The sequence below is a fragment of the Notothenia rossii genome, assembly GCF_949606895.1.
Source record: "Notothenia rossii genome assembly, chromosome: 12".
NCBI lineage: Eukaryota > Metazoa > Chordata > Actinopteri > Perciformes > Nototheniidae > Notothenia > Notothenia rossii.
In genome coordinates, this window is record NC_136911.1 from 15,572,137 (window position 1) to 15,633,084 (window position 60,948).

Consider the following 60,948-nt stretch of genomic DNA (forward strand, 5'->3'; position numbering starts at 1 on the left):
GAAATGCTCATGATTTCCTCTCCCTTTACCTGCAGTATGGATAATGCACCCAGTGATGTTCAGCTGGAACTCATTGACCTGCAGTCTGATGCAGTACTGGCAGAGCGCTTTAAGTCAGGATCTCTGCTGGATTTCTACTCTTCTCTCGAGGAGGAGAACTTTCCAAACATGAGGAGACATGCTCAGAAGATGTTGGTTCTCTTTGGCTCTACCTACATATGTGAACAAACATTTTCAAAGATGAAGTTTATGAAATCCAGGTATAGATCCTCTCTCACTGATGATCATCTGTCAGCTGTGCTTCGCATCTCCACCTCAGACATTCAACCTGACTTCGATGCACTCGTTAAAGCCCAGCAGAGACTAGATTTCTCTCACTGAACAAGAAAAAAGAACTTAAAAACACCAAATGAGGTGGTTAGACTACAAATGTAGGCATGTAAAGGAACCAACTAGCAGTGAACTGGGACACTTTCTTTGGAAGCCTTTTCTCAAAATCACAGTTCAGTGATGTTCAGTGACAGTTCAATATGATGTATCTTGCTGAATGTTTGGAGCACAAAGACAATGTTGTGATGTCTTAAGAATGCTAAGAACCTTTACACAACTTTCCAACAGTATATGAAACTCAAAATGTGTTTTGTAGTGAATGCGACTGAAAATGTTCACTAATATGAGTCAGAAATGGTGAAAAACGTTCACATTTTGTTTACCATTGTTTTGGGAAATTTGATTGAATAAATTACATTTTTTGTAAGGCAACCTCACTTTTTCATTGCTCAACTATAACATATACTCTTACCAGCTTGTCAAAACAATGCTATTTACTGCTTTTTATAAAGAAATAAAATTAATATTATGCAGAATTGAGTTCAGCCTTTTGGCCCGGCCCTCCACAATATTTTTTGTTTCTCATGTGGCCCCATGGAAAAAATAATTGCCCACCCCTGCTCTAAAGGCTACACTAGCTGCCTTGCCGTGTTCTCGGCTCATGACAAATGCAGCCTCTAAGTGGCTGTGGCAGGCTGTGATCCTGCAGGACCTTTCATGTTGCGTATGAGCTTTACATTTTTTTCATTAACTCCAGGTGCGCCTCCCCATCTTTTCCCCTTCTGTCATCATTGGCAAGAGTTGCACTGCATGGCCCACTCTGAGCGGTGCGTTCACTTTCCGCTCTGTTTGAACCAAGTCCAGATAGGCGGAAATGCATGACAGACAATCTCTGCCCTACTTGCAGCTACACCACAGAGGCACGCACATCATACGGAAAGAAGACACATAGAAGGGCAAGACACAGAAGACAACCCTCTTTGGGAAAAACAGGGCTTTGGGCCAGTTCGGAATCTGCCTTTAGCTGTCCTTGATGAACCTCCGGGCCAGATCCTCCAGGGTGGTCTGAGGCAGCGTGCATGGAGCTCTGAGAAGATTTATCTGGATATTTGGTTGACAACTTCTGCACTGCTCATCCAGGCTGCACATTTCACTGCCTTAAAAGCAAAGCTGCTTGACAAAGGCATTGTGGGGTTGTTTTTTATATGGTATTCAATTTCTTTTTGCAGCAGTTCTTCTGAGGAAGTTTGGAGGAAGTTCAGTTTGAGTTTGTTTGACATGTCACGTATTTTCATATTTAAACTATGCAAGTTATTGTTTGTTTATTTGGATAATTATCTGCTCTGTCACTTTGAAAACAGAATGGCACTACAAAATTCAATGGATTTGTCATTGGCCCATGCTAAACTAATTCAACGAGTATCATGGAAATCAGGCCACTAGTTTTTCCGTAATCCTACTGACAGACAAACCCAACTAAAGACATAATGGCGTATGCAAATCTACATAATAGCATAACAAACCAAACAAATCCCTGTTAAATAATGACAATACAACAATGGCTTCACTTCCACTGCTATTGACTTGACAAATCAGTATTACGTGATAGCCATATGATACACATTACACTTTTAAACATCATGCCATAATTTAGCAGAATGAAAAAAAGTTAGAGGCAAATTTGTTTCACTTCATTACTATCAATGATCCTAAAACCACACAAAATAGTCATGTGTATCAAAACTAAAAAGCCAATATTGTGTTTTAAATAAACCAGCGTTTGTTAGTTTGATAATTCTAATGAAAGGACAGTCATTAAGACACAGTTTGTCTTTTGAATTTTATCGGGGCCATTTTGTCTTAATAAAGTGTAATTAGCATAGATCTGTAACAGATACATTCTGGATGCAACTTCTAAGGGTAAAAAGGCAGTATGGAAGGCAGAAAAAACCTAATAATTAGTGTGGACCAGTACATTATTGTCAAAACTCAACACATTTTTCAGGACAAATGCTCTATTAGTAACAAGTTGTGGATAAACTAGATTCCCTGATACGCTTTTGACTGAACGTGTGCCTAATTTGAAGTGGAGCATGTCAATTATATATAGCTGGCTCAGTGAATGCCTTATTGATTTCATAGAATACCCCAAAAACTAAAGACTGTAGATTATTCTATTGTTGAGTGAAGCCATGACAGCATCAATATGTATTGTGTTGTATTTTATTTTCTAATATTTACCCCACCGTTATCAGATAATAAAGACACTTTTTCAGTGTACCCTCATGCAGTGACAATATTTTCAGTGCAACAAGCCAAAAAAAGAACTTGTGTCTTATTACAGCCCAGAAGGTTTCTATCAGATGAATTAACAGAAAGCCCAGAGGAGGCTCACTTGGTTCCTACAAAAAGAAAAAGGCCTCAAGCCTCATTATTGCTTGTTATTAAATGTGTTCCTGGGCCATCTACTATCAACAAGAATGTATTTTAAGAGATTAATTTGAACCTCTGGGTCATTCTAAACCAACTAACTGCTCACAATGATGTTTTCCTAATTATGATTATTTCATGATTACATTACCGTGCTCCCTTGCCGTAGAAAACACAACATGGTCTCCAGGCTATTGAGAAAGAGAGGTGACAGTGTCACTGAAAGCAATTAAAAAGCTATCAGAGGGAGCTGAAAAGAAAACATTTCCTATTAGATTGCAAAGTTAACCACTGGCCTGAGTCAAATGTGGCCAAAGGAGCACTAAGATGTTATTACTCTCTACAGGCGCTGTGCTGTTATTCCTCTGTGGTGCTGGATGCTAAAGTAGGCTCAGTGATGACCACAAATAGCACTTTGCACTGCTGTTGCGAAGAGTGGCTGTCTCTACTCGACTTGTCATTGTTCACATGGACCCTCAAACGCATCGGAGAAGTTTTAAATGCATTAACTTTCTTTAGTGGGGTGAAGGGCTGTGTCCAGAAAGGGTCAAGGGTGTGACTGTCCTTGCCTGGAGTCTGTTTGAAGGGTAAGTCCCTTCAAAATAAGATCTTCACTGTGCTCGTCTCTATAAAGTTTCTACCAATTAATAAATCATGCACCTGCCACACATGCAGTCACTATAATAATCATTCGTCAGGCTATTTAATTGTTCCTATCAGAGGTGTGAAATGAATAGATTGACATTTTGGGAAACAAGCTCATTTACATCCTTTCCAAGAGTTCCCTGAGAAGAGAAATAACACTGACTATTAGGTAGAAAACTGGAGCCAAAAGAGAATTAGCATAACTTAGCTTTTTGTAAAGACTGCAAACAAAACGTAAAAATGAACCTGGTGTCAAGGTGAGTGAAGCAGGCAGGACCCGAATTTAGAAGAAACTGAAAATACCTTTATTTCAAGGTTGCAAAAATTGAATAAACAGAACACTACCCATGAACACAGTCATAGACAAACAAGAAACCAACAATGACAGACAGCAAAAACAGAACTTAAATACACACAAGACTAATCAACGAAACAAGAGACAGGTGAGGAGGGAGGACAAAACACAGGGGCACCAGGTGAACACAATCAAGTAAACAGGTAGGAGGGAACAGGTAGGAGGGAACACATACAGACAGGAAACCAAGGAAATATCTAAACAAGACAAAACACAACGCAGACAGAAAACAGATCAGATCTTGACATAACCCCCCCTCAAGGGACGGATCCCAGACGTCCCAAAACATCAAAAAGAAAATCCAACAAACGTTCAAAAATCCAACAAACGTTCAAAAATCTAACAAACGTTCAAAAAAACAACGTCCAGCAGGGTGGGTGGAGGGGGACCGGATGACGGACACAAAACTAGGGCCACCAGGGTGGGTGGAGGGGGTCTAGAGGACGGGTTTTGGGCTGGCAGCCCAGGAGCACAGCGGAGGGCCCGGAAGGGATCTTGGGCGGACGGCCCGGGTGCAAGGCAGAAGCCAAGAAGGGGGACTCGGGCGGACGGCCCGGGGGCAAGGCAGAGTCCAAGGTGGGGGTCTGGGGCAGACGGCCCGGGGGCAAGGCAGAGTCCATGGAGGGGCGAAGAACACAGTGGGCGAACTCAGGGGGCCGAGCATGAGGGCGAAGCAGGCAGCAACGGAACAACTCCTGAGGACGGGCAGGAAGGCGCTGACGGGACAGCTCCGGAGTCCGGGCAGGACCCGGTGTCGGCCGGACAGGAACCGGAGCCGGTGGGACAGGCTTCGGCAGGATCCCCCACGGAAGAGGACCAGGAGTTGGCAGGACCCCCGGCGAGACAGGTGACGGCGGGACCTCCAACGGAACAAGACATGGGATTGGCAGGACTCTCAGTGGCACCTCCAACGGAACAAGACATAGGGCCGCCAGGACCCCCGGCAGAAGAGTAGTCGGCGGGACCCCCAACGGGACAGGACATGGAATTGGCAGGACCCCCGGCAGAAGAGTAGTCGGCGGGACCCCCAACGGGACAGGACATGGAGCTGGCAGGAACCCCAGCGGAACCTCCAACGGCACAGGGCATAGGGTTGGCAGGACCCCCGGCAGAATAATTGTCGGCGGGGCCTCCAACGGCACGGGACATAGGGTTGGCAGGACCCCCGACAGAAGAGTAGTGGGCGGGGCCCTCCAACGGCACGGGACATAGGGTTGGCAGGACCCCCGGCAGAAGAGTAGTCGGCGGGGCCTCCAACGGCACGGGACATAGGTTTGGCAGGACCCCCGGCAGAAGAGTAGTCGGCGGGGCCTCCAACGGCACAGGACACAGTGTTTGGCAGGACCCGCGGCAGAAGAGCAGTCGGCGGGACCCCAACGGTACATGACATGGGGTTGGCAGGACCCCCGGCAGAAGAGTAGTCGGCTGAACCCCCAACGGGACAGGATACAGGGTTGTCAGGACCCCTGGCAGATGAGTAGTCGGCGGGACCACCAACGGGACAGGACACGGGGTTGGCAGGACCCCCGGTAGAAGAGTAGTCGGCGGGACCTCCAACGGCACAGGACATAGGGTTGGCAGGACCCCCGTCAAAAGAGTAGTCGGCGGGACCCCTAACGGGACAGGACACAGGGTTGGCAGGACCCCCGGTAGGAGAGTAGTCGGCGGGACCTCCAACGGCACAGGACAAAGGGTTGGCAGGACCCCCGGCAGAAGAGTAGTCGGCGGGATCCCCAACCGGACAGGACATAGAGTTGGCAGGACCCCCAGCGGAACCTCCAACGGCACTTGAGTAGGGACTTGAGTGGAGACTGGAGAGGGGACTCGAGAGGGAACTTGAGAGGAGACTCGAAAGGAGACTTGAGAGGGAACTCGAGAGGTGACTTGCGTGGTGACTTGAGAGGTGACTTGAAAGGAAATTGGAGAGGGGACTTGAGAGGTGACTCGAGAGGGAACTCAAGAGGAGACTTAAGAGGGAACTCGAGAGGAGACTTGAGAGGTGACTTGATAGGGGACTTGAAAGGAAACTGGATAGGGGACTTGAGAGGTGACTCGAGAGGGGACTCGAGAGGGAACTCGAGAGGGGACTTGAAAGGAAACTGGAGAGGGGGCTCGAGAGGGGACTTGAAAGGGGACTAGAGAGGGGTCTTGAGAGGGGACTAGAGAGGGGACTAGAGAAGGGTCTTGAGAAGGGACTAGAGAGGGGACTAGAGAGGGGACTAGAGAAGGGACTAGAGGAGGGACTAGAGGAGGGACTATGGCTGCTGGGGCCGGAACCAGGGCCAGAACCATGGCTGCTGGGGCCAGAACTGGGGCCGGAACCCTGGCTGCTGGGGCCAGGACTGAGGCTGAAACCATGGCTTCTAGGGCCAGAACTGGGGCCGGAACCATGGCTGCTGGGGCCAGAACTGGAGCCGGAACCATGGCTGCTGGGGCCAGAACTGGAGCCGGAACCATGGCTGCTGGGGCCAGAACTGGGGCCGGAACCATGGCTGCTGGGGTCAGGACTGAGGCAGGAACCATGGCTGCTGGGGCCAGAACTGGGGCCGGAACCATGACTCTTGGGGCTCGGGCTGCTAATCTGGACTTGCGACTCCCTCTCTTAGGAGGCTTTTGGAGGTTCCGTGGACCTCCAAAAGCCAGACGAGTTCGAGAGAATGGCTCCTGGACAGGAGCAGGAACTGGGGAAGAAGCAGAGGTTGACTCCAGACGGAACACACCGAGGCGTATGGTGTCAGGTTAGGAATTGGGAGGCAGAGAGCTAGCATGCCTGGGGCTAGCAGGCCGGGAATCACACACAGAGAGGAAATTCAAAATCCAGCCAGGTAAGAATTTCACCAAGCCTGGTTTCTCCGTAGCCATCTAGTGCGCCTCTGCCAGAACAGCCTCTCGCTGCTGAACACCGGACGCTCCCCTCCATCGATCAGAGCAGTAAGCCAGAGAAAAGGGAAAATCCAATCATTCCGGCTCAAATGGATCTGCTGGGCCCATCCTTGGTTGGTTTCTTCTGTCAGGGTGAGTAAAGCAGGCAGGACCCAAATGCAGAAAAAACTGAAAATACCTTTATTTCAAGGTTGCAAAAATGGAATAAACAGAACACTACCTATGAACACAGTCATAGACAAACAAGAAACCAACCAGGAGGGAACACACAGGCCCTGTCTCAGGTCGACTATTTTAATTTCCTCGGTCCTCGGTCCTCGGTCTGACCGGAAGTTGATTTGTCTGCGCCATCTTGAGTACCGTCCCATGGCTCTTATTTCTGCCGGAGGACCGAGGATTGAGGAGCGAGGAGCGATAATGGAGGAGCGATAATCGAGGAACCACCAGTCCATCCTCCGATGAAATCCTCAGATACACGCCCCGCCCCCTTACTGTGTATCGCTCACTGATTGGACGATGCAGTGCATGCACTGATCTCATGCTTCTTGTTCTTGACATGAGAGCAGTACCCCAGCGGAGTGAAGAAAATAAATGAAAATCACGAGAGTCACTCCTCAGTTTAAACTGTGTTTTGTTTCAATTCATTTAGTTACAAATATGTGATATATCTGAACAACAAAGTGGTCAAAAATCTTTTTATTCATTTATTGGAAACATTTTCATGATCGCTTTTTTCGTTTTATATTTTCATTTACTGTCATTTCCATTCAGTCAGTCATTAAGTGCTATTAAAATGTTAATTTGCTACATATCCACACAAAAGAATACAAGTTGCAATCCAATTACTGTTAATCTAACTGGGTTTTGATAGATAATATATATCTTTTTCTTCTCTCAATTATTTTATTTCTATTGTGCACTAATAATCAATATTAATCAAACTATTGTTCATTTATACATTTTAAGAATGGCGTTTATCTTTTTTGAGAATGAGTTCTTATTTGATTTTATTTATTGGGGTCTACAACAGATGATACAAATGTGTGTGTCAGTAAATGTGTGGCAGGGGTGTTTGTGAAAATAACGGGGACAGAGCTGCTGTCAGACGAACAGCTGTGCGGCGTCATCACAAACAGACGTCGCTTCACTTGACGCTCCGGAGGAAAGGACGTCGCTTTGCTCTTAAAACTCATTTCCCTGCTTCTCGTGGTTTCCTTGCGTCCCTCCATGCTTCCCTGGAGGGAGGGACTAAACACAGGGAAACGACGCAAGTGAGGGAAGCAAGGATTTCATTTAACCGACCTGAGACGGGGCCAAAGACAGGAAACCAAGGAAAGATCTAAACAAGACAAAACAAAACGCAGACAGAAAACAAAAGACAGATCTAGACAAGAAAAAACACAACACAGACAGATCGTGACACCTGGCTCCGCTTAGCACCTATATTTAACATGTTGTAGGCTATTTTTGTTGAATATACAAAGAATGTATTATTTTATGGTGGATTACTTCTGGAAATCACTGCTCCTGCAAGCACCACCTTCGGACCGAGTCAGGCGAACCAATCCTGGCTTTAGCTTTATGTTTAGCTAGCAGTTATGAGACTGGCTGGTCTGCGACAAATGTGATTATTTTGCAAAATGCTAAACCTTTTTCTCTAATTCTCTCCTATTTCCTCTGTATTCACAGTTAAACATAAGTATTACATCTTTCTTATTTGTTTAGATTAATTTTTTTGTGAATATTTGGTCGTGTAATGTGTGTGTTTAGCACAGAATCAATCCAGAACAAATCATGTACAAACAAGATAAGAAGACTGACACTTAAACGCTGCAATTGATATAAAAGATCAAACTTATGGAGGATAATATCCAAAGCTAAACGGGCAATGAATAATTTAATACACCAGTGTGGGTCCAGCTCTAATTAAAACAAAAACATAACTCATGTATACCCTTTTAGCTACATGTTTAGTAGTCCATTAATATTTAAAGACCACCAATAAATTTAAATCATATCTCTCTCTCCACAACAAGCCAAACTTGATTCTTGTCTCTATTGCAGTGATGTAAAGATTGTTTTATGATCAGGTCTATAGGGCAGTATATGATATATATTCCATATAAACACGGCCCTCTCTTCTGAGCATGTCCCATCAAAATGTTCTAGACATGCCCTGAAGGGATTAATGTGCAAAAGCTCTTAACTTAAATAAATCCCACTTTATTCACACAATCTCGTGCTCAGCTCCTCATGCTCCAGTAGTATTCCCTGAGTTATCCCGTTTTCAGGGGTTAAAGGGATTCAGAAACCACAAGTTCTCTCTTTCAAATGTGCTGCTTGAGCTGCAAAACAGTGTGTATGCAATATAAGTATCGTTGAGTGTGGGTGTTGTTACTGTCACATCATTAAAAGCTGGGAGTAGCCTAAGCTCTGGACCCAGAAGGCCAGTCACGTAACATCCCTAGACATCTGAGTAGAAGGACTAAGGATCAGATTAAAGTTTAACTCATGCTAGGAAGGTTGTGACACACACCCTCATCCATGTGTCGATGAACCCGTGGTTTACCTTGACTCTGAAAGCTGATTTTAAGCTCTTTGGGTAATAAGGTTGGAGAAGGGATCTAGCCCCTGGCAAGTGACGGCAACAGCAGCTATGCTCAGGCTCATGTCACCTCCTCCATAACAGTTACATCTCAGGTACTGTAAGTCACCCTGACCCCCCCGAGGAGACAGGTCCCTTCAGTAAATGATCACGACCCGGGCGACATCATTAGGCAGCAGCTGTGTGACAGCAGATTGATAAGCAGAAACACTCAACAGGGAAATGCTTACAGTGCTTTTAGAGGTGACAGGGATAATATGAGCCATGCACTTGTTATTCTCTGCGGAGCGTTGCATCATTTGTACGCTTCAGCTAAAAATCAAGATTTGTCACAAACCAAGATATGGAGTTTGGATGCAGCGCTGAGCTGCACTCGTCTTGAATTGTTATCATTTCTAATAGACCATTTACCATGCTTCACACTTGAACTTGAGCAAAGTTTAGCATAGTTTATCAAGTGCAACTACGCATAGCAAATAATCAAAAATATTTAGGTTTATACTCAGTAATGGTGTGAGTAATGTGAGTTACTTTGTATCTTTGAATTTGTATCTTCATGGTTTATTGCACTTATTGTAAGTCGCTTTGGGTAAAAGTGTCAGCTAAATTAAATGTACTGTAGTGTTAAAGTATATTTTGTAATATCAGTGACTTTAAAACAGTTGCCATTTTCTTCTGAGTCTAACTCTATGGATTTCCTATATTTAAGCCTAAGGCCTCCTTTGTTCTGATTGATTACTTTAGTCACATGTGATTAAGAAACAAGGAAGTGTTATTGTTGTGTATTGGCGAAGTGGGGATAACAGTGAAGTCCTGCTTGTGAAAGTTATCTGCTTACATCAAGCTGTTTCTTCTAAATATAAGTGATACGACCATATTGCATCTTCAAAGCCTGTTTTTAAAAGGACCATGAATTTGGAATAAAGATTTGTATGCTGAGAAAAAGAATCAGAGTATACAAACACTTTAACGTGGTCATATACAGAATCAGAATCAGAATACCTTTATTAGTCCCACAGAGGGGAAATTTGCAAACGTTTTAAAAAGTTGTTTAGCACTGAAGAAGTGCAGGTATTGACCATATGCTATGGAATGCCTGCTAACAATTATCACAGTTCTTTAGAATGTCAAAAGAAGGATACACATAAAAATGTCCACCGCTTTGAATGGGAATGTCATTGTCTATCACTCTCTATTTCTGTAACTATGTTCCAGGAGAGAAAGGAAAGCAGTGTACAGCAGGGGGCTGCCATACTGTGATTGTATGCAGTGTGGCCATTTTGTGGTGACCTTTATCACCAGGGAGCACTAATGGAGAGTTTAGGTTTTCATAGCAGTGTCAAAACTGAAATCATGATTGAAATTGTAAGAAAAATTGTTTCCAAAATGTATGTTTTTTCTATTGAAAGAGTCAATATTTAATGTAGATTATCAGTGTGTAAATTGGACTCTGAATGTGTTGTTCTTATCTTCTCTTCAGCTGACAGTTACTATCCTCCAGATATCTATCCAGAAGTTGTGACAGCTTTGATGGGCTTCTTCCCACAGTCGATTTCACACAATCCAAAGGAAAAGTTTTGCAAAAAAATGTCAGGTCATAACAACAGCTAGAACAACCATCAATCGGCTGACAAGCGGCCATTAAACCCGGTTGAACTGTTGATGTGAAGTCACATCACCAAAAATAGTCTGATGGAGCTAAGAAAAAATTATAAATAACCGCTGAAGGGGAAAATAAACACACAAATATAGGCGTTTACTGTGGGGAGGTGACATCTGAAAAGGTCCAATTTACCGACATTTTTTGTGTAATTAGGCGTTGAGGTATTTGTGGCAGCATACGGACTTTAGCAGCTGCAGTCATCTATCAGCCGTAATGCAAAAAATACTGCTTTTCTAACTGGATCAGCAAAGCCTTACAGAGGAAAAAGTGTGGGTTCGTTTCCATGGTGAGCAAAGCTAATAAGCCATTGTTGAGTGACACAAACGGAGCTCAGAATTCCCCTGAAAAAGTCATGCTCCAAGCACCAGCCATCTCTCATTTTGCCTTGACCCTCCACGCGACCCTCCACTATTAAACACCTCTATGATTACTATCTTGCCTTTACGTCAGAACGAGAAGCGAGGTGTAATTGCCCTTGTCTAGTGCATGAGATTGTTGCTTCTCCGATAGAAAAGAGACAGCAGGCCTCCTTCATTTGCCACGCAATGAAACTCATTCGCAGAATATATAGCGAGGTAATTGAGCGGTGAATTACTTTTTGCATCAGCACCACTCAATGACACTGATTCTGATGTAGTAATATATTATCTCCCCCTTTGCGGTAATTTATCCCTTAAATGACATACAATGGAAAATGAACATTCTCCTGCTTTATCAGACCTAAAAAACAACCTATCAAATTTCACAAAAGCAACATTTTCTTTCCTCTCTCTCTCTCAAATTGTGTAAGGGTCAGGCCTTTTAGAAAGTACGCCGGGACTTGGTGATTTTTCATTATGTAAAGTCACGTAGGCCTATCTAAGTTTGACTTTAGAACGCTGTCATTCCCTAAAGAGAAGAAATAAATGATTTTCACATCAAGTAAAGCAATCAGGCGCGGTTTAACCGGGATCTCCAAAAATGTGATTATATCTGCTATAATTGAGACACCTCTCCCTAGGATTATACTGTCGATGGAGGGAAAACACATTTATACGTGTGATAATTGGAGATAGATGGAAAAATAGATTGTCTAAATGGAAAACGGGCAAAGAATATGTACATGAGATGGACAAAAGATAACAGTCGACCAGAAAAAAAGAGGACAATCTTTATTTCAATCTTTCAAACCTGTAATAAAGTGTGACAATCTCAATTCCAACCCAAAGAGGAAGTTTGGCAGAGAATGGTAGGCAACTACAAAGACCAGAAGGCAAGGCGTGGGCATGGTTTCCTTTAGTGCAGTTTCACAGTAACAATACAGATAACTTCTGTATATTTAAAACAACAGGTGTGCTTAGGTTGAGGTTCCTAAGTTGATCAAGTTACAATATTTACTGAACTATAAAAGCACAATGAAATGAATAACAAATCGTCAAGTGTATTACTCAGCTACTGTACACTTTTTTTTAACGTGTATGAGAATTGAAGATGACCCTTTCACGATATTGATTTAAACAGCTTAAAACATGTAGAACTAACCGCAAAAGATCATCTTAAGTCAAAGTCTATATAGGAGTTCAGTTGTGACTATAGGAGAAGCGATTGAAAGCTCAAGCTAAAGTTAAGATGTGGACTAAGAGTTAAGAATGATTTAGTCATGCCACAGTTCCCAAGGTCAGGGATGAAGCTAATGCTCATTCATCACCATGTGTTAAAGTTCCCTTGAGGGAAAGCCTGTTATAAACTGTCATTGCACATTTCAAACTTTTAATTACTCTGCTGCACTGTATGTTAAATATAACGAATTAATGTTTCATATGAATAATGTAAAATAAATGCAGAGTGAATAATAATCTGGCAAACCACTCTGGAGGAATAGTTTGACATTTTGGGAAGAACCGTTACTTGCCGATAACAATTAAATGTCTGTCTGATGGATATACAAACAGAGCTAGCAGCTGATTAGCTTAGCCTAGCTTAGCAAGGAGACTGGAAACAGGGTGAAAGAAATCTTTGACTGTGATTAAATATTTGAAAGAAAAAAAACGCCAACCAGCTCACTAATGAATATAATATATTGTTTGTTTAATCTGTATAATAACACTATTGTATAAAATATTGTGGCTTTACTGGAGGTTAGCCAAGTTAAATGTGCAGGTGCAGTGACTTCCTGATAGGCTATTCCCTGTCAGTATCCAGGCAACAAGAAAACACACACCAATTCTATACAATAAAAAGAAATGTAATTTTAAAAAGTAAGTGATATTATCTTTTGAGAGAATCAAGATAGCTGTTTTCCCTTAGTCATAGTGTTTGTGCTCAGCTACGCTAACCACCTGCTAAAACTAGGTTCATATGCTTCCCTTCAGACACACGAGTGGCTTCAACTTTCCTATATAAAGCTTGGCAAAAAGTGAATAAGCATAAATATTTTTAAAGCATTTTTATTTTTGCTAATGCACTAATCACGAGTGAGCTTTTAACAGTTGATGAAAACATGCTTTTGTCTCCATGGAAACCACTGTAAATCAAATCTTAAGATTGCAACCTGAGTTTCGTGTTAACTTAAGGTTTACCTTTAATATAGAATATAATGAAAGGTGTTCTCAGGAGCCCCAAAATCCAACAGGATGCACTCAACTGTGCATTTAAAAAAAAAAAATGGTATTACACTGGGTGCACTTTTCATGAAATAAGCTTTCTACTAGAATCCGAGAGCAAGCTCTAACCTCTTCTTGATTCAAGCTACAACATACACTTTAGTCATGAGGGAACTAAAATAGGATTGAGATTGATTTCTGAGCCTTAAGAAAACTAACAATAGGGGGTTATGACTGACACAAAGCAATGAAACTAAGAAGAAGGAAGACAGGCTTCATATTTTGTACGCTCAGTGTACATCTCAGTGCATGAGGATTTAAACTTCAACCTGCCTACTGAATTCAATATAGCAGCCAGTGATGGAGGACAGATTGAAATAAGGAAACAGAAAGAGCCAGTCTATCTGAGCAATATGAGTTGCTAAAAGCTGCAGGAACTACTGATGCATGTTATGACTGTCTGATGTACAGGTACAGACCTTCTACGCAAGGAATTCTGAGCAGGTTTCATGTTGAAAAAAATATCCATATGCCATATTCTAGTATAAGACAGACTGATAGCCATTACCACTAGGTTTTTTCATCAACTATTTTCATAAATAGACAGTAACAGGTAGCTGGCGTTTGAAATGAAGTAAATTGTTTGACTATCTTGGCACTTAGCACCCCTAGAAGTAGAAGAAGCAGAATAATTATTTTCAGGCAGTAACATACAAAACAAAAAAGCACAGACTTATGGCAAATGTTCCTTTTTGGGCACTTTCTTTTTCTACACACTTTAATCTATCACTTTGGGTAGAAGGTAGGAAGCAAACTAAATCATTCTGTGTATTCAGTTTCAAGATGTATTCAAGACATGGATTCTGAAAGAAAAAAAACGGGAAAAAAGGACATAATAGGGGCATTTAAGTGGTAACAAAACAACATGGGAAAGGGTATACATCAAAGGGTAAACCACCGTTTGGTCGATCGTAATAAATAAGTGGTTTGTTTGATTCACAGTCATTCCTTCTTTTGAACATTATGTTTTAAACTCCATCATTAAAAAGCTTTTATTTTGAAACATGGCTTCTCTCAGCAGCTGGCCTTAAACACAGAACTGGAAGATGGGAAACCGTCTGTGCTAGAGGGGCTTCGAGGGGAAGTGATATGAAAAACAAAGAAGCAGAACAGTAATACATCGATATGTCTTTGAGTTTCATGTCACCGCATTTGCCTAGGCCTCTCATCCTCTCTCCGGTGGGAGCCCCTGTGTTAATCGGTTTTCTTCTCTTCGGGATCCTTCTCCCCTGCATCGTCTTCTTCGTTCTCTTCATCTTCGGGGCCCTCCAGCTCAGCGGTGCGTTGCCTCTCCTCGTCCTCGTCCTCCTCGTCCTCCTCCTCTTCATCAGTCAGGCCCTCCCTCTTGAGCGCATCCATGTCATCTGAGCCATCATCTGACTCGGCTGTGCAGATGCCGTAGCACATCAGGCTAATTACACCCAGCGGTAGGCCAAACAGGAAGCAGCCCAGCATCGGAGAGCTGCGGAACACCGACTGATGTAGGAGAGCAGGAGACAAAAGATGAAAGGAAGACAATGAAAGGGGGACGTGTGAGGGAGAATATGGAGACAAAAAGGGAAAATCAATGGGGATGGGTTGAGGGAAATAATGGAGTAAATGAGGAAAGCACAGAAGAGAGAAAATATTAGAATTTTGCTGCACGATTAAATGTATTTCAGAAGAAAAGACATCCAAGCTTGTTTACTTAAACCACTATGAGAATGGACTCTGCAATTGTCTTGAAACCCTTTAAATTGCTTAATCTTATTAAGTGAAAGGCTGCATGAAAAATGTTAGTTAACTAAAAGTATGCAAGTATAATCAAGCAAAAGCACTACATGATATACTATATTAATGAGGCCTTATTATGCTTTTTGGCATTTTCCCTTTCTTGTTGTGTGTTCTATATGTTTTGGTGCATGTAAATGGTTTGCAAAGGCTCAAATCCACAATTCCCTCCAGAGGGAGTTTCTCTCCCACACACTCTACCTGAAATGCATGGTGGGAATCCTTTGTTTAATCCTGTAATTATATAATAATAATGATAATTGTGACGTCTGTGTAACACTCATACTTCTTGTGGCTTGCGCTCTAGAGAACACATTGTATGTGAGGGAGGGGCATGTCTAAGAGGTTGACCAATCACAACAGAGCCGGACAGCTAACCAATCAGAGCACACTGGGCTCTGGTTTCAGACAGAGGGTGAAAGGAGTAGAGGCACAGAATACAAAAAATATGTACCTGAAATTGAGCATAATTGTTCCTCTTTAAAAAGTAAAAGTACATTTTTCACTTAAAAGATCCAAATAGTTGCCAATAGATTTTCTGACAATTGTGTCACTTTCACAGTGTATCTTTAGCATAAAACAGCACAAACGTGAAGTGAGTTATCAGGCTGTTTAATAAAGGGGTTATGTGTCTCTAAACAGCCAGTGTTTACAAGAGTAAAGAGCCTAAGCTATTAGGGTTGAGTGAATTCAAAATCCTATTTAGAGATCCAAATGTGTTTGTGAGAAAAATTGCAGGAAGCCTTTTACTGTTTCAGTGGAGACTGTGCATTTTGTATTCATTCATTTATTCATTCATTTGCATTCTGCCATTAAGCTTTGTGAGAGTGTTTAGAAGGCAGGTCACAAATCATTTGCAGAAACTCGGGCAGGCTTTCATATTTAAGCATTAATTACATTTCTGTCATGTATTTTCGCAATGTCTGTATTATATTACACTGTGGTGTTCCGTCTTGTAATGTGCTGTCTTGTTTGCTTTTATTTTGTTTTACACTGATGACCAAACTGAAGAGTGTTACCCTTTTATCTGTAATCCTTTGGTGTATTGAACATTCAGTTTGAACTGAAATAAAGAGAGAAATATCACTTTTTCAAACTCAGGCAGAGGACCAACTTCATAAACAAGTCTGTCTGAAAATATGTTCGGTTCTAATAGGCTTACACGTCCTTGCTACACAGTAAAAAAAAAACACAAACATCTGTAGCTTTGTGTATATGAGCTGCATATGTTGTGAATGACCGTTTTTTCTTCAGTAAAATAAAGTATTCTATATTTTTCCTCTTCACTTATAACCTGTAGAATCAATATAATTGAGTTTCCGGTAAATGAAAGTGCCTCTGCATTAATCCCCAAGGATCAGATAGATGAAAATACAGTAACTGCTCAAACAGCTCAATCACATCCATGTCTCCCTGAACCTGCATAGAAAATGTAACATTTCTGGGACACTCCACTACCGCGAAACACGATCCCCGCGGGCACAACAATGTCCGAGTCACTGAAGGACAACTTCCTCTTTAAATGATCTTGGTGACAAATGAGTCATTTGGCTTTAGTATAGCAGGATACATCAGAGACAATGTACCTAGAAGGGAGTATTCGGTCACAACTTCTGTCAGGCACCGAGCTGAGAAGAAGAGAAATATTCATGTTGCCTCCAGTCATTGCCACAGGAAGAGGGATGGTAATTGCCGGTGCCGTGTGATGCTAGATGAGGTAGAGATGGGTATGCTATGCTAACACAGCTGGTAATGAGTCATAGCGGTTAATGTGGCTGCTTCCTCATGCTCCTGTCAGACGTGCATTCAGATAGGCTCTCCGGGGACAAGGTGATAGCTGCTGCCTTTCTGCTTCGTATCATATCGAGACACCGTGCTGATGCATGCATCTCATCACATTTAAGAAAGGAAGAAGAAAATAAAGGTTTAAGACAAGCCCTCCGAATGTAGGTTACTTACTCTTGTGGAGCTGCTAATGAGAAACAAATAAAACCCTGCACACTTTGTTCTTATACAGCTCAGAATAATTTTTTTTGTATAAAATCGTTCCACTGATATGAACTATGAAACCGGATCTGACAACTTAAAAGTTAAAACATTCAATAAAAACATTCTTCTCACTTCAAGGTCAACTTCTAGAAGTCGCTATACCTTCAATTTTCCACCTCTTCCAGAATAACATCTATAATTTTCCTTTAAGAGTTCTCCACATCCCTTTAAGGACGGCTTTATCTGTGGTTACAGTACAACACAGCTGTATTTACATTCCCATCACACCCGTAGTAGAAAAAAAAAACACCAGTTGCCTTAAAAGAACCAAGTACTTAGAGTCAAAGTGGGAGGAGAAGCACGTTCACCCTCCTGACCCTGTCTACTTGTCTTCACTCCACCTCATCCTGCTGCTGTGTTTCCTGATTCTCTTTTCCCGTAAAGTGTTTTCTGCCTACATTGCATATTCTGGGCCGTTCTCCCAGTCTTGTCCTCTGAATGTTGTTTTTCTTGGACGGGGAAAGAGCAGGGCTCCTGGGCATTTGCAATATACAGTATTTTACCTAAATTGGCAAACACTGACAAGGTGAGGCATGGTGTGAAGCATAAAAACAAGTACAAGGTGTTCAGGAGCATCGTAAAAATGAATGGTGTTTGGGTTGGGCAGCAGGTTACCGTAGTAAATCAAGATGGGAATAATAATATTAGGCTGATACTCAGGAATACTTTCTTTTTTTAATCAACAGTGGACCAATGACAAAGCGTAATGTGAATTGTCATACAGACAAACCCTTAAAAAGATATCTCACCTGAATTTGTGGTTTGTCTTTAGTTTATGAGTGTTTTAGAATCTTTCAGCTCATTGTTTTGGTCATTTCTTTGTTCACTATTATTGCTTTTTCTTCAGAACCTCAACTCCATATTTATGCAAATGTCGTTAGGTCAAACAAATTGCCTTATTAGCTTTGTCTTAACTTTATTTGTAGGCTTTATTGCACTGATTCCAAGTGGCCATAACATTCAATGAATGGCAGTTTACCTATATGTATACCCTCTCTAATATCTACAGAAAATAAACTCGTAAAATAAAACTAAATATATCTGAAATATGTGAGTTTTAAAGATTTAATCGAGTCAAAAAAGGTAAACCTGAATTTGTTAAAATATTTTCTATTGCCGTTTTCAGTGAAACTCATGATGCGGTATTCTGATGAGGAACATGTTTTGACCTATTTTGCAATTAGATAGATAGATATATACTTTATTCATCCAAAAAATAGGAAATGATTTGGTTCCAGCAGCATTGTAAAGGGTTAGGCAAGTTAAAAAGATACAATAAGACAAATTGAGTACTCAGTCGTCTCACTAGGCTACAGGAATATATAGAAATATAACATCGTCACATAATGGCATTGGATTGAATATACATTATAATTGTGCAAAACAGCTATTGTGCAAATTGTTCTGGGTTGGTTTGGTTTAAATGAACCTAACCTAAATAACCAAATAATAATAAAAATATGATTATGATATGACACATTATTGTATTTCAGTGACATTGTGCTTGGGAAATGTTCTTCGTGTACTGTTGCTACTTAAAAGAAACTCAACAACTTACCATAATGGTGGATCTGGCATCGAAGGCCACACGTTTGATCCTCTGAATGAAGCCGTCACCTCCATTCGCCTGCAGGGAGACACACCATTTATTTAATACAGACGGATGATGTACATTTCCCCTCTGTGGGACTAATAAAGGTATTCTGATGAGTTACTGTGTATTATATGTTAAACCATTTGATAGAAGGAGTTAGGGACAATCCCTAATTAACACAACAATTATCAATTTGTCAATTAAAACTTCTCAAACTACTCACGCAGTATGCTCCCAGTTATCCAGGACTTAATGGTCAGTAGTACATCCCAGACATTTAAAATATTGTTTAATTAGCCGCTTCTCTGCACAAATGACCAGCTTCTAGTTTACTCAGTCCAGCAGTTCTCTGTCTGAGCTCATTTGTGAGCAACAGCACCTGGGTAGCCAATGGGTGATCTGTCCCGGCGCTAATTCATCAGGATGGCCAATTAGTGAGCACTGACTGAGCAGGACTACTGTGAGTGCGCTGAAATGGGATGTGTTTTTTCTTTCGTGGAAGCAGCTGTTGCATAGACCTATGTTTATGCCGTGCGAGGACTGCATAAGTAGTTTGAGAAGTTTTATCAAACATTTGTATGGCATTGTAGATGCCTTCTTATCGCAAAGGATAGAAAGCGGGAAACTGAAGCTTGCCTATGTACCACAAGAGCAGAAATCTGGGAAAAGGAGATGCTTTTTTTTAGGAATTCCCTTAGAATCAGCATGGGAGATTTATGCAAATGTGTTGTTCGGGACTCAACAGGAAAAAAATAAATCAGCTTTTCGTGTTTCCCCAAGAAAGGATAAGACGCCCATGAAATCTAGCTTTTACAATTTTTCTGTCCAGTGTCCATTACTTTGTGTATTTCTACATGAAGCACCAACAAGCCTCATGGTAGATTTTACAGGCATGACAGGAAGACACGGAAACTGTCCTTGGTTTCAATCGGACTGCAGAAACATGGAGGTTTCCGTGGCTGCTTTTTTTGGTGGGAGGAGGTTTGTTTTACCAAGCAAAAAATAGCCGGGCCAAACAGCCAGAGGTCCTGTCAATGTTTTCCAAGAAAGAATAGGACAAGACCTCTGGCTGTTTGGCTTATGGTTTAATGCATGTGGTGACTTCAGTAGAGGAAAGAGATGACATTTTATTTCCAGATTACAGAGTTATGGTTTAATCTCAGTGTTTGAAAAAATTATTATAGGTAATCCATTCAGGAAGGGCAACAGTATGAAATAGAAACATGCAAAAGGAGATTACAAAAAAAATGCCTCATCTGCTAGGACAATGGACTTAAAATGCAAGACAACATGCCTGATTAATGGAGACCACTGGTGTGATTACAATGGGACAACATGCAGGGAAGGGAGGGCAAGGGGCTACTCTGAGCTGAATGCATAAACAGAAAGCAGCGGAGGGGGGGAAGAGGAGAAGATCTGGACCTGTGCAGAACCGTTCAAAACGCCGTTGATGAACTGGACCAGCTGCTCCATGGTCTCGATGGGCTCGCCGGGCAGGAAGTACTGCTCGTTGGATGTGTTGAGGATGATAACGGAGGGCACCGTCACCTCGCTGAGGAAAAACAGGAAACACAGCTTTTAATCTTCCTAACCCCGGCGCCTTGGACTGCCGTTATCAAAGTGCATCGTTAGATCGGAACAAATTGTGATTCCTTTCAAGAGGAGATTGCAACAGAGAGAATAAAGTAGCAAGATAAACAAACCCTTTGTACTCAGAGCAACCTAACTTTTCCCATGAGCATTATTTCTAAGAGAGGAGGGGTTTTTTTCTGTCTGAGGAAAAAGGCGAAGGCCTATTTTAGAGTGGCATTTCTTCTATCTTTTATGCATACAGTGCGCCACTCAGGGGCTTTATGGGTCTGTAACGGTCACAGTTAAAGAGACCTTTACAAATTGCTGCTGACAAGTGAATTGCTGGGAGTCCAGAGGAAAGCATCCATACTGAGACACATACAAGACGTATACAGAGACACTGCACACTCCCCAGTCCACTTATTTCCACAAATCAGCAGAGGAATTACAAAACACAGTGCGATAGCGAACAAGGTCATATAAACAGGCAATCCCTCTTCCGGCGTCTCGCACAGCACCAAACCCTTGGCTTAGATAAGGTATCCCAATGCTTAGAACACACACATATACACGGTCCATCACGACACCTCACACCCCTGCAGTGTTACTCAACCCGGCAACAAATTGCTCACACACGCATCCATCACTGTCCCCATGCTGCGATCAGGAGTGCAAACACACACCAATGCGGAAGAGTCATCAACGCCTCCACACACACACACACACACACACACACACACACACACACACACACACACACACACACACACACACACACACACACACACACACACACACACACACACACACACACACACACACACACACACACACACACACACACACACACACACACACACACACACACACACACACACACACACACACACACACACACACAATGAGGGCGCAGTACACCTGACATCCAGCCCACTCCAACAGATGGCACCCATTTAAAGTAAATATGGATTAGCCTATCCACCTCTGTAGGTGGTGACGGCTGGGGGTTTGCAACCCATAATGAAGGCTCATATACTGTACTGTATAGAATTATAGCTGGCAGGAAAGACATATTCAAGTCATTTCCCTCACCACTGCCAAAACCAGCTGCCATACTGTATAATTAGGGGGATTATCTTTTTCCATTATTATTATCGTTATAGAATTATTCGGATTTAATGCATGTTTGTTTTGATATTAAAAGAACAATTTTAAGGCGGTCACAATATCAGATTTTATTAACAACATTATTGTACTATGAATATATACATTTTTAGTGGTGTAGAGGGATTGTAACCATATTTTCACACTTTATTATTATTTATTTATATTTATTATACGCTGGATTATTAACACAATATTATCATGCGTGTATAACTAACATGATATAATGTTTGGGTTATGTTATTGACAATACTTATATCATGACCCCTCAATATTAAAATCTAGTAGTACGGTACAAAACAGGAGGTCTTTAGCTTAGCATAAGCATAATTGCACTTTTCCTTAAAAAACTAAAGTGGTTTGCTTTATGCTGAGAGTTAGATAAGAAGCATAAACACAGAACATAGGAACACAAAGCACATTCAATTTAAAGCTGATCCTGCTGAACAATATTAAAATCTATTTGTAGTCCAATCCTTTTGGGGTATTTTAATGTTGTTGTTTTTGAGACTGGCTCATTATCAGCAATTCATTAATGTTGTCTTCTCCACGTTTTTGTTACTGGAGGCATTTTCGGGGCTTTAATTATTGCAAGAGGACTTAATTAAAAAGCTCACCGTAAACAGAAATAATGATTATCACAATGTGTCCAGAAAAATATATTTTGGATGCACTGATACATAAAACCTGGACCATCAATCTGCCGCCTAAAAAAAGAACAACTTGGTACTTTTTGATGAAATACTGTATATTTAAATCTGTAAACTAAATGTATGTATACTGCTGTTTGTGAGCTGAAACATGCAATTGTCACACATTGCCAGTTGGTATTACAGTGTTCTTTGTATTCATTCACATTCTATGATTACAACTCTCCCCTTCACACAGACTTTTCAGTCACCTCACATCTCTTCAGGTTTTTTTACAGCCCACAACGCATTCCATATAAGGGGTTAGTGATAATCCAACGTTTAGACAGATGCAGAGGCAGCCCTGGGCTTAGAGTGGTGCTCATGTTGTATATGTGTGGATGTGTGGATTCATGAGTGTTTCCATGTGCCTCTGGTGAAGGCAGGGGCAGCCTCACGCCAGAAAGAGGGCTGCCAGAACACAGTAATCGCTGTGATGACAGAAAGAGGGATAAAAAGCCATCAGATTTATTTCCCTGGCCCTCCTAAGGGAGAGAATTAGTGGCCATCGACAGGCCAGGATTTTATTCCTCAAAGGAGGGCAATTAATCCCACGCTACAGCAGCCAAATCCAGTCCTGGAGAGCCCGGCAAATACATATTGTATCAACTAATACAAAATTAGGAAGGCTAATCACCTCTTTTATTCTTACAATACAAAACGGTGCCTGTCTCGTGTCAGCCGTGCACCAGGAGTCTGTTGTTGTAATATTTCCAACATGTCTCCGACTGTACTTACCGCTACTTTTAATTACACAGGACTTAAACAACCGTGTCTGCTGTAATCTCCCTTATACAAACAATAAAATGCTCAAATTAAAATAACATCCTGAAGCGGTCCATTACGCTCAGAGATTCTCACACACACAACACACATAATTAGACACTGTACTTTAGTGGGTACAAAACCGACACGCCGACTACTACAGCCCTGTAACACTAGCGGGGTTCTGTCTAATTAAAAGTGTGTGATGTCAGCAGCAGCAGGTCCCCCCACCTCATAGCCCAACACACCAACAGGCGGCTTGGCTCTGTATCATTAGTGCTGCCCTTTGACAAGTTATTAAGACACATGGCCGCTATAGATCTAATCCATGCATAGCCTTACCCGTATATTCCTCATATAATCCACCCACTATAATGTACTTGCACAAGCAGATTTGTGGGAAGCTTTTTTTCATATCATATGCGAGTGTGATGGGTTTATATCTCCAAGAGCACTACAAAAAGAAATGACAGTTTGTGTAATTGACTTCTCCACAAGAGAGCATCTTTAATGGCAGCGGCTGGCATTACAAGTCAGTCCCGCGCTGCATAAGCAGCTGACAGAAGGTAATATGAGGTAGAGAAAAAGAGCAGGCTAACATGAAAAGAGAGAGGTGGGCTGGATTTGAAACACTCACCCCATAATGAGGCTGTTAATGTAGTCGTTCCCATCCATGTGGCCAAACTGGAAGTCTCTGTAGAGGGAAGACAAAGCAGTGGAATGAGTAAATAGCAAAAACAACTTACTGTACAACATACATATTTTCTCCTTCCTTTTTTAAAAGTATTTATTTTGATGTTATTTCTTTCTTATGTATTTTTCGGCATTTGATACCCATTGTCATAAATGATAATACATATTGATATAAACATGCAACACAGCACAATTCCCAAAGCGTTTTTCCCTTCCTTAGCGGACTCCATAAAAATAAGAACCTACACCCACAAATTTGACAGCACCTTGAATACAATAGCATGTTTCTGCTATGAGAAAAAATTAGATTTTGTCATGGCAGAAAGAGAAAAAAAATATCCCCAAAGCTCCGTCCTTTGCTGTCTACCATTTCTCCTCATCTTTTCCCCACCACAGAAAAGACTCAGGTGATTTATCTAAATGATAAGGCGGTAGGAGGAATTCAATTTGTATCTCATTGTGCTGCAGTATGTCTGGCAGAGTGTATTGTGGGAAGACTAGGAAAGTGTGGGGGAGGCGGTTGCACAAGTCCAGGAAAAAGCCAGTGACTTTCAATGAATGACTGATTATAGGGCCTCTACATGTATATTATATTCGTATAGCTACATCTCGCGCTTTTGTCCCCCAGGGTGCTTCAAAATACCGCCTGCCCTTACAGTATATCAATGACACCATTATGAAGACTATATCATAACTCCAGTGAAAGGCAATATTACATCACTCTTTGTTAGGTTTAATAGTGCTGACAATAGTGACTGGGAATAAAGCTCATCAAAAATATTCAACTTCTGGGACACACAAAATGTGAATTCCTCTACATTATCAATTCGAACAATATTCACAGATCCGTTTCCCATGAATGTCCATTTTCCCACTCCCACTGACATTTCTTGGCAAGGCTTTTGAGCAAACCGGCCAAGAAGGGCGAGTCAAATGACTCAGAAACGTTTATGTGAGAAGAGGCATGGAGCAAGAATGCACAAGAGTTGGAGATTTGTTCTAAATGTTCCCAATGGTAAATGCTTAAGTGTCTGCTACTCATTTAACTCGATGGATTTGTACAACTGAATGTCATTTTTATTGACGTTATCGGACGCGCCATGTGGTTCTCATGAAAAGAGTGTTTTCTAAAGGCAGATTTACAGAATTTATATTCCAGGGAAAGTGGGTGTCATGGTAAACAGCATTATATTGCCAACATAGAGAAGGTTGTTTATAATACACAATGATGGTCTTCAAGGAAAACCATGTCATTCATCACAATGAAGTTCTAAGCTCTCAACACTACGTGTGAAAACTGTATCTTTTGAAAAAATATAACAAACACAAGGGTATAGGAAGAGAAATCAATCACATACACAGATCACAACATACAATATTAAAGCAACTTTCTGTAATATATTTAGAAATCTTTCAAATAACTCAGATGGCCAGAGAGCACACTTTGCTGTTTAAAAAAAAAGCCTGGATAGCCTATTGGCTTGCATTGCTGGGTATTATCCATAATACTACCATGTGGGTAGTAGCTTTAAAATATTCTTATACCAATATTTATTTATTTATTTTGGCCAATCACAGCACAACAAAATGTAAATGCAACGTTGACCTTGTAAAGTTGATAAGAGAAACGTGTTAACGAAAAGTTTAACGGCATAAACATACCTTTAGCTTTTGTTTTGGCCTTCAAAGATATCAGGCTGTTCAGTTGCAGGTAGCATACTCTGGGTTTAGGGGATTTGCATTTAATACAGCACAAAAACAGTAAAGTTGCCAAGTAGAAAGCCAAAACAAAATGCTGAAAGACACGATGAAGCTCTGTAGCATTGAGGAGAACTACAGAATGGAGTCCTGTGGATTCCATAAATATAACCTTTTAAAACATAAAAGGTAACGTGTGCTTTAAGATGTTCTGAATGCCTTTGACAGGTAAAAGCATGTGGAAAGGTTATGGACAGGAAGTCAAAGGTTAGCGTTTGTGAGAAACTCTCAGTTAACAAGGTTTCATCTTGTCCAGTCTTGTTGCATCAAATGTCACACGTAAATGCCAACACAATAAGGAATGGTGCAGAATTCAAGAGCAACACACCCACTAACTGACTTTCCCACAGGTGTGATGTAGTCAAGTGCCTTTCCACACACACACAACCACACACACACACACACACACACACACACTAGTTCTTGATTTACATATATTGTTCTGTCAAAATGTTAGCACGACATATGACTGCATCAAACGACGTCGACGCATTTAAACGTCAGTCAGCACCTGTGATCTGTTGACTTTATGATTTGCCGCCGCCCATCACCGGGGGCGTCGCTGAAGAACTTGTAATTACAAGTAGCGTTTAGGTGTGTCAGAGCACTGCAGGCATCTCTGATCTCAGTAGGGATTCCGAAACTCAAAAGTCTTCACACAAAAAAAAAAGCACAGAGCTGCGTGGCGGATAGTAGTTCAATAGAGGACAGGGAGCTGTGTAATTCAATCGGTCCTAATGGGAATGCCTGGAGAGAGAGAAACGCTTTGATCATGGCGGTTTGAGAGGTATACCTAAAAAAAACTCTCTGATGAAGCAACATGGTCAATGACGGGGCACAGTGAGGAACTTAAAAGCAACATAATGATGAAAATGTGATACTTTTTTTTCTATGAATCCTTTAAAGGATGTCACCTTTCGCCCCGCGGGGAGTGATAAAAGATGGTCTTTTAGCGACTTTAGCCGATTCAAATTCGACATGTTTTCTTTACTAGCTGCCGACACTGAATCACAGCAGGTGTTTCAGGAGCCTAAAGTTAAACATTTAAGTGTCTGTGCTTTTGCATCATCTCCATTTTCTACCGTCTGCCTTAGCAACCTTTACAGTCCACTAACAGCGAAAATAACTATAATACAGTTGCGAAATGACACATTTAAAAGTGTATTTCCTCTTTGTATTCAAAGTCTTGTTTAATTGGTTCCTCTCCGGTGAGTGTAAAGGTTGAGCAAGGCGGAACTGTAACACAAAGGCTCATATCCAATTGTTATTGCACGATTGGAGCTGGAGAAAACTGAAAATTATGCAGTTATACCAAGCGAGCTGAGTTTTTGACTGACAGCTGAAAAGAACACCTATATTTGGAAGCTGACATTTTGCATAATTACCTTTCTACTGAGACTCGGAGATAACAGGCATGCCCTAGCAAAGGCGTAAAGTTGCTTGTGAAAAGACAGGCGGTGCTCCCTAGTGAGTGCACCATCCGCGAATAAATGTGTGAATCTTATATTCATCTTTGACCTCATGGCGTATCCGTGCCTCACCTGTTAAAATGTTCTCTGTATTCCTTCGCCACCCTCTGAATCAAGGTCTTTAATCTAAAAGCAAATGAGAAGAGAGAGAGAAAACACCACATGAGTCGAGGTCTAACCTTTATTCTTTCTTCTTCAGACGGATGCCTGTAATTTGTGGAAAAATCCAAACAATAAACAGCAAGTCTTATCTTATACTTGAAGGAACTTGAACTAAAATGTAAACAGTGGAAGCAATTCATCTTGAGCCAAGCTTTTTTAAATTTCACTGTTCTTTATACCTGCTACTATCCTCTGTGGGGTCCTTCTCATCGATGATTGCTATCGCCACCAATTTGCCTGTGGTGGAAGACAGGGATTACTAATCACACACACAGAAAGAAGGTGAGAAGACAATGGCAGGCAGATAAGAGGCTCTGGAGGAGAAAAATCTCCTCTCCTCTCCACCGAAGAGGAGAAAGACAGAGATCGCTTTATTCAATCACCACTCGAACATTAAGCTAGCTTAGGCTTTCTACTTGGTCGATCAAGTGGTCAATTTCTGGTGGAAGAGCTTTTTCTGTGCCATTCAAAAATAAAAACGGACAAATAGGTCTACTATTATACAACTCAAAAGGTGTGTTGACTCGTTTGACTTGGTTGTAAGCTAGATAACCCCTTGTTTCTCGGATGAGGGTACCAGCCTGCCCCCTGGTGGCCAGTAATGGGTGCAAGGCCTGAGGTTATGTAAAGGAATTGGACAACCTTGTATCATGACAACAAATAACAAATGTCACCTTGCAGATACTGATTGTGGTATGCATTGTGAAAAAGGAAGAGAAGCTTAAGCCACAGAAACAAACATTTAAACGTTTAATGTGTTCGAGAGCTAAAGTAGGAGAATACTCCTAAATATTCAACTCATCATATCATTCCTATAAAAGTCGATTGTATTGCTCTATGAATACAGTAACAAATTGTTTATGTATGCTGTTTTTCTTTCAAGAGAATACAACCTGCAAAAATATGCATAATTGACTCTTTGTAGTGCTAGGTGCACAAAATGTTCTGTTGTTGTGGCTGCATCCTTTAAAAAATAGATCCCTTCTGCTATGCTGCTTAACTACAGAACCCAATGAGCCACATTCATTCCAACTGAATACATTGCCAACATCTAAGGTTTCAAAAAAGGGGACTACTTCTTCAATGATTCGATTGGCTTTCCTGGCTTTTTTTGTTGGACTTTATTTGAGTGATAAAACCATTTATAATACCCATAGATTTTCAGTTTCTAAGACCTCTAGTGTATGAATAATCATTTAAAACAGTTATTTTTAAAAGGTATTCCTGTAAAAGCTTGAAGAAATAGCCAATAGCACTCACACCCTTCACTGTGAAGTGTTGTAATCAAATTCACAAGACATCCTTCTAACAACTCGCCTGATCATATTTCTTTAAATGTGTTTAAAGTGTATTTATAGACCGGATCAGCAAATGTTCTAATTCATAGGTTTATGGACCGTTTTGTTTATCCAGCTAACTGAGTCGATTTGACTGTTGTGAGTTTCACATTCAGTGATGTTATGCAGAACATTTGATGATGTCAATACAAATCTTAAGAAAGATTGACACCAAAAGTCAAACTTGTATTTGTTTTTGGGGTAATCGTGACCCTCTTTCACTGTGGTTTTGTACATTACTTTAACAATGCTGTTAAATGGATGCTGAGTAGTGTCTTTTCCAAAGGGGTGGTTTGTTTTCCTTGTTATCGGAGAAACGTTCCACTCTCTGCCCCTGAAAATCAGCCTTCTAATCTGCCTATACATCACAAAGTAAACAAAACCGTTGAATCTGTCAAATAGATGTTCAATAAGCCACTTATCCACGCCTGCCTCTGTCTGCCTGCCTTCTGTCCCTTCAATTCGGACTCATAAAAAGATCTAAATTCCAGCTTGAGAGTATTCATTGATTTCAGTCACACTGCCATTTGAACATATGGACACAGACTTGTGTGGGACGATGCTTTAAAATGTCTCTCCTGCACGGCAAAATGAGCCCAAGGACATGAAACTTAACACTTGATTGAAAAGACTGGAACATCCTGCTCTGTTTTCACAAAGTCACTTTAATCTAAATGTTATTTAGGCTGAAGATACGGACTTTGTCATCTTTAATAAGCCACATCAGCAACAAATCCAACCGCCCATACTGTGTCATTTCTCTCAGTCAACTGCACATAAAGAAGTAATATGCTGCAGCTAATATTAGAAAGCACCGCTTTTCTGTACGCTGAGCATCAATTTACTGCCGTTTAAGAGACAGTTTGTATTTCACTCGAGCTTATATTTCCTGTGGGAGAGACAGTGTATGCACATTTGAGCACTAGAGCAACACGGTCTAAACCTCAAAGTGATAGACTTTGCTATCATAGCCACAGTTAATGGTGGTATTTTGTACAAAGAGCTTTTTACAGGAGCAAGTCAAGGGGGCTTTCACACCTAACCTGTTCAGATTGATTAATACAAACAGTTCTCCCGGTGAGGGTGGTTTATTTTGGGCTGTCGATCAAACTCTGGTGCTAACCAAACAACCAAAACGGTTTGAAAAAGTTATTCCTCCATCCGCGTTCAAGTAATCTGTGGTGCGTAGTTTTTTGGAAAGCAAACTCATTTTGGTGATTTTATGATACCAGAAATGAGTTTTTGTTTCATAACATCTTTGTTGTAAGATTTAACTACTTTTGTTGATCATGAAACCTGCTGAATAGTGACATTACACATGATTGCATAAGTCCATGTATCATTTGTTAAATATGGTAACATGAATGCACGTAACCCGTTATTCTTACTGTTTATTCAAAGTCAAAAGAGGTTCAAACGGCTGTCCCTGTGTACTTTGTCAGTTCAAGTCCATAAATAACATGTGACAGGGATCCCACTGTTGCAAGACCACAATCATTAATCCCTCTAACTGTCATTATTCACGGCATGCAGTGTAATAACAATGATTTTTGTTGTAATGAGTAAAAAAGGGCAAAATAAAATGAATGATGTTTAAAAATACAATAGAGCTGAAACCATCAGTTGCTTAAAAAGGCGAAAGAAAAATAATTTACATTTTAGGAAAAAACATTTTCTAGCTTCTAAAATGAGAGCATTTCTTACCTGTATTGTGTTGTGTTAAAGTAACTAATATATTTTGGGTTTTGAAGACATTGAATGAATTGATTAACAGTTTGTTAAACCCCTTACATTAGACTACACCTGTGTACATGACTACTATAGGAATGTGTTTCTTGAAGTCATAATAAGATTAAAGAAATGTGTGGAGTGAAGAAGATATTATTGAGACTTGACTCATACCTGTTTCCCCGAGCTCATACAATGTAAAGCCGTCGATCTGAAGGTATCCTTGGAAGCGCTCCTTGTTAACCCAGGATGACAAACTAGCATCTTCGTACTCTGCAAAACAAAGAGACGGTATCTTTCAGAAGCACAAAATTGAAATTCAACACACAGCCAGTCAATATTAAAAGCACAGCACAGCCGCGTATTGATGCCATGGATTGTAAGAAGATCACAGTGTTTACCACCTGTACGCTCTCTGGGGAATAAAGAGTGGGACTCAAGGTCAGTTAAACAACAATCAGATGTTGTTTTGACAGGGAGCTGCTTCTGGGTTAAACAGGCTTTTTTGGTTCTGAAACAACCTATGGATTATGGATCAGATCGAGTTTATAGGGAATCAATCCAGACGTAAAGAACTAAATGTATCACTTTGGATGTTAAACCATATATGAAGGTACATTTAGTTCAGTAAGGATTCACAACATGCATTCATGTCCTATTTATCAAATAACCGGTCACAAAAATAGTCATTTTCATTCACAATAATCTGCAACACTGGCTCACCTAACCTCATTTTTACAGCTATTAAGCCTTTCTGTTTAATAAAAACAACACATTTGGTTTGTAAATGATTCTCAAAGCGTAGGTACATTTGTTTGGTGGATGCAGTTTTCGGCAGATTTCACACATGTGGTGTGAATGCATAATTCAACGGATGCATTAGGCAAATAGAAGAATACAATAAAAAGGATCGTCTCCTGACTGTTAACCACATGTTTTTGCTAGCCTAACATCTGGAGGCAACATGCAAACAGGACCCTTCTGGCCCTCCTGGGTATAAATAGGGTGCAGCGAGGACGTTGAAACCCTTTTTCCTTCGACTGAAAGAGGCTACAGGATGATTATAATTGATGTCAAACAAGGCAGGGACCTCATTATGACATGTTAATAAGTTATCATGACCTTTCTGCTACTATTACAGCAATTACAACAACAGGGATGACTTTAACACGGTTTCTTAAGCTGCGGGACAGGAACACGAAGCCGAACATGACAACCCAAAACCTGAACACGCTTTTAAACCCCCCGAGGTCGTAGCTTATACTAGAATCAAAATGGCCTTAATGCATTGCAATCTATTCCTCAGTGCTGCTGCTGCTGCTGCTGTGCAAAGACAGATTTATTGTAAAGCTGCTGAGTCAGTCAATCCGGTAGACATTCCAGAGAGTTCTTTCCACAGATGTTCTGGCTTTGTAGACAGCATGCAGCTGTAGCATTCCGAGGAGCGAGAGAGAGCGAGCCAAAGGCCCCATACTGGGATGGTACAGCCTGATGAACCTCTACATCGACTGAATCTACTTCACCTTGAGGCAAATTAGAGCGGCTCTCGTCCTGGGTGCCAACCTCGCAATCACCATAGCGCTCTACAGGAGCTGTCAGCCCAGAGTTCACACAGCGGGAGACTGGAGAGGAACATGAGGGGCAGGAGGGGGAATAGCAACAGACAGTGGGTGGAGCGAGGATGATGCAGTGTCAGAGTTTTGAGCGCGGGGGAAGAGGCAGCTCTGACACGTCTCGAGGATGGAGGTTAATGGCGTAGACGACCTCCAAGACAATGCAAATAGCGCAGAAACAAAAGCAGAGAAACGTGAAAGAGAGAGAGAGGAGGGAGAAAAATATCAAAGATAATTCAAACACGGGAGGAGGCAGAGGCTGAAAAGATTGATAAAAGAAAGCTTGGTGCTATTGTTGGACCACATGTCTCACTTTCCTACGATATACAAAAAGGATACCCTTAAAGACAAACAATGACAATTCTTTAACTAATTTCCCAAAAATGTAATATAATCACAACAAATAGCTACAGTGAGGGATGGGAACCATGTCATCTGTATATCATTTCTTGATATGGGAGAAAGCTGGTTGTTTCGCATATTCTCCAGCCTAGCGTGTCAGCATGCTAACATTTGCTAATTAAAACAAAGTGCGGATGAGGCTGATAAGAATGTCATTAGTTTTGTAGGGTATTGGGCCAGAAACTTAATTATTGGGCAGATTACAATTCTTACCAGATGATGGCGCGAAATGTAAATCAGGGGATCCACAAACTTACAGTTCATCCTCTGGGGACAATGAATGATTGTTAGGTTATGGAAATTCATCACATTGTTGTTGATAAATGTCACTGAAATTCAACAACAACATTTCAACCTCATGGTGACTTAAGTCATTTTGATTCATCCTCTGGGGACCATGAATATTTGTAGAAAATGATGGACTAATAACACACTGACCTGAAAATTGCAGTTTGAAAAATCAGGGGATCCACAAAGTTACTAGAGTTAATCATTTGGGACACTGAACACTTGTACAACTTGCAATCCATCAAATATGTGTTAAGATATTTCACCAACAACCAAAAGTGTCCAAATGTCAACCTCATTGGGAACTAAAGGATCAGTAAAGTCAATAAGATGTATCCTCTAATGTGTGTAGGCAGCCCCCCCTATATCTGCTCAGACATTTCACGAAAAGAACATTAAAAGATTGGATTAGTGGGGATGTGTGGAATATATGGTCGCACTTCAATTTGTCATCCACACCAACCTGGTTGACTTTGCCAATTCAAATAACCGCCACATGTCATTGGTGTGTTATCACTTTTTTAAGTGTGATGTCATCTTGTCATCACAATTATGGACTGTTAATCCGCCTGTCATTTAAGTGCTATCAATAAATACATGCAAAGTAGTGCTACCACACAGCTGGCTGCGTGATGTGCCCATCCATATCAGGCGAGTCGAGGCCAAACCATAACCCACTGAAACAGAGTAAGCCTGATGCTCAGCTTATGAGTATTAACTAATGTGTATCACATTCAGAAATGTTTGAAAAAAAAACAACATTCCAGATGTTTAGACTTAACATACATCCTAATTATATTTTCCTTGTCTTCTCACAGCTCTAGCCCTGAAGGTATCACTGCAGACACACACACGATGATCAAAACACTTTTGGCCCTTGAAGCACAATAACAGCGCAGACCTGTACAGCAGTCTGAAACTGAGGATAGAGTTATTAAATATGTATGAGCCTCTGCGCTGTACTATATTTTAACTGCGCTCTTCAAAAAGTGATGCTGCTGTTTGTGATGTGTACTAAACCAATCAAAGCTCAATGAAATGTCAAATATCCTTTTACACAAAGCGAGGGGCCGTGTTTGGACAGTGCCGTCTGCTCGGCGGTGTCTCGTGCTTGAAAAAAACACAACAAGCCAGACCTGCACAATGAGAAGAGTAAATGTGCTCGGAATTTCTAATAAGTATTTGGAATCTGAATCGCAAAATGAATACAAAAACAAAGAGGGAGATGGTATATTCTAAAGCATATGCAGGCATCTGTAGCTTGTAGATAAACAACACAGCTAGTGTGCAGCCTCACACTTCAATAAACGTCACATCTGCCATTAAACAGTGAATGCCTATGCAAATGTTTAGCCAAATAGCATCCGATAAAAACAGCCCGACAGAACATCATGCAAACTGAAGGACATAAAACCACATAAGACGCCTCAGCCTCATTTATACCTTAATTTAACCTCCAGTCAGGGTTTCAGTGAAAAATCCTCTGACAAACACACCTGGAGAGAAACCAAATGCCGAGGACTACTGCTGGAAAAAAAGAAGAGAAGAAGCAGACTACTTTCTCTACTGCAGAGTGGGGATATTTCTTTGTGAGCTGTCATTGTAGGTAAGTGCTTAATGAGCTGTACTCATTATTTTCCATTCATTTTCACCTACAATAGCCAATAATAATTAGAGAATTTTTTCCTTCAACGGTTTCCCGAGGCTTAAGGGGGAAAGTAGAAATCTGCAGTGTGAGGAAGGACACGACCATGTCATCCTGCCCCGCTGCTGGCCTTCTCAGCGCTTGACAAGCTTAATATGCCGTCGCCATGGCAATGCTAGACATTTGCCACATCCTCCGTATCAAGGTCCTGGAGGACTCTGCGGAGTGTGGAGTTTTTGTCATCAACGTCTGCTGTGGCGAGCCTCGACTGCTGCGATTCTGGTGCCGGAAGCCCCCCTTCCGTAACGGTCAAGTGGAGCAGTTGGAAGTGAACTCTCAGACGATGGAGGAGTTGAATTTTGTTCTGCGGGCGCTGCACCGTGCACCGAATCTCCCCAACAGTCACTACTGGGGCCCATTTGTGCTGTCACTGTGTCTTGATGCCGTTACCTTCCGTTTCCAGCTCCCAGCCAGGGCGCACAGAAGCAGCAAAATACAAGACATCATGGAGGAATGTGGGGAAGTCACATTGTTGCGCTGAGAAATTGGGCAAAGCCGCTCGTCTAAAGCCCTTGTCACATATGATTTCTTGTAAAGACTTGATGGCTGCTTCAGTGATTCAGCCCCTGGATTTAAATGACTGTATATACAATACCAGCTGATTTCTTTGGGTTTAACTGCGGTCTCTCACGCCCCCATCCACCCTGGCGTGCTATGCATGTCCGCCCAAAGTCAAATCACCACAACACGACTGGCCTCACCGCACAAACAATAGTGGGCAGTGCCCTGGGTGCTTTAAGATGGGCCAGGCACACCATAACTCAATGTGGTGAGGAAGATGAAAAACCAGTGGAAGAGTCCGGAAAACTAAAGGAACACAGCTAGAGAAAACAAGACAGAGAGTAGGACACACAGTATTCCACACTAGTCCTTTATACATTTTCTTGGACCTTTTTGTCGTCTAATCAGACAAAACTGCAGCAGTGGATGAAGACAAGGTAACAAAATACTCACCATCATAGGTGAAGTAGGCTCCATCCTTGAATACTACAACCGCAGGAAGCTCTGGCAAAGTTACTGACTGAAAACACAAAAAGATATTCAAGTCAGAACCAAGTCCAATATATCATTTTTACTCTAGGAATGTGTGGGCACCTGCAAAATGTTGAACAAGACCGTTTTGAAGCAAACTGTGAAACTTGTGCTGTTTTGCATATTGCAGAGACAGCAACGCTGGTATCCAAATGCAGTTGTGGGAGGATGGCTAAAAGAGTTTGAATGATTTACTTTAATCTCTAGAAAGTAGCCATGACGTGTCAACTCAAGAGTTTCAGTAGCATACGATGGAAAAAATATACAAGGGATTTCAGTTTTCTAAGTTCATTTAATAAAGGAATGCAAATTAAAAAGCGTTACCTCTGGGAAGACCACCTCTGAAGCCGAGAAGAAGTAAGTGTAGACGATGAGCTCGGAGGCTACGTCGTTGTACTTCTCCTGCAACAGCAAACAAGGCTTTAAGCACAAAGCTCTGGATACATTTGTGTTTAACAGTTGTACATGCCGTGTCCCTACGAGGAACAACACAAAAGCTATTGTTTGTTACAACAGCAGTACTTCTTTCGTTCAATCAATTCACAGTTTTAGCATTGAAGCTGGGTGCTTGGATGTAAATGGCGCTTACTTTGAGGGGAGAGTCTCCACCGACATACACAAAGAGCACATCATGTCGTTTCATCATGTGCTCGAACATCTGCTTGCTGGGAAGTGCCCTCACAGCCGGGCTGCGGAGGGAAAAAGAACCAAGGCAGATTAGTTCAGGACAGAAATGGAACACTGATGCGTTAACTCAAGCTAAAACAGACAACTCTGTTCTTGATCCAAACTGTAACTCTGCCCAGAGGAAGATTCTTCTGGGCTTCACTTTATGGAGACATCAATTGGAAACAAATGTGATTAATTGGAAATAAATTGTATGTAAAATGAAATGTTACACACAATATATCCACCAAAAAAGACACTGCAACGATTTGGACTTGATATTGAATATTCCTTTACATTTTGTAATCTACAAGAAGAAACTATTGGCCATTTTATTGTATGAGTTTGTGTGTTGTAGAATATTGTGGTATGATGTAGAATGTTTTATTAGCAGAAAGACGTGACCAAAGGTTCAACCCTCAAACTTCAAGACATTCTTATGTTAACAATATATTAGCACTATAAACATTAGGAATAAGAAGGCAATCAAAACTAATTAGACATTTAAAAAATATTAAATCTGAAGTATCAAAAAAAGTTCTTTCATTTTTTCTTTTTCTTTATTTACTTGATGTAATGTTTAATTGCTTGTCTGCCCCTGGACTTTGTTGTATGTAGAATGTATGATGTCCATGTATGATTTTGAATAGATGAATAAAAAAAAAAAAAACTCTGTTCTTGATCTCTGTGCTGGTGGCACCATCCAGTGGATATCTAGCAACTTGCAGCCCTGAAGTCAGAGCCAAGCTGGGGGGGGCATATGTCAGGAACAGTCACAGTAGCACAAACTGGAGCTTCAGAGCGGGAAACCCATTGAGCTATGAAAGAAATATGGCCTGCGTTGATAAGCTTGCTTGGATTGGTTCTTATTAGAGCAGCTCGGAAATAAAGACAGTTGTACTTATTTTAATTTGTATTTTGAATGTGAGAATTGAAGGCTTACCCTGCCACTCTGTTGGCAAACTCTACGATATCGTCTTTTGTCCTTGGCCCCTTGTAATTATAGGCCAGATCCCCCTTTAACCTTGAACAGAGACAGAAACAAAACACGAGTGAAAGGCTGAGCATTTAAATGAAACAACATTCATTATTTTGGGCTGTCAAATTGCTGCTGGGTGAAGACACTGATCGAAACATTCATGTGAAATAGAAGTAATTAGAAATCATTTGTATGAAATTGAATTTTGCATTTGGGATATTGGTTTGTCAGAAAAACCTCATTTAGTGTGCATAAGAGATAGAATGTTGCAAAAGAGGCAAACTAAATCATTTCATTCGTGAATGGAGAGAACATTTTGCGGCAACTATTTTGATGTAATAAATTTCGTTGTTTGAATCAAGCAGAAATGACAATTATTAGCTCGTTCCAGCTCTAGTTTCTCTGCTTTACACACTCATGGCAACTTCGGTACACCTTTCTAAAACTGGGTAGGAATGAAACTCCTCTTTGCACCCAGAACAGCATTTCAACAAATTCAACACTGCAGATTGGCTGGCTGCATATTCATGTGGCAAAGTCTCCCTCTCCATCACATCCCAAAGGTGCCTTCTGTCCGATTGACTTCCTAACAAATGAGGAACTAATGAGGTGGCCACTGAGTGCATCGCTGTGAACAGAATATCTTTAGCTATTGGACACCTGGGCCTTTTAAACCTTGTTTGTGGCATTCCCCCCCCCGATTCTTTACTAAACAATTGATAAACAGAACAAAAATGTATCGATAGCTTAATCAATAATAATGAACAATCATTAGTGGCAGCTCTACTTCAGCCCATTAAAGACAGCACCTGTGTTCGGCTCAATTAAAGCCGAGCATTGCAACGCCAACCAATCTCTTACAAGGTGCTCTAATGAAACAGCAAATCTTTAAAGAAAAGCTTATTCATCACAAAAGGTCGAATTCATCTAAAGCCTCTCACCTCCCCTGAAAAACAACAGCAAATGACTGTCCCTAATTGAGTTCCATCCAGAGAAAGTGCTGGAGTAGAGCTCCTAGAAAAAGCAGAATGCATTAAGGATTGCTAAGGTTGCATCAGCCCACAGGGCTTAATGAACTCGGGAGGGGGGGGGGAACTCTAAATCAAGTCACCGAGGGAGGTATCTCGTGTTCTTCGACGGGTGTTTCATCACTTGCTTGGTTTAATGTTATGAACCCTGCCGTGATCCGGTGGCAGTTTCCCAAATGAGCTTGATTATGAGCCCATTATGGCAGCGTGAGGATAAATGACTCGGTTTCAAATACATGGAGGAGATTCTTCATATGGGATGATCATTTCTCTCAAGTCAACATGAGTTCTGATGCTGAACAGCTGGCGTCTACAGTAAATCATTCATTTGGACATTTGAAAAATGACATTTCAGAAAACAAGCGGAAGGAAAATCAGTTGATATCGTTGAAATAGTATCAAGCACTCCTGATTTCTTAATTAATACAAGATACACCTTAGTGATTTTTAGAAAGACCTGAAAAAGTTAGATAAAGGAGCCTCATTTCAATTTGAACAATTTATCGCCCAAGAAAAATACAATCAACGCATTCAGGAGAGCCGTATCTAATGCAATTGAGCTCAAAAGGTGTGAAGAGAGTCTGTCACTAGTAATGCCTTAAGGAAGCGGCAACAACACCTTGTTCCCGCCTGAATTAGACATCTAACGGCATCTCAAAAGGCCAAACCTCAAGGGGAAAAAAGACAACAAGCAAGTAAAACAATCCTTATAATAACACAATACAAACTTAAGCCACAATATAGTATAATACAGCAACAAATTGCACCCTCAAAAAATGCCCATGGATCAATGCCTCTGACACAGGATTATCAAATACTAAACACGAGAGGCTCTACAGAGTAATCTGCATATTGTTTTAGACTTATAATCATACTGTGTCCAGAGCCTGCAGGTCTGTGCAAAATTCAATAAGCTCTTTAATCTTATATGGATTTATGTAAGCCTATTGAAAGCTGAGGTTAAGAAAATTAAGCTAATTGAAGTAAGCTTGGCTGTATGTTATTTTATATATGATTACACTAAACTTAGCTTTGAATCCATCTAAATAGTCAACTATGGCTTTGTTCAAAAAAAGGTTTAATTTAAATCAATGTTCTGAGGCACAAAGTTAGAGAGTCACTTACAGTTTTATCGTGGGGTAACCTCGAACACCGAACTCTGACGCCATTCCTGCAAAATAGAAAAAATATATAGCATCTCAAACGAAAATATATTATTATACTGAGAACCATCTTTCTCTTCTAAAGGTTTGGAAGTTATCCTGTTTTCATCTTCTCACAGGGTTGAAATAACTTCTCTAATTAAGATTCAGCGAGTGAGTTGGATCAGGAAGTGGATGGAACATTTGAATCTTAGGGATTTGAGCCCATTTGTTTGCCAATAACAAGATGAGTCAATGTATAGCACTCTCACGTAGCTACAGAAATGTTGTAGCTAAGCTAAACTAAGCTAATGGCTAAATTAAAATGACATAAATAAATGAGGATTATATCAACGTCTGCTACAATCTCATAAGCATATTTCCCCAAAAACTGAACTATTCTTTTTAAAAGCCCCATAGATTATACAATTTATTTTTACATTTATTTATTCTAGTCCTGTTTCAAATGTTAGTCTTTTGTCATATATAGCCAACCTTATCCTGTGTTTATTAGGCACTTAAGGATACTGTTCGCTAGGGCTGCTCAATTAAATCGTATTTTAAATCACAATTACGATTTTGGCTTGCAACGATTATGAAAACAACATAATCGAAAATAAAACAAATTTTTTTTTTTTATTAGTTTTTCAGTTGAATTATATTTAGAGTTCAGGGTAATCAACTGTCAAAAACATACTGTTAAAAAAAAAAGTTCAATAAATGGATGTTTTCAAAGTAAATGGATAATAGTTTTTAATAATCCTTGACCCAAATAATCGAGATTATGATTCTTGCCATAATCGAGCAGCCCTACTGTTCGCTTATTGACAGGTAATCAATACGATAATGGATCATTCCAGTCAGCACATTTTGATGCAATTTATCTTAAAGTGTACTCACAACATTCATATTTTCCTGCATGGGTTAGGGTTAACCATAATATTGACATATCATGGTAATGTCACTATGAAATAAAAACTCTTATCTTCTTTATGTTGGTTTAAAATAAGACCTGACCTGAGCTGAGCTTTTAACATTCAAGGCATCATCATGTTGTTGAACAACACCGTCAATTAGTCTGATCTATATCTGTCTCCAGCACATGAAATATTCACCTGGGGACTAACAGTCTCCTAGGGAAGACCTTGAGGTGCTTTATCGTCTACTCACCAGAGTAAGCCGTAGCATCCATCTTTCCCACGCGGACCGGCGATCCGGAGCTCTTCAGTTCTGCTCCCACATCGTACCACACCGGCTCCAGCTTTTTACAGTATCCACACCATGGGGCATAGAACTGAAAATAACAAATAGGAAGAAAACTTTAAAATAATGTAAACATGTTATATCATGCAAACTATAACATCATCTATGTAGTAAATAACCAAATCGACATTATATTTACATATGTATTTGTGTGCATTATTGTGCCACATCATTTTGATCCTGTGCGCTAGGCCAGCCAAGGTCTTTTTGAACAAACTCGCTTCCAATTAATCTAACACAAGGTATATTTCACATTGACCTTACTTCGTTTTTGTTTTGCTTTATATGACCTCGCAGTGATTTAAGAGCTTCCTTAGTGCTGCGTTGTTGCCCCTATTGTACTTTTAAAAACAATGGTATTGAGTATGACCTCAAGGATAGATTAAATGGAATAAACGACAACACTACAAACTTAAATAATGGTCATAAGGGCTATCTAAGGTACATCTTAGACTTTCAACAAATCATTTATAAGTGATAAGTTGTGTACATAATTTACTTATAATTCCCTTTTAATTTTGTAGGGCAATCTTGTCAACAAACAGTTACTTATTTTACATATCCGGAAATTATTGAGCAACATTTTATTCATTTAGGGTCATGTTTATTTCCTCCTGGTAAATACAAGTCCAAATCTCTACTCCGTGTTTTGCTCAGCTTTTGGTCAACACTACCTCCTAGTAGTGTATAGTTGGTTTATTTAGAACTTCTACTGATCTGTGGAGTCTGCTTATAAAAATGATAAGTATCATTTTGAGTTAATCACTTTAAACCACACAGTGGAGCTTTCAAAATATACATACAGTAAGTAACTGGCGATAATTCAGGTATATTCTATAACATTAGATCAGTTCAATGGAATGTCTTAATTCCCAAAAAAATAAGTATTTGAGTTGAATATATTCCATGAATGCTCAGTTCTGAACACAGTGTATGAGAAACAGTAACCATTTGACACAATATTCAAAGGCATAAGGACTCAGTGCTGCAACTCAAACTAGTAGTGAAGGCAGCTTTGAGTGCTCAAACTTGATTTGCTTGAATGGTAACATACACAAACTCTGATATAAAGCCCTCCGAGCCCCCTGGCTTTGCCCGGCATGCATGACTTCTCATTCTCTAAATCACAAATCCAGAGGATAGTCTGCACCCCCCCTCCGGCCCCCACCCGCCTACCCCGACTGCTGCCACTTCCGCAAGGGATGATCCCGGCAGCGTTGTGTGTGTCTCTGTTTGTGTCTGTGTGTGTCTCTGTGTGTGTGTGTGTGTGTGTGTGTGTGTGTGTGTGTGTGTGTGTGTGTGTGTGTGTGTGTGTGTGTGTGTGTGTGTGTGTGTGTGTGTGTGTGTGTGTGTGTATCAGACTCACATCTACCAGCCAGACATCGCTCACTCTGGTGTCCTTAAATCTGTCCAAAAATAAGAATAAATCAAAGTGACATAAAGTGAACTACATGCTATTTTCTGTAAACTCATATTATAAAATGTGTGCTGCATGTCAAACATACACATAATAAAGACACAGTGGAAGAATTGATATTCAAACATGTAAATATGAGGGTCATTGTTCGTTAAAAGTAATGGACGACCCTTCAACTTAATAAAAGAGATTCAAAAAACACAAATACACAAGTGACAAAATCTCTACAGACATCCACAAGCATCCAATTAAAATGCAACTGGAAACCTGAGATGAAATCAAGATTACCCCCTTTAAATTGTAATTATGTAGCCCTTTGTTAACCCCTTCAAATATGGGGAAAATTGCATACAATCAAAAATGCACAAACTCCTCTAACAGAGAAGAAGTAAGCATCAAACGTAACTGTGATTTGCACCAACATGATGGCAATAGCACGTTATCATGTCACAGTGGCAGGAAGGTGAAATATAGGCAGAGGAGTGCATCACTTACGTGTCATCTAGATCTTCAACAAATGCAAGCACCGCTGAAGCCAGAAAAGCCGCGATAACTGCAACATTGAGACATACATTAAATCACATAAACGACATGTCATATTAACGTAACAACATCTTTACAGTCTCTATTGTCCAGCCCACCAGCCTGAAACCTCATGACTGAAGCATCACCAGCTAAAGCTCGTCCCAGCTAACTGAGCATCATTTCCCCTTCGTTTCGACAACTGGAGCTTTAAAGGTTCTATTAACATATGCAGTGGTTACATGTTTCATTTACCGTTGAATGTAAATGAATAAAAAAGTGAACGTACCGCCACAAATTAGGGAAGCTTTCACTTCAGCCATTGCTTCGAGTGGAAACAGCAGCAAGCAGGAAATACAGCTGCTAAATGTAGCCGGACTGCGCATGCGCGGGGTTACGCAGGCTCACAACAGCTTCAGGCCCTAACGGCTGCTTTTTATTTATTGTTTAATATTTAAAAATGATAAACATAAAACTGGATCAGTGTATTTTATTTACCATTGTTTTCCTGTTTGATGTTGTCAGAATCCGCACTCAATATGAAATCTAAATAAAAATATCGTAATATGCAAATAATAGTTGCTTCTTTTTTTTAAATTCAGTTTATATTTATTTGGCAATTAAACTGCATTTAACTTTATTAGGTTATAATACTGCCAGTAATAGCGAATACTCACCACAAGGTGGCGATCTAATAAAATGAATACAGGCAACAGTCCAACACTTCCTGTAGGCCAAAGTATCATAAAGTACTGGATTCAAAGTTATAATTGAAGTATTATCAGTAATGTGCTATTTATGTACTCCTATATCCTTAATTTACAATACCTGGCCCCAGGTTTAGGAATTTGCAGCATGTAATTATAATATGAAATAATAAATTACCAAATTTGATCAAATTAAAAGATAATATTTTCCAAGACTCATTGACATATTGTTGTGTATTATGCTTCATACGTTGATCATATGTTATGAATATAAAATATGTATCTGTAACGTTACTGTCAGGTAGATTTTGTGAAATAATTCCCTCTAAAGTAGAAAAGAAGCAAAAAATGGTGATACAGGTGCCTTGAAATGTAATAAAACACAGTATATCAAAAAATGTATTATCAAGATTGTTTGCGCAAAGTATCACATGAACTTTGATTTTATTGGAAACATATTTATTTTTGACATATTTTGAGAATAATATTTTTGAATTACTTTAAAGTTATAAACAATGTTACTACATAATCTTCATATTCCAAAGGATATAGTTTTATCTTTATTGTATTCTTATATGCACGAACATATCTCACATCACACATGAGCACATAAAAAAGAAATGACAAGGCATTGAATGGTTAGCTTCACAGAGTGTACTGGATTTTACAAAAATAAATAAACATCTTGGTGTAATATTATGGCCATGTTGATATGCTTCATAAATCGGCCAAGTACCCTAAGTTATAACATCACAGAGACTTCAGCAGAATTAGAAAGCATTAGCCCAGCCTGCAAAGGGTTTTAAGATAGACAGAGGTCTTGATATATATTTTAACCTAATGCAGCATTGAATAAACATCAAGCAGTTCTTGAAAAGAGAGAACATTGGTAACATTTATATCAGAGATTCCGGTTTCTTTTTATTGTATCATATGAATCTAAACCATTATGTGTGGTGTAACTTTTCAACAGACATTTTATATATCTAAAGAACATCCGCCAGCTCAAAATGTCATTCTTGGGAAAAAGAGAGAGAGAGAGAAGAAAAGAAAGCGTGAAATAGTTTCCCCCCGTGAGAAAGAGCTGTACTTTCTCATGGGGAGAATGGTGGTCATGACTGTGTTACTAAATAGACTCATGTGGAGGACCGTCCTGTTGAAGCCCTGTGTGCCAAGTTTGTGAGGGTTGAATGCTTTTTGTATTTAGAGGGGCAAGAAGGTGGACCCAAGCTGTTAGCCCACATTGTTAAGCCACAATGACTTCTGCACTGACAAAACTGTCAAAACAATGAATATAGATGGACTTCCTTACAGCTAACCCTACACAAATATACACGCTAATTTGCATTAAACACAAATAAAGCTCCACAGTTAAATAAAACATACGAAAAACATGATTTTGTATCAAGTGTTTGATCACTTACACAACTTTTCTATCCAAAGCCTTAGTACAGCAAGGTCGTTTGTGTTCTTAAGATAAAGAAAGGACTTGTTCCTCCATTGCAGACCGAGCTGTAAACTCCCACATTCAGAAAGACTGCAGTCAGCTTTCCGACTGAACCCACACACGTCCTCTTACAGAACGGGTCAGATATGACCTCAAGTGACCTATGAAACAAAGCTTTCTTTGCCCCATGTCATCACTCATCACATGGCAACACCATGCAGTGACATGATTCAGTTGTCCACATAATGGCAACACTCATTCACCGCTCTGATACATACAATTATTTGTTTATTAACATAAAATCAGCAACGTTACAAAACAAATTACAAACACACATTACATTCCAACTTATTATTCAGAAAAACCTTCATAAAATAACCTCACAGAAATCCAAAAAGGCAGCCTTAAGTTCTCACTTTGGAAAGTTGTAACAAAAATATGACAATTAATATTATTTTATATTCCTTAATTTACCAGCACGTTTGCAAGCAGGAATGCTTTAGACGAAATATGCACCTATGAATTATATTATTTTATCCTCTCAGGCCAAAGAACTCCAACAGCATCTAAACAGAAATCACATAATGAATCTTAAACTGGTATTTAATAAATGAAAAAAGTCCCTAAACGCTGGTGGCATAAACACATCATACACAAAGCTTACTCCCACAAGAAAAACAAAACTGGTTCAAACTGAGAAAACACATCCGGGAGCAATTTAAATAAGACAATAGTCTCTGAAGATCGGTCACATATATCCTGGCAAAAAGATAAAACAACTGAGATAGAAAAACAAAGTGCTGGTTGATTCAGCTACATTTTTAAGTAACAGTGAAGGGTCCAATACTGTGTTTTTTTCAAAATGTGGTTGCTGTGTGGCGATGTCCGCTCAGGTTTCGGTCACACATTCCAAACCCCATACAATGATGTATTTGGGGAATCCTTTTGAAGTCATCCAGCTGCACATTTTGAAACCTCTCCAGCTGTTAGCATCTGCCTCGGGACTGAAGGACCACCATTGTTGCTAGCACAGGTTGTGTTAAAACACCTGAAGCCAGTATAAAGACAATCCTGTCATGTTTCTTCTTGACACACTCACTAAGGCTCTGTATGAGGCACACTGGTGACGTCGCTTAAAGTGGACAAAGTGGTGCATTTCTTCCAATATTTTTTCTGCCCAAAAATCCGCTCCGAGAAAGTCTACCATTTGAAAGGATAAGCAGCATTCACTTGGAGCAGCTATGTGCAGCGTTGCATAGCCCAGGTTCCATTTAAGAGATCTCAATGATCAGATGTCTATCAACAGGTAGTTCATTCAAGGATATCTGTTTCAAATGGAACCAGATGGTAGTAGGAAAGGTTGGTGACATACGCTTCTGTGTCCTCATCACGCAAATCTGCTTCCATCGACAAAAACTCTGTTCCATCCTCATACCTGGCAAAAAAATAAAACGATGCGTTACTCCAAGGATAAGAAACACTTCTAGGTTTAGAAATAGGAATCAAAAGCGTGATGTATTGCCGTTTTCTATTGCTGACATCAACCCTTAGAGATTTTATTTGCCAGTCGAGTAGGAATTTCAGATATTCAAGAGTTATGTAGGGCATTGTTTTGCATTATGCACCAAGAGCAATCAGTTCCTCTTTTGCTTCCTACACACACCCAGGGAAGGAAGAGGAACACAGACACACTTCCTCTTGAGGCGGAGGGTCCGAGGTTGGGTCATATTCGAAGACTTCAACATTCACACTTCCTAAACACTCGAGAGCCAACATGGAAACCTTTTTTTTGTAGAAAACAAGCAGCTTGATGATAGATTTAATGAATGTTTTAAATGAATGGAGCCAATATTAGAGAGTATTCTATGAAAAAGCAAATATTATAGGGACTGAGACACTGACAGAATATTAAAATGAGGCATTCTTAATACTCACGTATGTTCCACTGAGTCTGTGGATGAGGGTCTCTCTTTTTCTTCAGGGAGACTGTTATCAAACACAATGGTTTCTGTGTTGGCCAGACAGAATCCATTGGACTGCATGATTTCTAAAAAGGCACAGAGTGTTGTTTGAGTTACATTAGGGATGTCAACAGGCGCTCCATCTTTTTTCTTAGAAGAAATACAATATACCTGATATTGTGATTGGACTCTGAAAGCATGGCTGGATTCTGTGGACTTTGTCGTTCCTCAGCACCTGGTCCAGCGGCGATCGCTCAAAGAAAGTCAACATCACCTCTGACCTTGCATACTAGGGAGCCAGGATATTAGCACTTTAGCATACAGCTCACATAATTGTGCGTTTCAAAACATATAACTTTCACACTTAAGCCAGTCTAATCGATTAATTCCTGATACTGGACACCTCAAAGTTCAGTATCCCACCACTGGTATGGTCACTTGCTAAATAAAAAATAAATACCATTGTTCTACATGTTGCAGTCAATCAGAATTGAGTATTCAACCAATACCTCAGGGTTATAGTCTACACCAACCTTGCATGGCATGTTGATGGCATTCTTCAGAAGTCTTTCCACCTCATTCAATTTCTCCTCAATGTCGTTGGCCTCTTTGATTTTCACCAGCCCTAAAACAAATACGAATATTTAAAATCTCCATTATGAGGATTTCAAAAACTGTTTTTCTCCATCCACTAGGGCATTTATATAATTCAACACAACACATCTATAATGAATCCTATCTTTGTGAAACTAAAAACCTTCAGAATATGGTCTTATAATGTCAGAGAGAACAGTTTAAAAAGTATGGTATTTTTATGTCTAAAGTTTGTCTCACTGCAGCATAAATAATTAAATGAAATAGCTACCGTAAAAATAGAAACAACTCTAAAGACTAAAGAGTCTGCTGTAAACAAGAAAAGAAAAAGACTGTTCCGCAATCAAAATGTTAAATGTTACTTTTTCTGTTTGACCAAAAAGGGCTGCTGCTGTGCCCTTTATTGCCACCAGACTGTTATCTGTCCACTCAAAAAGCCAGACTGGTCTAATTTGATCCCTAGTCTTGAACAAGGTTGCCTCAAATATGTAGTATACTGTATATGGCAGTATAACCTTTTTAGTGACAAGGCCCTGTGTTATTACCCAAAGTGGAAAGAGGGAAAAAATAAACTTTTCATCATTGTCTTTTCAACATGGAAATAGTGCATCACTGTATAGCTGTAGTGTTATTGCAAACATTCAGCAGACATATAACAGAGGAAAGTAATAATAGTGCTAGAGAAAAGAGAAACAAAATAAACTATTCATCCTACATATGCAATTTAAGAAGCAGTGGGGAGTGTAAAATCAGCCCTTTAAGCTACTAAAGACTGCCGCCCATGTTAGCGGGCAGTCAGCAAAGCAACATTTTTACTGCCTTGCTGACAAAGGGATGTGGTGAGGAGAATAATGATGAAGACTGCAGCCACACTGATGAGTCTCTGTCTGATGTAAGTGGTACAGGAACATAGTCACACAGCGGTTAGTGGAAGTTCTGAGTAAGAGAGCCTAAAGCATCACTGTGCACAGTCACCGTCTCATCCATCTATAATGGCCAGCAGTGATGACATCATACCCAGGGGGATGCGAAGAGTGATCGGGCAGTTAAATCATCACTAGGAACTAAGTGAGACTCCTGCCCAGTCTGAGCCTCAAACTGCCTCCGGATCATGTTCTTTTATCCTTTTAAACCCCTTTGTCAGTTTTCTCTGTAAATGTGACAAATCAAACAAGTAAAGGGCTTATGCTGGTGTTGTTCTGTCAAGATTGAGACGTAACAGTAATTCAGTTTAAGGCGAATAAAAAAATATTCTTTCTTACTAATGCTTTTGGGATTTAAAAGATTATTTAATATGGTAAACATATTGAGCAGATCATTTGTTGGTTTATCCACATAATTTGAATTGGTGTAAGTAACTATAGTGCCATTAAATAAAGGCAATTGCACAGAAATTCAAAGTGGACAGCATGGAAATGATCAGAAAACATTACATTAGTTGAATTCATGTTTTTACAGTGCATGCTATTTTGTGAAATGGTTGATTCTCGGGGGTTGATACAGATAATTAAAAGCAGTTAACATCTCAAACGGAAACAAAGCCTGGATGATAACATGACTGCAGGGACTTCAAACCACACCCTGTCTCATCAGCTGTTCCTTGTAAACAGATTGGAAAGTCTACGTCCTGCCATTTAGGGCACTAATGTTTCCAATCAACTGCACATTATTTATTATGAAGGGCAAGCACACAGCACACCAGGGTGCAGATAGAAACAGGGAAGGGAATGTTAGGGACTGACAACAATCATCACAAGTGCTCTCAATCCCCTAAAAAGCCCTTTTCTCATGGTTATAGTAGATAGGGAAGGCCAGAGGAGCTTGTCCCAAGAAGAAGCTTGTGTTGGACACAGAAAATATTCAGCAGCCTAGATAAGCCTTAGCAGCTGGTGCCCAACATATATTTTACATCTAAAATTCATCAATATTAAATGGTGCTAACCACAGTGGATCTGGTGTGTATAGCTGCAACTTGGTGTTGTTCTTCTCTATCATTTGAAACAGCAAATTGACACATGCCTGCTGCCATCAGAACAAGAAAAACATGCTCTTAAAACTGCTAAAAGACTTTAAAAGGCTGAAAATCTGATATTAACCTTTACTTTGTCTTCCAAGACCAACCTTACTTTGTGAAGTTGGGTGTCTCTTCAGGTTGAAAATCTATTATTAAAGTGGAACGGTGAAAAACAGTGGTTTGTGTGATCTTGGAGAGGTTAATGTGGGTTGCATCCATTAAATAAAGTGTAAGAAAAGGCACACAACCTGTATGCAAAGGATACAAGCAGGAGGGCGTCCCAAAATGCAGCTAATCTTGACACCAAAATAGCAGCGCGCCACAGCGCCCTCTTCTCCCACTGTGGCAACGGGCACAGGCAAGGGAAAAAACAACTCTAAAATCTAGGAAATGGTTTCATCTTTCCCCTCATTTTGATCCCTCTATTCCACCATTTTATATGTTCAACACAGAATGCAGCTCTGTGTTCTCCTGCTAAGTTCCCCAAGTGTATTTCCTCCAATTTCCTGTCAAATTGTCTATTTCCTGCTTGGCTTTCTCCTTGCTACAGTGTCCTTCTTTCTTAGACTATTCATTCAGCCCCAAGTAAGGTCTTATTGTTTATGGCCTTCACTCTTAGTTATCTTATGTTTTGGAGATAAGCAGTCTTCATGTGCCTTGTGCAACAAGTTCATAAAATGTATTGATAACAGTAACTACATAGAGAAATGTTGGTGTATGTCCCCGCCTCTTACTTTTGTAATTGCAGACTGTTATTTCTGTGACAGCATGCCGTGTTGATAAGCCACTTCACCTATTAGCTGAAATAACACAGTAGAAGTAGATGCACAACAGGAACATGACTGTCGAACACATTATCTAATCAGTCATCAGATGTTGTAAGCACCAGCTATTTCACAGCTATCCTCTGCGTGGATCTGATAAGCACAAGTCAGCAGCCGAACGTTTTATCATCTAACCGCTAACTCTCCGCTGTTTCATCAACGTGTTATTTCTAGCGGCTTAGTCAACAAGCAGAGGACATCCAACCTCAAACATCCAATTTCAATGTGTCCAAAATGGCTACCTAGTGCACCATATTGACTGATGGACATTTCATTTCAGCTTCCATATTCTGACAGTAAAATCAATGCTATTCTGCGACGACTAATTTCCCAAAAACTTTCACGAGTAATAAAATCTAAACGTTAGTTCTTCACTTACTTTATCAACCAATATTCCACATTTAAGGGTTAAAGAAGAACATGTATACCACTCTTATTTGTTCAATTTAACTAGTCAGTAACTTACAACTTAAACGATTTTTGAAATGATTTTGATTAATCTCTACAACAATGTGTGACATGTAAAATAGATACATTGCAGTTTTAACGGTATGGACTATTTTTCTTTTTAATACTTTTAAACTGTTAATTTTAGTGATGCTGTTGGACATACATATTTTCTTATGTACCGGCAGAGCCAGGATTGGTGTTTTACACATGTTTCCATTCTTTGTGCTAAGCTAGCTGGCCGTACATTCATTTCTAATTAACAGATATGAGCGCTGTATCTATATTCTCATCTAACCCCAAGTAGCAAGTAAGCAGATATATTTATTTCCAAAATTGTTATAAACACACATTATATGGTCAGTTCTTCTAACTATTCAATAACTATGTCAACAAGGAAGGACAAATATAGTGTCTATACTACAAAAAACATAATCCAATGCCCCAAAGATATGTAACTCGGCGCTACTAAGCGTCCAAGAGCAAACTATAAAATATTTACTATGTAGGATTAGTGAACGAGTGTAAGAGGAAGTGATTTCTGACACAGTAATATGATTCTTGGGTGGAATCTTTCTCACAAGGAATGTGAGCAATCACTTCCTGCCTGTGTTCACTCCGGGGTCACATGAAAGGTAAGTGTTATGGGGCCTTTGCAGTCCACAGGGACCAAATATGGGAAGTCCACTCCTCTCTCTCTCTCTCTCTCTCGTCATGACATCAGTCTGGGAGCTCTGCACGCCTGCCTTGTTGCTTAGACGCAGCACAGAAACATGAAAACATGAGCGGAGCCAGAAACTGGAGCAAAGTGGACCGAGAAAGGCCACAGTTACACTTTTTCACAGCTTTCGGTCCAAGTGGCAATTTATAGGGGATGCAAATTAAATATTGAGAGGTAGGAATTAAAGAAAGGCCATTAAAGGAATTTTATTATCCCTGTGGCTTGCTATCCATCCATGAAATTGTAAAGCCAGCTTGAAGGAACACTGATGTCTCTTTCAGTGCTGATGTCACAACTCCATTTATCTTTTAGCTGTAATTAGGCTGTAAAGGGTGACAGAGTTATATAAAAAAAGAAGTTAAAAAAGTGAGTCAGATCTAAAATGTCTCTTCCCTAAATGCACTGCAGACTGCAGCAATAGAGCAGCTAGCTGTCAACAAGCTTCTAAGCTATTTCAGTCCGCGAGCAGGAAGTGGAGCGTTCCAGTCGCCAATAAAGGGATGTTTCCAAAATGTTTGTAGAGACTCAGTGCGTAGAGACAAAAGAGTGCCAAGGAACGAGAAGAATTCTGGAGCTCTGCCAAACCTGTTGGCCGTGCCACAGTGCTACAGTGTCAAATATCCAGACCCTTAGGCCGGGGCCAGAGGTTTAGGCTAATTAAGCAAAAGACTGCCCTCTAAAAAGCCCTGAAGCATTGCTGTAGAAGATGTCACAGCACCTTTTCATAAATAAATACTTTTCAACCTGTCAATCAATTTATTTTTCATGGATGGTTAATGATTCCGAATGTTTTAACATGCTCAAAGTAATACAGCTTTTGCTGATTTTTTTTTGAGAACCAAATCAGCCATCTTAACTTAATATTGAATTACAAAAGCATTTTGACAAATACAAACTGAATGTTTCTATCACATTAGGGGGGGAAATGCAATTCCAAAGTGTCATCTCTTTCAGGACAGCCACAAAAACGGTCCCCTTACAGCTGGGTATTGTAACCCTGGTCATTTCTCTGTGAAGCTCAAAGTTCTCCCTGTGTGTGTTTGAGTTTACTCCCACAGCGAGATCTGCAATTGCCTTTGATCAATGCACAACTGAGGTTGGTTCCTAGGCGTCAGATAATAGCTGCTCAGACATCCCAGCAACATCCATTCTTTCTAAATAGTTGTCATGTGTCAGATGCAGAGCGCAAATATTAACATGGAAGTCAGTGTTGGTTCTTTGATATTCTCCCATTGGGAACTTTTAAGCCACAAAGAAGTGAAAGCAGCCTTTTAGCTCATAAATATTGACATTAGATACATGCTCTCAGTTTGTTGGTTTTGTGGTTTCAGGGCTATGTGATCGGTCTCCTAATGTGACACCCAAAAGTGGACTCTGTTAAATATTACCCTGTCCAAACAAAAGCATGTAAACCTAATCTATGATGCGCTTCATTCTTATTGATTTTGTTGACAATGTTTTCCTGCTTTTGTTTTGCTGCCCTAAACATATTATTCAAATAATCTTTGTTAATGTGTTGACTAAGATGATTTCATGAAATAATGCAGCCTGTCCTCCTACAAAAAACAACCATATAGGCCGATTGTTCATGCCCTTATTACGACCCAGAGACACGTTTTAAAGTGTATGTTGTTTCTTACACGACCACTAGAGGTGCTCTAGTGGTCGTGTAAGAAACAACATGCTCCCGGCCCGTTCATTGCAGACGCTCCGGAGGGACGTTTATTCACAAATAAGTTATAACCCTTTCTGGAAAATCCTAAATTGTGGAATAGTTTGGCCATTAAAATGCTTTTTTGATTCGATTTCTGGCGAGAAGTGTATATTGTACTCTTAGAATCCACGTCCAGTCGATGTGTAGGATCTATAGTTTGATAGATATTACGAAGATGATTTGAGGTCTCGCCAGGATAACGTGCAGCTTCCATGTAAAGTTAGCGTGGGTGAAAACAGTTTTTCCGGTCTCGAAGTTTTCATAATAAAACCGGATATATTCCCCTCACTGTCAAATGATTACATAGTGATGTCTGCATTACTCATCCACTAAAAAACATCAGTTTATCCTTAATTAATTAAAGTTAATTACACAATATTGATTGGTTTAAAGTGTACAATGCTTTTGTGTTTTTAACCTTCGATTCAGAGAAACAAATAGTCTTTTCGGAGTTTAGACACTACAATACCCAGAATCCCCAGCTATCGTTTGGGATTACAAAATCCGCCTTGCTTTACAAACCCCGTGATTAGTCATCAAGCGCTGTGATTGGATGTCGGAGTGGCAGTGCGACAAGGTTACGCTGAGCGTCAAACGGCTCTATGAAATGGAATGGAACCACGGCAGACTTTCCAAAACTGGAATTGGACAGGGCCAGCCCCCGTCTCTTTATAAGATGTTTTCGTATTTCCCACAATTAGGAGTTCCCAGTATTAAACTGTGTACACCTTGGAGATTTAGGGGATACGAAACACAGTGGTGTTATCAAATTTAAAACATAATTAATAAATGGGTGAATTAATATACCCACATGACACCTAAGGTCAGAAGAGCTTTATTTAACAGCTGGTCTTATGTCTGTGACCCCTCCTGTTGTTCATTGATAAGCCGGAAACATGCAAATTTAGCAAATATGGCAGTAGCCATCGATGATCTTAAGATAAGATATGCTTTATTGATCCCAAGTTGGGAAATGTTTTTGTTACAGCAGCATACTACTTTGTTCTACTCCACTACAATTCAGAGGTTAACCTGGTATTTTTACTCCACTACATTTATTTTAGTTATTTTGCAGATTCTGATTAATGATGTGAAATATAAACAACCCTTAAATCAGACTTTAGTTAAACCTGAGTCAAAAGTGCCAAAAAAAGTGCCAAAATAAACTATGCAACATTAAGTACTTTTTCAGACTTCATATTTATCTGTGGATAACCCCAACGTTTTTTTCTTATTCAAAAGAAGACCTTAACTTAAAGTGTTCTTTAATGTTTAAATAAAGCCTCATTAGTTTGTCTGTTTTGCACACCCTCTTGTTAATATCTTTGGACGTCCTTTTATTGTAGAGATCACTACAGTATCTTCTTGATATTTTCTATTCTATATATTTCTATCATGCCTTCTACTATCCCCCAATTTTGTATCTAGGCTACTCTTAATATTTAAATGTTTTCATCAAATAAAACTTATTCAACAACAACATTCAATAACGTGCTTTAACCACTAGGCGGTGCGGGTTAAAAAACCAGTGGTGTAGTTAATAAAACATAATAATATCAAACATAATGACTATTAACTTTATTGTGAAATTAAAACAGAACGGTAAAGGAAAATACAGTTTTAGTCTCTCGATTTGAAGCTTATGCATTGTACCATGAACCTGTATAGACCTGTAACAGTCAACTGCATGAGGAGCTGGAAAGGTAGTTCAGTAAATAATATATTTTAAGAAAAGCAAGAACACTCGGAATAAAGTATTATTTAATTTTTTTTAAATGTTTTTCATATCGCATGAACACCATATCCCGACATGCATTGCGGCTAAAACAATCAATGTTTTAGCCTATCAAAACCTCTGAAATAAGAAAGGTGTCTCTCAGAATCGAAAGAGAAAAACCTATGGGAAAAACACAAAAGCATTGTACACAATTTAAACCAATAAATGTCGTATAATTAAAAAGGATAAACTGATGTTTTTTAGTTGATGAGTACTGCAGATATCACTGTTAAATCATTTGATCATTGGTTTTATTATGAAAACGTCGAGACCGGAAATAGTGTTTTCAACCCGTAATTTTCATACCTTCAATCATCTTCGTAATATCTATCAAACTATAGATCCTACATATCGACTCGACGTGGAATCTAAAAGTACAATATACACTTCTCGCTAGAAATCTAATCAAAAAGCGTTTTAATGGCCAAACTATCCTACAATTTAGGATTTTACAGAGAGGGTTATTTGGGAATAAACGACCATCTGTAACATTAGCATTCAACGGGAGCACTCGAGGGCGAAAACTTTAAAACGTAATTATAGGACGTATTAAGCGCTTGAACAAACGACATATTTGGTCGTAATAAGGGCCCGAACAATCGGCCCATTTGGTCGTATGTCTTGGAGGACGTGTTCAAATAATGTGAGATTTTTAGGTATGACGTCTCACTTTCTTTACAAAATATACTGTTGGGGAAAAAAAGTAATGTTACCCTAAAATAAAAGTCAACTATATTATCATTCTCGACATGGATTACTATTTCTTAAATCCATTAGACACTTTGTTATTAGTTATTTTATAGTTTCTTATTTCGAAGAAACTTATAAGCACAATACTTAAAGTTGTGCTTTTGGATGACTGTTTAGGAGCAATTCAGTTGTTTAATTTCAAATAGTATTCTAAAGATATAGGCACTGTCTTAAGTTTCATTTGTAACAAAGTAGGATTTAAGTGATGAGCTATCAATCGGAAAATACCACCAATGACACTAAATGACATTCAATGACTATCTTTATAGTTAAGTATTTAATAAAGCACAGCTGGCAAATAGTTGTGCATTCTGGCTTCTCAATTGTTGGTCGCTGGTAAAACATTTACAAGTGCAGAAATTGAGGGGGGTCAAAGCCCTCTACTACGCATTTGGCCCGCCCCAATTTAAGGGATACGCCCCTGATCAGAATGTAACCATTAAAAAGTAAACTAATGTCACATTATGTCTGAAGCCATGTTACTGTATTAAATGCTCACTTTCTGCCATACAACTATCCCATTCCCATCAGACCAACCTTCTATGAGCGGAGACTTGGAGAGGTCTCTTATGTCCTCAGGAAAGGACTCCAGCAGTCTCCTAAACAGCCGCCCCAGATCGGAATAACTCCGATGCAAATATAAAATGTTCCTGTCAGACCACTCTGTCCTTATCTCGAAGAATTCCTCTTCCTCTCCCCGCTGGCTGATGATCAGTCTGCGGATCCCGTTGACCCAACAGTCTCGGACAAACATGTTGACCAGCGACGTGCCTTCAAACACAGCCGATGCCATTCCTCAGACGTCAGTCCAGCATGCTGGGGCGGGCCGGGGGACAGCACGCTGGGGGAAAAAGGAGTCGATACAACAGAAGATTTGAAAAAATAAAGAAATTCAGCCAAAGAAGAAGTAAAGACAACTCCGGTAACTTTTCGGTCTGCGCGCACTGACAGCTGTTGTGTTTATGCACAGTGGGAGGATGTTCTGCTCAGCACATCACAGGCAAACGTGGCATGATCTGAAAACATAGACTTTTGTCATAGATACCGCCCCCACAAAATGGATTTGTCCATCGATCCAACAACAGTTTGAATAAATAAAGACCAAAGAAGATCTCTCAAAGTATAAAGTGCTGCTCCCTCCTCCAGTCTGCCGTTAGTTTCCTAAATCCAGAGCATGTCACTTCACTCTGTCTGGGTAAGCTTTTCTTTCAGTTTCCTCCCCTCTTCTTCCTCCCTCCTTCCTTCCTCCCTTCCTCCCGTATACTTGACAACAGGGTATTATCATGCAAAGAATGCAAAGGGCTGCAAAGACAACACTGTCAATCTCCTTATTCATGGTATAAATATCTTATTAGGCCCTTTTCAGTTTTGTTTTTCTGGATTTGACGCCATTTGCCACGTCTTTCCACAAATCAGCAATCTTGAAATTATATGTTTGGAAAAGACCACAGGAAAATAACATCAACCCCTCAAATCCAGCAGATTTTGGCCAATATTTAAACATTTGCCTTTGCAATATTTTCCATTTCTGGTCATGTCAAAATACCATGTAGTTTAGCCAATAGCTACAGCAATGCATTTAGCCTATTATTTGTCCTGGAAAAGATCTTCTCTGAATTGCTCCAATGCGTTGCACTTTTTTCAGTAATAGAGCTTTACAGGAAGTCGTGGCTAAGTCGAGTAATGAGGATTCAGCTGCAATTAACTGTAAACTGCAAACAGTTCTGGTAAACACAATTCATAAAATACAGTAGAGGAAAAAGCATTGTCATTGAAATGAATGCAAGCTGAAAAATACTTATTAGTGGACATACACAAATGCATATAGGAAATCTCGGAACACTGAACATTGTAGCCTACTGTTGAGATCTGAAAAAGCAATTATTCTATAAACGTGTATACATAACATTTTATGAGACACAGCACAAGACTTGATCCATGCCTCCTTTGAGCTCGCAATTACACCTTTGTGAGTTTTTTGGTCTTGTTATGGCAAATGTGAAGGCTTGACAGAATGTTATGCAGCCAGTGAGGAAAATATACATTTCCAATTTTCAAAACTGTTCAAAGAGCTGTCCTTCACATGCAACAGTTTCATATTCAGCTGTTCAATTCCTTGTTACGCTGCAGTGAGGGAAAATATGGCATGGTGATGCGGGAAAACAGGTGGCCACAGTATGGAAAATCTATCAATTATAATGGAAATATTCTGAAAATGTAGACTCAGTAAGAAATTCCTGCCTATGTTGTCTCAGTATTATACTGTACTTTTCAGTTTTATCAATAAGTTCTCAATAAATGTGAAGAAACTACTAATTGAAAGTGAGCTAGTAAAAGTGCAATTAAATAAAATCACTTTTAAAGTCATTCATCCCAATAATATTCTAATAGCAACTTGTTGAATGTCGCCATTTTATACTGGTACAAATAAATAAATAAATTCTTGCTTTTTGAGAATAATATCTGAGTAACATGTGTCACTTAAGCTATTCAAACAACCATTTGGAAGAAGTTCTTAATCACATTTCCTAATTTAAATGACTTAAATATAAAAAAAATATTAAGACAGATGTGTTTGTTGCAGGTCAATGTTTGTTTGCAGAATGGAATCATATTACATAAAACTCCCTTTTCACTGTCCACACACTATCATTACGATAGCAGAAATTATACAGTGGCAAGGAAAACCATGATGCACTGTAATAATAAAGCAGCTCTTGCTGAAAGGTCATGTGGTGGTTGACATGTGAGATGCAGTTTTAGGAAAACTATTATTAAGGCTGGTTTTCCGCTGGTAGGGAAAAGACCAAACATTAAAAGATATTGAGTATCAAGTTTGGCGTTGAGTGATTTCTCCCTTAGTGGACAGTTTTGACTATTTTACTTTCAGAGAGGATAAAAGGTAACAGAAATCTAGGCAGCCATTGGACCTTGTTAATGCTGTCTGCCATTTAATGTGGTTCTTTGGCACCACACCTATTGAGGTAAATTGAACAAAAGAGAACTTTTAAAGTAGTTTTCCATCCCAAAAAGTGCTTACATTTTAAAGTAAACTGACACAAATAAAGCATCTACAAATATATACAGCAAACAGCTTTTTTAGTAAAATGCTCACATCAGTATGCTTTTACTGCTTTTTAGCAGATATAGGACATGGTCAACATCTTAGTTTAGAGTTGCTTCTTAGGAGTAGATTGAACTTTCTCGTTTGACCAAGACATATTGTTTAAAAAACGGTTAAATAAAATGGCTAACCAGCCTTTTCAAAAGGCAGAATAAGGACAACTTTCTTAAGAAAGAAAGTGGCAATGGTAGACAATACAGAGAGTCACAATGGGAAACCTTCTCTACAAATTCAAAATGCTATTCACACAGAGACACACCGGTTTCATGCTGACATCCATGCAGACAGAGAGGGTTGCTGCAGCTTTCCTCAGCCCAGCATGCAGGCCCTGATTGGGGATTGGAAGCACCTGGAGGGAGACAATCAGTGGAAGAGGAAGAGAGAGAGATAAACACACAAACATCACAGCAGTTTTGCAGCAAGTTTATCATACTCAAAATGCTCAACAAACTTAACATTTGCCCTGGTGGTGGAGATAGATGAAAAGTCAGGGGAATGCCGAAGATACACAGATTAATCCTCTGGGCACCATGAATATATGCACCAAATCACACACAATCCACTGCTGTTGAGATATTTCAGTGTGAACCCAAGTGGTTAACTGACTATCCAACAGACAGCACATCCAAAACTATTATGTGTCAGATAATACATGTCTTGTACTTTCTTACAAACACTATTGTTCGTTTTCTTTGGGTATGGAGATGTATGATGTATGCTGCACATTTCATTTGAAGTACAAATGATTTCAGAATGATTAAGTTACACAGAGAAACCGCCACAGTAAAAACCCTTCTCCCCCTCTGTAATAAGACGATCTGTCTGTTTTGAACCAGGCTTCAGTATGTGGTGTAGCCACATTTACAGCATCAGCACATATCGTTTCAATGCCTCATTCCAGTGTGTTTCCTGTGAAAGATTAAACCTTAAATGGAAAAATAAAAAAGGCTTTTACCCACTCATCCTTAAATGCTTTCTCTTGCAGAATTCTAGAACATTTGTCTCTTGTTGCAAGCTGAGGCTTTAACTGTGCGGTGGAACTAAAGAGAGCAAAAGGGAACTGTTGAGCGTTGGTTTCAAGAGAAACTGATGTGTCTGCACATAGAGGAAAGTTTGTGTATTAAAAACATTACATATTAAGGCTGCCTCTGCACTTTTAATTGACATATTTAGGATTAGAAATGGGTTTGGGTGTGAAATAAGACTGTATTTAGCAAAATGATTTATTTAGGATTAAGAATTGTATATGATTAAATGGGGGAGCTATGGCACAATGGTTTGGAGTTTTAGTTGCAATTCAATGTACATTAAATTCACAAACCTGGCTGGACCCCCCTCGAAAATGTTATCAGTCCATTAAAAAGCTGTTATCAGTTGTAATCTGTACCATTCTTATTCTTCAAACAAGGCAAAATGTGCAAATGTGACATAATTGTTATGTCACTTAAGGTAAAATGTGTATTTCTGAACTTTCTGTGAGGTCTATAGTACAGCCTATGTTTTGTGTTTATCTTGTAACCTACAGTAGGTGGTTGGCCTGCAATATAGTTAAATCCCATGTCATCACTGTAGTATTTTTCAATTTACACCCATGTTTAATTATGCAGTTGAAAGGAGGGAGATGAGGGCTTCTATAACTCCTACTACTTTGTCACTCCTTTAATCCAAAACTCCAAACAGCCACACCCTAGACCTGCAGTGAACTTTGTAGATTCCTAAATTAAAATCACCTGTGATGACAACAGAGAAAACATAGCCAGTTTCAAAGTCACTTTGCTCCAGTTGATCACAAGCCATGCATAACGAGGAAGCAGGTTTATTCCTTTCCTTGGAGCAAGCATAAATTCCAAGCTCTGACAAGGCCATATGCTTTTGTCGTACTCCCAAACCTTTATCTTTGCACCTGTAAATCATATGGCATCCCCTGTTCTTTCAGAAAATCAAACATCAGAGGCTCTTAAAGCAAAACTGTTTAGAAAGGAAGAGAGAAGAAATAAAAACATAAAAATGGACACATCTGTCACGGAACAAAGAACATCTGCGCTGATGGTAACAGGCGTTCCCTTTTCATTGAGAGGCATTGTGAGCTGTGGCAGAGCTTCACTCCGAGGAAGTCATTCTGAGCCATAACTCTGTCCTCGTCCACACCAGCAGACAAAACCTAATAAAGAGTGCAGGAGCTGGGGTTAGAGAACTGCCGGAGTGTTTTTAAAAGGCTGTATAATGGACTGTGGTTGTCTTCACCAAGCATCTGTTGGACCTCGTGTTTTATGGTCTCATCCTTATTGTGTCTCCAGTGAAGCTTGGAGAGCAGAGGCCCTATAGTCAAGGCAGAGTGAACGCCTGCTCGCTTTATTTCCTCTATATGGAGATCCAAGTTCCGGCTAGAAAAGTCATAAATCAGATATGTGTGTGTGTGTGTGTGTGTGTGTGTGTGTGTGTGTGTGTGTGTGTGTGTGTGTGTGTGTGTGTGTGTGTGTGTGTGTGTGTGTGTGTGTGTGTGTGTGT

The 60,948-nt window shown here is 39.9% G+C and overlaps 2 protein-coding genes across 3 annotated transcripts; both read right to left on the reverse strand.

Moving 5' to 3' along the window:
* Window positions 1–12,047: 12,047 nt before the first annotated feature.
* On the reverse strand, window positions 12,048–42,774 carry tmx3b (thioredoxin related transmembrane protein 3b). Its single transcript, XM_079662167.1, has 16 exons — window positions 42,650–42,774; window positions 42,334–42,391; window positions 41,788–41,827; window positions 40,329–40,452; window positions 39,142–39,187; window positions 36,953–37,033; window positions 35,933–36,032; window positions 35,668–35,745; window positions 35,266–35,332; window positions 30,478–30,576; window positions 27,418–27,475; window positions 27,149–27,202; window positions 23,794–23,850; window positions 20,389–20,518; window positions 18,931–18,999; window positions 12,048–15,029 (listed from the first exon to the last, which is right to left on the reverse strand). Exons 1-16 carry the CDS (start codon window positions 42,744–42,746, stop codon window positions 14,748–14,750), a joined length of 1,440 nt encoding a protein of 479 aa, XP_079518293.1. The 5' UTR covers window positions 42,747–42,774; the 3' UTR covers window positions 12,048–14,747.
* Window positions 42,775–43,494: 720 nt separating this feature from the next.
* On the reverse strand, window positions 43,495–58,825 carry pxdc1b (PX domain containing 1b). 2 transcript variants are annotated; one of them, XM_079662342.1, is made up of 6 exons: window positions 58,700–58,825; window positions 55,854–56,157; window positions 47,009–47,100; window positions 46,647–46,764; window positions 46,450–46,561; window positions 43,495–45,949 (listed from the first exon to the last, which is right to left on the reverse strand). In XM_079662342.1, exons 2-6 carry the CDS (start codon window positions 56,107–56,109, stop codon window positions 45,826–45,828), a joined length of 702 nt encoding a protein of 233 aa, XP_079518468.1. In that variant the 5' UTR covers window positions 56,110–56,157; window positions 58,700–58,825; the 3' UTR covers window positions 43,495–45,825. The 2 variants fall into 2 exon arrangements, with proteins under 2 accessions (XP_079518468.1, XP_079518469.1); XM_079662343.1 differs by lacking the exon at window positions 58,700–58,825 and adding an exon at window positions 56,266–56,519.
* Between the last annotated feature and the right edge of the window lie 2,123 nt (window positions 58,826–60,948).

Bases quoted from the DNA above. Each gene is read 5' to 3' on its own strand.
- tmx3b (XM_079662167.1), bottom strand. From the start codon at position 42,746: ATGCGCAGTCCGGCTACATTTAGCAGCTGTATTTCCTGCTTGCTGCTG. The intron at 19,000-20,388 runs GTCCAGATCTTC...GTCTCCCTGCAG, and splicing joins TTTTGAACGGTTCTGCACAG to GCGAATGGAGGTGACGGCTT. The intron at 15,030-18,930 runs GTAAGTTGTTGA...CTCCTACATCAG, and splicing joins ATGCCAGATCCACCATTATG to TCGGTGTTCCGCAGCTCTCC.
- pxdc1b (XM_079662342.1), bottom strand. From the start codon at position 56,109: ATGGCATCGGCTGTGTTTGAAGGCACGTCGCTGGTCAACATGTTTGTC. The intron at 46,765-47,008 runs GTTGGTGTAGAC...CTGGCTCCCTAG, and splicing joins CCATCAACATGCCATGCAAG to TATGCAAGGTCAGAGGTGAT. The intron at 46,562-46,646 runs GTATATTGTATT...GTGCCTTTTTAG, and splicing joins GAGTCCAATCACAATATCAG to AAATCATGCAGTCCAATGGA.